Genomic DNA, 67,579 nt, shown 5'->3' on the forward strand with positions numbered 1-67,579 from the left:
GGAGTTAGGTTTTGGGGCTTTTTTGGTTTGGGTTGGGTTGAGTTTTTTAAAATTTAACTTTTAATTATGTTTATGTGTGTGCACATGCACATACATGTCTACAAGTGCCTGAGGAAGCCAAAAGAGGACATCTCCTTCTCTGGAGGTGGAGTGTTACAGGCGATTGTGAGCCACTCAGTGTGGCTGAACTCAGGTCCTCTCAAAGAGCTGAGCCATCTCTCTCGCCAGCCCCTCAAACTGGCTTGACCTTTCTCTTTGTCTTATATATTTTTCTTTTGTGTGTGGGGTTTTTGTTGTTGTTTGTTTTCTTTTTTGTTTGTTTTTGTTTTTTTCGAGACAGGGTTTCTCTGTGTAGCCTTGGCTCTCTTGGACTGACTTTGTAGACCAGGCTGGCCTCGAACTCACAGTGATCCACCTGCCTCTGCCTCCCAAGTGCTGGGATTAAAGGCGTGTGCCACCACCGCCCGGCTTGTCTTACATATTAATAATTCATTTCTTTGTAATATTTTTTCTAATTTGAAATTGCATTAGTGTGTATATAAAGGAGTGCACATGCGTGTGATGTTTGAACACATGTGTGCCACTTGGATGCATCTGTGAAAGCCAGAGGACAAATTTCTGTAGTTGGTCCTCTTTTTTTCCATCATGGGTACCAAGAATCAAACTCAGGTCATCAGGCTTGCACAGCAAGAACGTCTCCCTACCGAGCCATCTCCATGACCCTGATTTAAATGTTATCTTGAGTAACATTTACTCATCTGGGTGTAACACAGCCTGGAACATTTATGCGCTCGTTGCGGGGCGAGGGGGGGGGGCACTCAAGAGAGTGGCATAGCACGTAGCGTAGCATGGCATTCCTGTAACACGAGGCAGAAGAGTCATGAGTTCATGACCAGTCTTGAATAAACAGAAAGTTCCAGGCCAGTCTTTGCTAAACAATGAGATCCCGTCTCAAATACTAGATAGATAGGCAGGCAGCAGGCAGGCGACAGACCAGCAGGCAGACAAGAAAAAAAGTAAGTTACACAGGTCAGCTCCTCTAAAGGAGCAAATAGGGCGAGATTAAGGGACGGAGCAGACCAGCCCTCGGGAAGCAGAGGCAGGCGGATCGCTGTGAGTTCGAGGCCAGCCTGGTCTACAAAGTTAGTCCAGGACAGCTAAGACTACACAGAGAGACCTTGTCTCGAAAAACCAAACAAAAAACAAAAAAACAAACAGACCCCAGCACTAGGTGGCAGAGCGGATCCTTCACCAAGGTCCGGCCTCTGCCTCTTTGTCCCCGCCCTAATCTCCTCCCCGCCACCAAGGCCTTGTATCCATTCCGCCAGCGTCAAAGGAGCTGAAGCAATTTCCGCCCAAAGATGGGTGGGGCTTCCGGGCAGTCCTGGTCTTACAAACACTGGTGCTAGGACAAAAGCTGGTGGTGGTGGTGGCCACATGTCATCCTTGCCTTTTCCAGCACGGTTCCGCCCTACTACTCCCATTTCCGGCCAGGGAAACGCAGCTTCACAAGGAAACGTGCTCTCGCGCCGAGCCCCGCCTTCCTTTCTTGCTCTGTCAACCTTGCCCGCACTTCCGCCCTCAGTAGTTCCCGCCAGACACCCAAGGCTCAAACGAAGCGAGGTTCTCCCAGCTCTCACAGGTCACGCCCCAGGAGACGGAAAGAGGAAACAGACCCCTTCCTCTCATCTCCTCCCCCACCCCCCGCCCTCGCCCGCCCCTCGTCCTTTCTCTTGGTTTCTCCACCCCTTCCTCTTACAGGCCCGCCCATTTGAGGTGGAGCCGAAGCCACATTCGCCCTCAGAAAGGCGGAAACCTCTGGTCTAGCCGCTCTCGCGAGCACTCCGAACTCTCGCGAGACTCGACGCCCGACTTGTGCGCCCGGGAAACCCCGTCGTTCCCTTTTCCCTGGCTGGCAGCGCGGAGGCCGCACGGTAAGCGAGAGCTCTGGGTCCTGGCTGTGCGCGGGGCCGCGGGGCCGGGCTGTCTGGCCCCAAGAGCTCGTGCCGGGGACCGCGGGAAGCCCGGCGCGGGGTCGCTCCGCCCTCTGGAGCCCCGGCCACGTGCGAGCGGCAGGCCCGGACATGCCTGATCGCCACAACTCGGGAACCCAGAGGGTTAGGTAGCGGGGTGAGTGGAGCCCCGGGAGTCTCCCACGCGGCCACCTCTCCGGGTTGCTGCTGCGATCGGCATGCCGTGGGCACCCAGGAAGTCTTGTCGGACCCACGGGAGCTGCAGCTGAAGTGAAATGAGGCTGGGTGGATGTTGGGGAGGAACAGGGTCGGTGTTTCCCACCAAGCCTTATGTCGGCACGCCTGCCCTTTTCTCATAGATGCCTGGAGTTACTGTAAAAGACGTTAACCAGCAGGAGTTCGTCAGAGCTCTGGCAGCCTTCCTCAAGAAGTAAGTGTTTAAGAACTGAGGCCCTGACCCCTGTGAGCGGTGACACCATCCCCACCCCCCAACGTGTCTGGCCACTCGTCGGATCCTTTTCTGAATTAGGCCTAGGGTGACCTTGTTTCCCTTTTAGCATATTCGATCAGACTTACTCTTTTATGTTGGGGGGCGGGTGGAGGATCTGAAGTAACTATGAAAATTTCTAAAGTGTGCTTTTCTCGATCCCCTTGGTCCTAGGTCCGGGAAGCTGAAAGTCCCCGAATGGGTGGACACAGTCAAGCTGGCCAAACATAAAGAGCTTGCTCCCTATGATGAGAACTGGTTCTACACACGAGCTGGTGAGAGCCGGGGCCTTTGCCTGGGGGTGCGGAGCTGGGTGACCCCAGTCTTTTCCCTCCCAGCTGTGAACTGGAAGGAAACAGACTTCTTGCTTTAATAGCTTTGAGCTCAAAAGAAAGCCTGGGGACACTTGTATTTTTATTCTGTTTATAGGTGCTCACTTGAGGGTCTGATAGCTTATTGCATTCATGGTATAGCGTTTGCATCCATCTCTTATCGAGTCACATGCATGGTTGGCAAGTTGAGAATGCCACTCCTTGTTCTAAAGGAAACTTTAGACTCCTGGTGCCCAAAGAAAGCTTTTGGGGTGCTTCTCTGGTCTTTCTGAGTCTCATAGCTTGTCATGAGTTATTGATTCTGCCTGGGTGTTGTGTGTATCCTTTCGTCCTTTGTAGCCTTAGCTCTGGGGTGGGACCTGTGCTGGGTTGTGCCAAGGTTGCAGTGTGTGTAGGGGCCTCAGACTGTGAGGCAGTTCAGCTGTGGCTGGGGTCCACTTTGTTTCAGGCTTTGCCATGGGCACAGGGACCATCATGGCTCAACACAGCTTCTCAAAACCAAAAGGTCAATTCCGCAGTGGGGGGAAAAGGTCTGTGTGTCCACCTGCCAGCGCACTATTTTAGGAATGAGGGTCCTGCTGGGTACAGTGGCCCACACCTGTAATCCCAGCACTCAGGGAGACAGAGGCGGTGTCTCTCTGCGTTCCCGGCCAGCATTGAGGGTCGTGGAGGGAAGGGTGGCCTTGCTAGCTACCGCACTGGTAAGGCCTGACTAAGGTGCATTTCCTTTTGGAAGCAAGGGCAGAGTGTCACTGACGGTTTTACATTATGATTGCAAGAGGGAAGATGTTGGTTTTGTCTAGGTAGAGTTGGTTGTACATGCTATGGTCTCCGCCTCCTAGACAGGATTGGTTGTCTGGTTTTTCATGGTTGGTATGGGGGAGGTCCTGGCTTATCCAGGGTCTATAGCTGGTGGTATGAATCTACCACCCTTGTCGCTGCTGGTTTTGTGTTTTTGAAACAGGATCTCACAATGTGCACCCTGTTTGGCTTAGAATTTGCTAAATAGACAAAGCTGGCTTCAGCCCTCTATGTTATAGGCAAGCGAGGTGGCTCTTGCCTTTATTTCTGGCACTTTGGGGGCAGAAGCAGGCAGGTTGAGTTTAGGGCCAGGCCTAAATGGCATATGCTTATAGTCCCAACACTTGGTAGACAAAGACGCCCAGAGTTCTAGGCCTGGATAAGGCTGTTGATAATGTTACGAGGCCTGTGCTCTTTCCTTAATATCACACTGGGTGTGCAGCCTCTGCTAGCTGCTGGTCCTCCTTCCTAAACTCCAGAAGTGCTTTTTGAACATCCTTTTCCTAACTACCCTGTGGCATAGGGGTTTGCGTTCTAGAGCAGAAAGTGTTTACTAGTTAATGTCTGTTCTGGAGTCTAATGGGTTCCTGTCTGGTTTGGCCCAAAAGCTTATGCGCTTGTCAAACTGTAGCCATTGCCATAACAGTGACCTATTCTACCAGAGGGGAAAGGGGTACAGAGGTGGCGTTACTTCTTTCTAAGATATGCCAGCTCTGTTCAAAACTGTTCTTGCAGGCTGATTGCACTTTCCTCTAGGTAGTTGAGAGCTGGCCTGTGTTGCCACTTGTGTTTGAGCTAGAGTAAGTACAGTGAGGGAGCAGGGTCATGTTTGCACTGAGGAGTAGGAAAAGGCTCCCTAGCAAAAGGTGGGCCCTCCTGGGTAGGCACAGGGTCCTGAGGAGGAAGGCTAGGAACAAAGGGCCCCATTTGTTGATTCAGTATGACACTGTTAGGAAGCCACTTCCATTAGAGAGCCAACAGGAGGGGATTGGGGCCAGGAAAGTCGTTTTTCCTTAGAAGTCAGCGGAAAATGTACAAGGAGCTGGGCAGTGATGGCTCACGCCTTTGATCCCAGCACTCGAGAGACAGGGGAAGCCTGGTCTACAAAGCGAGTCTAGGACAGTCAAGGCTACACAGAGAAACCCTGTCTTAAAGAAAAATGTGCAAGGTTCCTCGTCCCACACTTTGACACAGTTCTTGCCTCGAGTCTGCATGTGATTTTAAACACAGGGCACCAACTCCCTGGGATGGTGAGAAGCCATTGGACCAAAGCGCTGGCTCAGTGACCCTCTGAAATTCTAGCAACAATTCTGCGACTTTGCTTAAAGTTCTACCTTCAAAATGTGCTAGAGTCAGGTCTTATTGAGGAAGAGCGTGATAAGGAAATACACTGTTTTTGCAGCTTACAGCCACTCACTTGCTCTTTTTAAAGTCAAAAGGAATGCACACACGTTCTGGAGTGGCAGGTTGGTGTCTTGTAATTAGCTGGCAGGTGGTTCTCCACTAGAGGGATTTTATGTGGTGCTGGAAGGGGCTGTTAAATCCCCGTTACAGAAGCTAGCGAGCCTGCTCACTGCCTGCAGTTGCATTTATACAGTACTGTTGTATAGACACTGGGGCTCTGCCAGGTGCTGTCACCACTATGTCCAGACTGATACTGATCCCCAGTCCCAGCCAGCCTAGTTGAAACCAAGGTCCCCTGCCCTAAGGAAGAGCAGGCCACATGGTGCAGACATGGTGTGGGAACTAGAGTAGGGGCTCTTCAGGGTCTGCGCTTCCTGCCTTGCAAGAAGATGGGAGCGGCGCCAAAGGGGTCTGTTAATCCTGACAGCTGTGGGGCTGTCTCAACTCCCCCCGCCCCCCCAAGCAAAATGAGCCCAGGGGCCCAGTCAAGATGATTGCCTGGGGCTGGAGAGATGGCTCAGAGGTTAAGGGCAACAACTGCTCTTCCAATGGTCCTGAGTTCAATTCCCAGCAACCACATGGTGGCTCACAACCATCTGTAATGAGATCTGATGCCCTCTTCTGGCCTGCAGATGTACATGCAGGCCGAGCACTGTATACATAATAATAAAATAAATCTTTTAAAAAAAAAAAAAAAGAAAGAAAGATGATTGCCTGGTGTTAGGAGTGAAGCCATCCCTGTGTCCCCTAGGCACGCAGAGCCCTGTGGCCCAAGTCTAGGCATTTCTACATCTTGGGCACCAGTCCCTTGCACCAAAATGGCATGGGACTGTGAGCACCTGGAACCTAGTAGTGCGGAGGGTGTGGGTCTTCTTAGCTGCCCTGTGGGACTTTGCTCCTGCTAAGGTTGAGTATGTTGCCTGGGGCCGCAGCCCTTGAGGCTGTGAGGAAGGTGGCTGACAGCTCAGGCTCAGCACCTTAGGGTTTCTGAAGCCTGCTTGACAGGCCAGACGGATGCCCCCAGGAGCCATGATCCTGTATCCATGGTTGAGCCAGTGCACATTGCAAGTTTGAGGTGCCCACCACAGAAAGAGGCCTAGTATTTACCTGCTTCCCAGGGCTAAGCCGCACCATAAAACAGTTGCTTCCTTCCCTGTCCTGCCGTAGGCATGTGGATATGGTCACATTTAGTTAGTGGGCACAGAGCCAGGCAGCCTTGTTCTCCATTTCCCCTGTAAAATGGTTGCCTCATTTTACACAGTTGAATGACAAGCACATGACCTCCGGCTCCTTCTTGCCCCATCCCCCCAGCTTCCACAGCACGGCACCTGTACCTCCGCGGTGGTGCAGGGGTTGGTTCCATGACCAAGATCTATGGAGGACGGCAGAGAAACGGTGTCAGGCCCAGCCACTTCAGCAGAGGCTCCAAGAGTGTGGCCCGCCGGGTCCTCCAAGCCCTGGAGGGGCTGAAAATGGTGGAAAAGGACCAAGATGGGTATGCAGGGCTGTGGCTGGGCCGGGGTATTCCATTGGTCCCTACAAGTGGACTTAGAGCCTTGAGAAAGCAAGCAGTGAGGGCCTCAGCAGACCTCTCTGGCTGCCTTCCTCTGGCTCTGGGAAGGTAATTTAGCGACTGTCCACTTTCATTAGCCTACTCGTTAACTTTTCCCAATTGATTTTTCGGGGCTTTTGATCTAATGCTTGCACAAACGACACCCCGTCAGCTCCCAGGGGTCTCCCACTCCTGCCCCCAGCTTGTTAGGATGCAGCTGGCTTGGGCACAAGTGGGACTTGGCGAGCAGAATGCAGTTCCATCACTTAGTACTTTCTTCTGTCCGCCCCAGGAGGGGAGGGGAGCTGGGCTGTGCTCATCCAAGGGCTGTGATTTTATTTTTATTTTATTTTCCCTTTGCACAGGGGCCGCAAGCTAACACCTCAGGGACAGAGAGATCTGGACAGGATTGCTGGACAGGTGAGGAGGTGTACTTTGCTTCTGTTGAGGCATAGCCTGGGGAGGGAAGGGGCCAGAGGTCAGCACTGGGGAAGAAAAAGCAGTGAAGTCTACAGAGGGTGCTGAGGCTGCCTGGCCTAAGACGATGCTGGGTGTCAGCAACCCTGTACCCTCATACAGGCGACTTGGTTAGGGATTCCAGCCACTATTCCTCATACTTAAGGACTTCTGGTGTGCACGGTTTGGGAGAGGTAGAAATGGGGTGGCCGGCTGGTTCAGGCCCACGCAGACATGTTCCTACTACCTCCCTGGAAAGCCGTGGTGTACGCAGGAGCCTGGAGGTGTGCCTGGCACTCCACACCTGATTTTCTTTCTCTACTACAGACTCCATGCCTTTGGGTCTTGGAAGATTTTAGCCTTGAACTTGATCGCAGTAGAAAGCACCTGAGCACAAACAGCGCAGTGGCCTTCCCCTCAGGACTGTAGGCAGAGGCTAGACCTTTCCTCGACTAGTGTGTAGTCTACTATAATGGGGCAGAAGGTAGTGAGCCGTGACGAACCTTGAGCCACACTGACCCGTCTGTGTCTTCCCACAGGTGGCAGCTGCCAACAAGAAGCATTAGAACAAAGGATGCTGGGTTAATAAATTGCCTCGTTCATAATCCTGGTCTGGGTCTGGTTTTGTTCTTTCTTTGGTTGGTTGGTTTTCAAGACAGGGTTCCCTGGGTGCCCCTGGCTCTGCCTTCTGAGTGCTACCACCAGCTAGCTCTGGTCTGGATCTCTTCCTTGCATTCTCTTGCAAGAAGAGAAATGGACACTGGAGTTGATGTTTGTTCTCAAGACACCAGTGGATCTGTGGTGCTAGTGACAGGACTGGGTGGCAGTTATGCCAGGTTCACATGCTATCTGTTGCAGTCCCCAGGAAAGGGAAATTTCAGTTATGAAAAGACAGTGTGGTTGTCTTCCTAATAGTCTTTATATTATGTATGCAGTGCTCTGGCTGCATGTACACCTGCAGGCCAGAAGAAAGCATCAGATCACACTACAGAGGCACCATGTGGTTGCTGGGAATTGAATTTAGGACCTCTGGAGGAGCAGTCAGTGCTTTTAACCTCTGAGCCAACTCTCCAGCCCCTTCCTAAGGGTCTTAGGTTAAAGATGGAAGGTTTGCGCTGTGCTGTGATCTCCCCAAAGTGCCAGTATGTGAAGGGCCCACATGTGATTGAACAGAAATTTGACTAATTTAAAAGTTGATCCTGAGTCGGGCATGGTGGCGCACGCCTTTAATCCCAGCACTCGGGAGGCAGAGGCAGGTGGATCGCTGTGAGTTCGAGGCTAGCCTGGTCTACAAAGTGAGTCCAGGACAGTCAAGGCTACACAGAAAAACCAAAAAGAAAAGAGTTGATCCTGGCAACTTGCCAGTCAGGCCTGCCTTGAGAGAGGGCTAGGTTTTTAAATTCTACTTCTGCACCTTGCTCCCTCATTTTACTGGATTGATCAAGATGCCAGGTGGAGCTGTGGCCTTGTTTGAATCCTTACCAGAAGTGGCTGGTGGCTCTTAGAGCACTTGAGAGATGAATGCCAGGATGAAGTGCATGCTGGAAAGTTTACAAATGTTTGCTATACCCAGCATTCCTCTGAAGTGAAAATCCTGTACCCTTGAAATTTGGGGAGGAAGTCAGTAGGTAACTCGGTGGATGCTTCAAAGCTATGGGAGTCACGTGGCCTATGCTGGCTCAGCCTGACCCAGTCACCTCTGGTCCTTTGAACATGAATGCAATTGGCTCTGCACAAGTGTGGATGAGCTTGTCTGGCCCAAGTAACCGTAGCTGCAGCATCACTCTTCAGCCACTAGGGGGCAGGCGCTAGCCACTGCTGAACAAGGAAAACTATTCTGAGGGGCTGAAGACCCACTGTCCTGTAAAAGGACATTTGGGGAAGTGGCCTGTTGTACAGAGGGACCTAACCCTCCTAGGGAACTGCTACGTGCAGTGAGTGGTATTCCTAGCAACAGGCTCAGCAGAGCTGAGGCGTAAGCCAAAAGTTTTGTTTTCTATAGGTTTTATCAAGGTTTCTCTGGTTGTCCTGGACTCTAGACCAGGCTAGCCTCAAACTCACAGAGATCCACCTGCCTCTGCCTCCCAATTGCTGGGATTAAAGGTGTATGCCACCATGCCTGGCTCATTTTCCATTTTTAAGGCTGTCTCTTATAGCCCAAGCTAGCTCAAAATGTGTTGTGTAGACTTGGCCAAGTGGTGGTGGTGGTACCTTGAATCCCAGAATTAGGCAGCCAGATCTCTGAGTTCGAGGCCAGCCTAGTCTACAAAGCAAATCCAGGATAGGAAAGGCTACACACAAAAACCCTGTCACTTTTTTTTTTAACTGTAACCCAGAATGGCCTTGAATTCCTAATCTCTTCTACCCTGCCTCCACCTTCAGAGCGTTGGGATTATCATATGGCCACTTGCCCTATTTTTAAATAATGAAATACTTGAGGCATGCAAAAACTCCGCCTGTGGCTGGGAAGATGACTCCAGGGTTTAAGAACACTTGTTCTTCCAGAGGGCCTGCTTTCAATTCCCAGCATTAGTGTCAGGTGACTCATAACTGTGACAGCCTCAGGAGTGCACATACCCAGACACACACAGCTAAAAGTAACAACAGCAAATCTTTAAAATAGAAACATCCAGTTTAAGCAGGGTGGTGGCGCACACCTTTAATCCCAGCACTTGGAGGCAGAGATAGGTGGATCTCTGAGTTCAAGTCCAGCCTCATGTACCAAGCAAATTCCATCCAGGACAGCCAACGTTACACAGAGAAACCCTGTCATGAAAAACAAAACAAAACACCCAGTTTAAGGAATGATACAGGGGAAGTCAGTTGGGGATGGTGGCTTACACCTACAACAATTGGGGGGCGGGGGGCCGAGTCAGGAAAGCCACAAATTTGAGGCCAGCCTGCCCTACATAGGGAGTTCTAGGCCAGCCAGAGCTCTAGGAAAACCTGTCAAAAGACAAACAGAAGCTGGGCATGGTGGTACACTCCTGTAGGCAGAGGCAGGTGATCTCTTGTGAATTCAAAACCAGCCTGATCTACAAGGTAAGTCCAGGACAGCTAAGACTACACATGAAAACCCTGTCTTGAAAAACCAAAAAAGACAAACAGGAAAAAAAAAGTGAGCGTCTTGGGTGTCCACATTCATCTCTACCAAAGGCTTTTGTCCCCAAACAGCATGCACTGTCGTTTTACCTTTGAAAAGCAAGTCAACTGCATCATCCACAGCAGGCTTAACTCCTCGGCATTGCTGTGCTGACTTCTCCCCCTACTCTGTGACACTCAGCTGGGCCATCCTTTCTCCCGCAAATATGCCTTGGAATTGTTTCACCACTTTTCCTTCCAGAACTACCCTGTGCTTTTTGTTTTGTTGATGACCGAGAAATTGAACTGGGGGACCTCCCCGAGGTTACTAAATGCGATACCACTCGGCTACTCCCTCAACCTGTTTCAACTTTTGGGGGACGGGTGTGTGTGCGTGCACGCGCGCGCGCATGCACGAGCCAGTGTACTTCAGAAGACTATATTGGGTCCTCTGGAACCTAGGTCCTCCACGGGAGCAGTACAGTCTGCGCTCATAGCAGCTGGGCTGTCTCTCTCGGGCTCCTGTTTTCGGGTCAGTCGGTTCATTGGTTGGATGGTTTGTGTCAGAGACTTGTATGGCTCTGGCTGGCCTGGAACTTGTCGCTATCTTGTCTCAGTTTCCCAAAGTCTGGATTTATAGGCATATGACAATACACCTTTCTTCTTCTTCTTCTTCTTCTTCTTCTTCTTCTTCTTCTTCTTCTTCTTCTTCTTCTTCTTCTTCTTCTTCCTCCTCCTCCTCCTCCTCCTCCTTCCCTCCTCCTCCTCCTCCTCCTCTTCTTCTTCTTCTTCTGAGACAGAGTTTCTATGTGTAACAGAGCTCCGACTGCCCTGGACTCTGTAGACCAGGCTGGCCTCGAACTCACAGAGAGATCCATCTGCCTCTGCCTCCCAAGTCTTGGGATTAAAGTTGTTTTGTTTTTAAGATAGAGTCCCCCCGCCCCAGGGGTGCCTGCACAAACTGATGCACCAACTAAGGACAATGCGTGCAGAGACCCTAGACCCACTGCTCAGATACAGCCCGTGGATGCAGATTCTCCACAGTTGGGGGGGCGGGGGAGTGGGGACTGCCTCTGAGCAGAGACCCTAGACCCACTGCTCAGATACAGCCCGTGGTCAGCTGATTCTCCACAGTTGGGGGGACAGGGGAGTGGGGACTGCCTCTGCCATGAACTCTGGTGCCCAAGATTTGATCGCTTACCCCTTGGCAGGGAGGCCCTTCGGGCACACAGAGGAAGGGGATGCAGGCTATCCTGATGAGACCCGATAGGCTATGGTCAGAGGGTGGGAGAGGAGGGCCGCTCCCCCCCCCACACCACCATCAGAGGTCTAGGGGAGGGGACTAGGGCAGAGGAGGGAGGGAGGATGGGTGGGAACAGGAGGAAAGCACTCAGGGATAACAATCGAGATGGAATGTGGATAAATTAGAATAAAATTTTTTCAATTGGAAAAAAAAAAGGGGGGGATTCTGTGTATCCCTGGCTGTCCTGGAACTAGCTTTGTAGACCAGACTGGCCTTGAGTTCACAGAGATCCACCTGCCCTGTATTAAAGTCATGTACCACACGCCTAGTTTAAAAAAAAAAAAAAAAAATTGTTACAAATATTTTTAGCTTAATTTTTTTTAGATTTATTTAGTGTTTATATGTATGGTTGTGAACCACCATGCAAGTGCTAGGAGTTAAACATAGCTCCTCAGCAAGAAAAAGAAGTGCTCTTAACTACTGAGCCTTTAAAATAAAACAAAAAAAAAAAAACAGGGTCTCCACACTGAACCCAAAACTCAACATGCTCAACATACGGGCTAAACTGGCTGCGCAGTCAGCTCAAGGTCATTCCCCACTGCCACCACCGGCATCTGTCGGTTCCTTTTGTAGCCCAGGCTAGCTCTCAATTCCTTATTCTTCTATATCAGCCTCCCAAATTCTGGGGTTAGACTCACCACCGTCTTAGCTACAAGGGTGACTCTGAGACACCTCCAGAATCTGTTCCACTACAGAAATGTATAGCGCTGGGCAAGAGACCCGCTTCCCCTCACCGAGCCTCAGTTTCCTCCTCTGTAAAGCGGTGAGGAAAGGAAGGTGTGTTTGGTGGCAGAGCCGTCACCTAGCATGCAGGAGGCTCTGGGTGTCATCCCTAACGCCATGAAAGAAAAAGTTTGCGGGACATGGTGGAACACTCCTGTAATTGCTGTACTCAGAAGAAAGCAGAGGCAAGAGTATGGGCACTGTGGGCGCATCCTCAGAGGCTGGGGAGCCCAGGCTGCACCGGGCACGGCTGCGCACACCTGCAATCCCAGCACTTGGGAGGCAGAGGCGGGCAGATCTCTGAGTTCGAAGCCAGCCTGCTCTACAAAGCAAGCTCCAGGACAACCAGGGCCACACAAGGAAACCCTGTCTCGAAAAAAACGGGTGATAGGGTGGGGGTGGGGGTGGAGGAGGGTCGAGTTAGATAGAAAAGGGTGGGTGGGGGCTGACAAAAGTTGAGAGTAGCTTGTGGACCTGCATACAGCAGGCACCCAGAATTTTGGCTCACCAAGATCTAGCCAGGCCTTGAGCCAGCTTCTCCCCCACCCAAGCACTAGAGACTCAAGGGAATTGTGGCATGTGCAGGTGCAGGCCCGAACCATATGGCAAATAAAGGGCCCAGGGGGTGACGGCCACTGGAGCCCATCTCCGTCTGAACAGGAAGTGAGGTGGTGGCGTTTCGGGTGGAATCTGGTACCTCGGGGCTAGTGCAGCCCACTCGAACCAGCCCACTGGGAGAAGATGCCAGGGGGTCTAGGAGTGCTCACAGCCTTACCTCTCTTCCTCCTCTTCCTGTCCGAAGCCTGTCTGGGTAATGTGGCCAAAGGGAAGGTGTCTTTAAGGGTGGGGCTGATGGGAGCAGTACAGAGCAGAGCCAGACTGGGTGGAGGACAGGGGGGTGGGGGACGCACATCCCTTAAAATAAAGCCAGAACTCAGGGAACTGAGGCAGAAAGAATATTGCATTTGAGGCGGACGTGGTGGGGCACACCTTTAAACCCAGCACTCGGGAGGTAGAGGCAGAAGGATCGCTGTGAGTCCGAGGCCAGCCTGGTCTACAAAGTGAGTCCAGGACAGCCAAGGCTACACAGAGAAACCCTGTCTCGAAAGAAAAAAAAATTGCATTTGAGGCCAGGCTGGGTAATTTACTGAGACCCCCAAAGAGAAAAGGAGCAGGAGGAGAAAGAAAGAGAAAGCCCTGTGTGCCAAGCGGTCTGGGGTAGCCCGCTGTTAGGACCAAGACGGCGGTGTGGGGGTTGGGTGGGGGGTTTGCAGCCCTCCCTCCACAAGTCAGAGTGCGGAACTGAGATAAGGGCTGGCTGAAGACATGGAGGTAGCAAATGGGTGTCAGCGACAGAAAGGGTTTGTTTTCCTTAGCCTTAAATCCGGAGAGAGCATTGGGCTGGCTCTGGTGAAGCACGCCTTTAATCCCAGCACTCGGGTGGCAGAGGCAGGTGGATCTCTGTGGGTTCAAAGCCAGCCTGGTCTACAGAGTGAGTCCAGGACAGCCAGGGTTCTGTTAAAATGGAGAAACCCTGTCTCCAGGAAAAAAGAAAAAAGAAAAAAAAAAAATCTGGAGGGCATGTGTCATCTCCCCTCCTCCACCCAAGTGTGACCACATCGGCCTAGACTCCCAGAGGGGAGGGGTCATCCACTCAAGTGACACTAGGAACAGGCATTGGAACCCTGCTGTCTGAGTCTTAAACCGGTGACCTGTGAAGTTGCTCCCGAACTCTTTTTCCTTCTTCTTCTTCTTCTTCTTCTTCTTCTTCTTCTTCTTCTTCTTCTTCTTCTTCTTCTTCTTCTTCTTCTTCCCTCCTCCTCCTCCTCCTCCTCCTCCTCCTCCCTCCTCTTCCTCCTCCTCCTCGCTTCTGCCCTTCCTCTTTCTTTCCTGCTACATCCAGAAAGGGGGCGCCCCACCCCCACCCCACCTCACTGTCAGCCCTGGGAAGGCTGGGGGCTTCCAAGATAAATACAGAGCAGACAGAGCAGACACCATAGCCACCACCAAGTCCACCCTAGTCTCTCCGAGCCTCCTCCCCTGGCCCAGACCAAACTCAGTCCCGGTCCCTGGCTGACACATTTAAATTACAGAGATGAGAAACAGCCTAGGCACACAAGCCAAGCCAAGGACAGTAAAGGACAGATTCAGAGATGTGGGAGACAGGCTCTACTACCCGGTCCAATAGACTAGGTGGTTCTGGGCCCTGCCCACCCTGGGCCTAAGCTGGGCCCCCACCCCACCCTGGCCCGTGCTGGAGGTTCCTGAGAGATGGGAGGAAGGGGGACCCGACCAATGGAGAGTCCCTGAGCACCAAAATCCAAAGAGGTAATAGAGAAAAGAAGCCACAGGGAGTGTCTCCCTCCCGGCTTGGCTTCTACTCTCTTTCTCTAGGTATCTGTGGCCGTCAGCACCACTCCGCTCCCAAGAGTGCTGGTGTGGGGGGCTCTGGACTGGGGGGCCGTCAGTGGCCAACCCCGGGCCCTGACCCACTTTGTCTCTTCTCAATCTCTCCACAGGCCCTGGATGCCAGGCCCTGATGGCGGAAAGGGACCCACCCTCCATGACAGTGAACGTGGGTGATGATGCCCGCCTCACCTGCCCTCACCATGGCGAGAACACGGATGTCACATGGTGGTACATCCTTCACGCCAACTACTCATGGCCCCCGAAGTTGCTGGGTCCTGGCCTGGGCCCCACCGGCGAGTGGGTCATCTCCAAGGTGAACAAGAGCCATAGGGGCATGTACAGGTGCCAAGCGAAAAAAGACAACATCACAAGACAGTCCTGTGGCACTTACCTCCGAGTGCGGGGTGAGTGGTGCGGAGGGGGAGGGGAGGGGAGGGGGAGATGGGGTGGGGGGAGGGATGGAGTTGGTTTAAGGAGGGGGTGGGGGAGGGGCAATAGGGTGGGGGAGGGGGAGGGTTGGGTTGTGGAGAGGGGAGGTGGGGGAGGGGAAGGGGCTAAGGTAGGGGAGGTTGGGGATGGGGGAGGGGGAGGGGGTAAGGTAGGGGTGGGGTTGGGCTTGAGGAGAGGGTGGAGGTGGGGGGAGGGTGTTGAGGGAGGCGAGGCTGACCCTCACAGCTCTTTGCAGAGCACTGGTTCAGTGGGAGCAGAGCCAGCTCCTCCCTCCTGGGCCTGCAACTTGCAACACACAGGTTCTCACCTGCAGGATGGTGGCTTCAGGGCTCCGCGGCCTCAAAGTGGGAGAGAGGCTACCTACCAGAGTTGTGATCAGCCCCCTGTCTCCACAGTGCCAGTCCCTAGGCCCTTCCTGGACATGGGAGAAGGCACCAAGAACCGAATAATCACAGCGGAGGGCATCATTTTGCTATTCTGTGCAGTGGTTCCCGGAACGCTGTTGCTCTTCAGGGTGAGTGTCCCTCCCTCCCAGTGACTCCTCCCCAAGTCATCTTGGCTTGCCTGGGCCTGGACTGTCACTCCCACCCAAAGTCACTCTCAGTGTCCAGACGGACCTCTGAATTCTGAGGTTCCTCTTCCAAAGTTTGGGAGACTGAGAGTAACCGCACCAACGTAACAGAAGAATTTGAGGTGGCACTGAACTGTCAGTGTCCCCGCTGCCCTGCTGCCCTTCTTAGATATCTTGTCACTGTCCTCCTGCCCCACCAGAAGGGCAGTCCCCTGTAAATGTAGCCAAGACCAGGGCAGAAGGGAAACTGTCCTCCCAGAGCCCCAACTTCTCCCTAGGCCCTAAGAACAGATTTATTTTTTTAGATAGGGTTTCACTATTAGGCCTGGCTGGCCCTGAACTCCCAGAGATCTGCCTATTTTCTTTCTTTCTTTTTTTTTCTTAAACATTTATTTATTTATTATTATGTATACAGTGCTCTGCCTGCATGTACACCTTCAGGCTAGATGAGGGCATCAGGTCACATTGTAGATGGCTGTGAGCCACCATGTGGTTGCTGGGAATTGAACTCAGGACCTCTGGAAAGCCATCCTCTGAGCCATCTCTCCAGCCCCCTTCTTCCCCCCCTCTTGGTGTTTTTTTGTTTGTTTTGTTTTGTTTTTCGAGACAGGGTTTCTCTGTGTAGCCTTGGCCATCCTGGACTCACTTTGTAGACCAGGCTGGCCTCGAACTCACAGCGATCCACCTGCCTCTGCCTCCCGAGTGCTGGGATTAAAGGCGTGCGCCACCACACCCGGCTCCCCCTTGGTTTTTTTGAGACAGGGTTTCCCTGTGTAGCCTTGGCCATCCTGGACTCACTTTGTAGATCAGGCTGGCCTCAAACTCACAGAGATCCGCCTGCCTCTGCCTCCCAAGGGCTGGGTTTAAAGGTGTGCGCCACCACGCCTGGCTATTTATTTTAATTTTATATGCATTGGTGTTCAGCCTGCATGTGTGTCTGTGTAAGGGTGTCAGACCTTGGAGTTACAGTTGTGAGCTGCCATATGGGTGCTGGGAATAGAACCCCCGGGGGTCCTCTGGAAGAGCAGTCAGTGCTCTTAACCACTGAGCCATCTCTCCAGCCCCCTAACTCTCCCCCCTCCCCTCCCTTTTTTTTTTTCTTTTTTGATAGATCTTAATCCAGGCTAGCCTCAAACTTGCCCTATCTTCCTATCTGGTCTGATCTTTCTGTCTCTACCTTCCAAGTACACCAATTACAAGCATATGTCATCACCAGTTTTCTTTTGTTTTTGTTTTTTTTGTTTTGTTTTGTTTCTTTCTTTCTTTAATGGGGAGGATAAGACAGAATCTTGCTATATAGTCCAGGCTGGGTTAGAACTGACCACATAGATATTGGTCGGGAATTCACAGTCCTCCTGCCTCAGTTTACCCACTCCCAGCTTACTATTATTATATTTGTCACCACTGAAGGATAGCAGAGAGCCAGCCTGATGGTGCACGCCTTTAATCCCAGCGGCACTCCGAAGGCAGAGGTAGGCCGACATGAGAGAGAGACCCTGAGAATCTCACAGGAGTGTGGTAGCAAACATCCAGCACTCCACCTGAAGCGGAGGCAGGAGGATTGTCCAGAGTTTGAGGCCCATAAGAGGAAAAGAGAGGAGTGGAGCGTAGACTCCTCTCAGCCGAGGTCCCAGTGTGTGGCCTTGGGTGTGTCCCTTCCTCTTCCTGATACAACCCTAGCTAGCAGGTGGGGGGTGGGGGGGGGCCTGAGAAAGCCTTTACCTTCCCTTTCCTCACACCGAGGCTCCTATCTCTTCGCCTCCTACAGAAGAGATGGCAGAACGAGAAGTTTGGGATGGGCCTACCAGATGACTACGAAGATGAAAATCTTTATGAGGTGAGCCCTGAACGGGACTGCAGTAGGGGTTGGTGCGTGGGGAGGAGGGGAGGGTCTGCGTTGGCTCCCATCCTGGGATGGATAGGGGAGGGAGGGGAGGGGGGAGAGGGAGGGGGTGGGCAGGAAGCCTTGCTGTCAGGGTACTGGACAGCTACTCTGTTCCCTGCAGGGCCTGAATCTTGATGACTGCTCCATGTATGAGGACATCTCCAGGGGACTCCAGGGCACCTACCAGGACGTGGGCAGCCTCCACATTGGAGATGTCCAGCTGGAAAAGCCCTGATTGACATCTTCCCCTGCTTTCTCCCACTCTGTGTCCTGCCTGTGTGCCTGTCCCTGCCGGTCATATGCCCTACCCCAGCATTCCTGCCTCACTCCTCCTGGAGTCCCATTTCTCCCCCTCCCCACACACACACCACCATGCCCAATTCTCAGCCTTTGTCCCTCTGGGGTGTCCCACCCTACTTTCCCACCTAATCTAGTCTTTCCTTCCCCAAGTCTGTCCCGAGTTCCCTCTCCAGTGGGTAATGAGCCCTTAATCGCTCCCTCTAGGGGAGCTGATTATAGCAGCCTCCATAGTGTCAACCCTCCCCCCACCCCTTCTCACAGATCTGTCATGGCCACTTAAGTGATAATAAATCCTTTCCAAAGCAGTCCTTGGCAGGAGCCATGGATTTCGTGAGGACTGCTCCTCAACACTGCCAGGGAACCTCAATCCTCCCTCAGACCCAGGATTCTGGACCTAAGTTCTCACCTGCCTACTTCGAGATCTAGTCAATCTTAGCAGCCACCCTGCACCCCCCGCCCCCGAAAAAAAAAACAGGAAGTCACTTGGGGAAGTCCCTACCCCAATTGAAGGGCTGGGTTAGCTCCTTTACAGGGCCTCACCCTCCCCACGTCCCTAAGCAAGGGGGAACCAGGAGGGGTGTTACCAAATTTTTGTGTATATTTAAGCTCTGGAAATATAAGGTATTATTTCCTGGGGTGGGACCTGATTCCCTGGCGGGTTCCCCTTGCATGGGCAGATTTGGAGAGTTTCTGTCAAGAATCCCCGGGGATGGTGGAGAGAGATCTAGGGTGGTGTGACACCGAGAGTCACTGAGGTGGGAAGAGCAGACTGAGAAAGGCAGTTAAGGGCAGGAGTGAGTCAAAGATGATGCTCTGGAGATAGAGAGAGAGAGACAAGAGAGGGCACCGCAAGGAGGCAACTAGCAGCCTCAGCCTGAGGGATAACAACAGTGGGGGACAGGACAAAAGCCCTGAGGTTTCAGAGGACCATCGGCAAGAAAAGCAGGGTGAAGGAGCAGAGTGGGGTGGGGGGTGGGGGTGGGGGTGGGGTGGGCGGGGTGGGGGGGATGGGGGGGTAGAGTGCTGGGTGGGCCCGAGGGTGTGGTGAAGGAAAAGAGCTGGGTGGTGGGACGCGCACGCCTTTAGCTTTGATCTCTGCATTCTGGAGGCAGAGGAAGCGGCAGAGGCAGGAGGATCTCTGAGAGTTCGAGTCCAGGCCCGGTCTACAGAACGAGTTCGAGTCCACTCAGGGCTACATCGTGAGCCTTTGCCTCAAACTAAGAAGAGAAAAAGAGAGAGGCAGGGCCAGGGCAGGAGCTGGGTAGCAGCAGGGCTGGCGACAGAAGCGGACAAAGGCGAAGGGGAGCCGGGCGGGGCCGGGTGGGGCTGCGCCCGTGGGGAAAGGAGGAGCCGTGCGTCCCGGCGAGAAAGGGAAGGAAGCAGAGGTGCCGGGCGGGCACCGAGCTCGGGCAGGAAGCGGGGAGGGGCGGCGGGCGGGGGCTCCGGAAAAAAACGCCCCGACTTCCTGCTCGCCGGAGCCAGGAAGCAGGAGTCGGGACGCCGGGCCCCGGGATCGCCGAGCCCGACCCCGGGCGCCCCGCCGGTCACCTCCCCGCGCAGACACCAGGTACACCATCCCCCTGGCCCCGCCCGGCCTCCTCCCCTCCGCCGCCGGGGGAAGTGGGGAGGGGCAGGGAGAGGACCCGGTGAGAAGGGCCTCCCGGGGTGGGGACGCCCAGTGAGCCTGCTGGTCACCGTTCTTCCGGCCTCGGTAGTCTCATCTGTCAAAAGTGAGCCAAAGAGAAAACCCGGCGCCTGTCATCCCAGAACTTTGGGGGAAGGAAAAAAAAAAAAGACAGGAGTATTGCCATGAGTTCGAAGCCAGCTTGGGCGACCTAGCGTGACCCTACCTCAAAAAGGAAAAACAAAACGAGAGAGAGAGAGAGAGAGAGAGAGAGAGAGAGAGAGAGAGAGAGAGAGAGAGAGAGAGAGGCGCATTTGTGGAAAGCACAGTAGATAGACATGGACCATGAACTAGACTGGGATCCAGGCTCCCAACTGCTCCCACCCATTTATGAGTGGGGGAAACTGAGGCCCAGGGAGTCGGACCGCCTTGTCGTAGGGACATACATTCTAAGTAAGATAGCAGCTGGCACTTGAACTCAGAGCTGTTTCCTGTAAAGCTCTTGTCCCTGCAACCCCGGACGCTTGATTAGGGCCCCCTTAAAACAAACAGTATCTCTGCGGGCCATTAGGAAGCCGAGAGTTACAAAGTATCGTAAAGGTCTCAGAAAGCTTTCTCTTTTTTCGGGTTATTACTCTCGGGGAGATAGCTGTAGGGGTGGGAACCGGAAATATATCCGCATTGAACAGATGGAAAGATGAGGCCTAGAGGGAAGTCATTGCTTTTCTCAGGTTAGTCTGCAAGGAGGAAAGATACGCTCAAGCGCATAGGTGGTTTTTGGTTTGTTTGGGGTGTGTGTGTGTGTGTGTGTGTGTGTGAGATAGGTGGTTTTTGGTTTGTTTGGGGGGGTGTGTGTGTGTGTGTGTGTGTGTGTGTGTGTGTGTTAGGTGGTTTTTGGTTTGTTTGGGGTGTGTGTGTGTGTGTGTGTGTGTGAGATAGGTGGTTTTTGGTTTGTTTGGGGTGTGTGTGTGTGTGTGTGTGTGTGTGTGTGTGTGTGTGTGTGTGTGTCCCACACCTCGCCCCCCCCCGCCCCCCGCCCTTCCCCAATTACAGCCGGAGGAGTTGACAGTGGTGACAGAGGGAGTCGGTATACAAGCGTTTGGAACTTAATTGATCCGACTTAGGGAGGCAGACAAGGTGGGAGGACCCCATGCGAGGTCGTGGGTAGGTGCTTAGGACGTGAGCGACTCGGAGATTTGAGATTGAGTTCTAACCAGGCGCTGGAACCATCCACCACTCCGGCGAAGGGGGCGGGGCCCGGGAGAGTGACAAGGGCAGTCGAGATACGGAAACGCGGGCCCTCCAAGATATGCCAGAGCGGCCCGCAGCGTGGCGCGGTGGAGAGCTAGAGCAGCCGGCAGGAGGAGTAGAGTTGCCGAGGCCGGAGAGTGGTAGGCGGCGGGCTAGAGCGGGCCGGAGGGAGGAGTGGAGCTGGACGCAGAGGCGGCCTCTGGCTCGGCTAGAGCGACTCCGCGGCGCGGGTGGGGGAACCTGGAGCTCGGGCGCGGAGGCTTCGGTTCCTGAGGCTGTAGTGGCTTCTCGTCCCATCCGACAGGTGAGATACGCAGCCCTTGGCTGCAGTCCGACCTGACCCCCCTCCCTCGCCCGCACATCTTCTCTGCCATCCATGCTGCCACAATCGCTGTGTTATTGAGCGCCCGTGTAGGTTAGCCACGTCCCGTGTAAGATTTAGGGCTCGTGCAGACCCGCCGCGTTACATAGGTTGTAAGATCTTACATACCTTTCAGGTTTCAGGAAGCCTTTCACGGAGACCTGGCTTTTAGTAAATGTTTCTCACAGATCAAGCCAGGGCCCTACAGAACCCACCACATACCACTACCGAGGTCTCGTAAGCTATTAGTTTTCCCTTTAAAATCACAATTTCTCTGGATTCTTGAGGCCCACTATGTATCAAATAGAATCTGGGGTTATGTACATTCCAGGGCACTCTTTTAGGGTTTGCAAGGCTTCAAGAGGTTCTTGGAGACCTGACTAATCCAGTCTAGAAGCCTGTTGACCCTGAGCCCTTAGAACCAGGCGCCCTTGTGTGCTTACCTCTATAGGACACCCCAGTGCATAAACCTAAACCGGCCCTGACTTCCCTTAGCCGCGCCCCACCCCCAGCCTCAAGTGCAAAGTGCCCCCTCTGCCGGGCAGTAGTAGACTTTGTCAGTTGCCCATCTATCCTCATTTTGCCAGCTTTACCTATATCTAATTTTCACACCCTCCTGATCTACATCAAATTCTCTTTGAGCCCAGGCTTCTAGAGCTGCTGGGTCCATCTTTGGTGACGGCTGAGGTCACATGACTTTCCCAGGCACCATTTGACCCTGATGTGTCTCAGAGCATAGGTGAAGATTTTAGTGTCTTAAGGGTGAAGTGTGTGTGTGTGTGTGTGTGTGTGTGTGTGTGTAGGGGCGGGGGATGTGCCGCAAAGCAGTGTAGGGTGCTGACTGTTTAAACTGTGGAGTCAGACTGCCTGAACCTGTATCCTGGCTCTGTTCCTTAAAAGCTGTGCCTCAATTTCCCCCTCTGTAAAAAAACGGCAGTAAGAATAATAGTAAGCCCCTCCTCCCAAATCAAAATAATGTTGGCCTCATTGGGTCAGTAAGCGAAATAAATGTGTTAACACCTGTAGACACCCTGAGCCCTGCATAGAACCTAAGCATGTGTGTGGCATCTTTGCCATGTCCGGCACATACTGAGAACACCTTGGGTTTCGATTATTATTCCATGTTATTGTGGTGGGGAATACAGAGATACTGCGTGTTAACTGTGTGGGAGAATTCAATTAGTTTGTTTGTTTGTTTCTTTGTTTTTCAAGACAGGGCTTCCCTGTGTAGCCCTGGCTCTCCTGGGCTCCCTTTGTAGACCAAGCTGGCCTTGATCGCACAGAGATCCCACTGCCTCTGCCTCCCGAGTGCTGGGACTAAATTCATGTGCTACCATGCCTTGTCATTTGTTCAAATTTTGTACCTTGCTGTGGTTCTCTTTGGGCAGGGGGTTGGGGTGGGGGTGAATTAATAAAGATATTTTAATAAAGACTTAAATATGAGAGTTGAGGGGGCCATTTGAATGACATGTGTCACACGCCTTTGATCCTAGCACTGGGGAGGAAGAAGCAGTCATTTCTCTGAGTTCAAGCCCAGCCTGAGTGAGATTTACAGAGTGAGATCCAGGACAGCCAGGGCTACACAGATAAACCCTGCCTTGAAATAAAGAAAGAAAGGTACTTGTGCAGAAGATGGGGTGTGGATCTAAGCGAAATGGTTTTTTTTTTTTTTTTTTTTTTTTTTTTGCTGACTCTGGTTGCTTTGGCGTTGCTACCCGTGAGCTAGGCCCCCAAACCCTCCCAGGGTCCTTTGGGGTCTCTCAGTTAACTGTACTTCCTGCTAAGTGAGATGAACATGGCAGTTCCAGGTCTGTGGTCATGGCCTATCTGCCCTGGAAGGTCTGGCTGGCAGAAAGGGTAGTCTTTGAAGGTATCACTGTTTCCTGGGAGTGGGGGGGGGGGGGAGAGGGAGCGTAAGTGTGATATGCTTGTAGTTGGGGAGGTAATGGAATTGACAGGGGTGGACACAGCACTTCACACCTGTAATACCAAGAAAAGCAAAAGCTAAGTTAATATGCCCGGAAGAAGTTTTTAAGTACTAGGTGAGCTTAGCTCTCAGAATAATCACTATCCCTCTGCTGTCCTGGTTTGCAAGTTTATTACAAACACTCTCTGGAACAGCCCTGGCTGTTCCTGAACTCACTTTGTAGACCAGGCTGGCCTCGAACTCACAGCCTCCCAAGTGCTGGGAACAATGTTCAAATCTTGAGATTACCCTAGCTTTTGTGGTGGACCGATACAGTTTCTGAGCTGTATCAACAAGCATCGTTGTTCAGAAATCAAGACTCATAACTGCAGCTTATTGAGTGCTAGGGAGGAGGCTCACGGGAGAGGGAGAAGGGCAGGTCTCTGGGCAGCCAGAGCTATAAATAGCTTTGGGGTGTGAGGGCCCGCCCCCCACCACCACTGGTCCACCCCACCCCTCTTTCCACAGTCCCTTCCCTCCTGACACTGATCGCACAGCATTAGTCAGACTAATTAAGGTCTAGAAGATGCTGCCGAAAAGGGAGAGGAGAGAGAAGAAGATGGAAAAGACAGTCAGAGATGGGGCAGACCAGGGCACGGAGGAGCAAGATGAGACAGTGTGAGGCTGGAGCTGGGCTGAAACCAACACCAGCTGTGGAAAGACAGCTGTACTGGGAATGGGGGTAGGGGGGAGGAGAGAGCGGGAATCAGAGGAGGGACCATCACAAAAGATGGGAGGGGATGAGACAGGTCTGAGAGAAGTGGGGGGGGGACACGACTGGACTCTAGGTAGTGGTGGGAGCCACAACCGTTCGACTGAGAGCAGGCTCTTGAGGCCCCACACCCATCTTTTCTTCTGGGAAAGCTGGGGACCTAGGGAAACGCTGGGCTTAGAGCGCTCAAGGTGCCTGAGGCGGACTCAGCTTTGTTGCTGTGTAGAGCGAGTTGGAGGTTGGGGGGTTCACCGTTGTCACTTCCTGTCACAGGAAGTGGGGCTGGTGGGTTCAGAGGCAACATCCTGGCCCAGACCTGCCACAGATCAGAGGCCCCCCCCCCCCCCCCCCCCCCCCCCCCCCCCCCCCCCCCCCCCCCCCCCCCGGCTCATGCTCTTCTTACCGGCTCCTTAAGTACTTTCCCTTTAAGCTTGCTTGCCCCCAAAGTCCTATCCCCTTTGGGGACCTGTCAGTCCCCTTTGAGAGACCTGCGTCTCTCTGGTCCTTCCTTCTTTAGTGACCCAAATTGGTGGCTTTTACTCTCAGCCACCCAGCCCACCCATGACCCATGCTCCTGGGCTCCAGCACCCGCCCCTCAGTCTGTGCCCTTGGTCTCCCTGCTTCGGCTAGGGCCGGTGAACGGCTCTTTGTGGCCACACAGAGGCTGCATTGAATTTAGGAGGCTGGGAGGCGGGGGCTGTTTACTCACCTTCCGCACCTGGGCCAGGAATCTGTGAGTAACTGCCCAGCCTCAGGCACTTCCTCCCGGTCCCCCCCACCCAACCCCAACTGCTGCTTCTTTCCCGCAGCCCTGTGGAGTCCCTGAGATGGGAGAAGTCGCCGCCGCTGCTGCTGGAGGGGCGGTGAGTGCTGTGCAGGAAGGAGATCTGAGGCAAGGGGAGGAAAAGTGTGAGGTGGGGAGCCCTGTGAATTGAAGTTCTGTCTCTCCCCTTGCAGGCCCCAGGGCCTCCCCGGTCTGGCCTGGTGTCTATCATCATCGGGGCTGAGGATGAGGACTTTGAGAACGAGCTGGAGGCAGTGAGCAAGATGGGGTGGGAAAGTGTCCACCACGGGGCCCAGTTCTCCATCCTCTGATGTGTCTGTCCTCCCTGCTCATCTGTCATTCTGTCATCTTCCTAGAGTGGTCCTTATCTTCCCATCCATCACAGACCCCTCCCATACACACACCCATCTTACTAACCCCCCAGTTTGACTCATACCCCGTCTCAATAGCATCAAATCTCATTTCTTCTTCCCAATTGTGTGCCCCTGCCATCTGGGTTGTGTAGCACAGACATATGCACCCCCATTTTTCCCCTTCTCTAGGGAGCCATTGAGAGGTGGCGGGGGGTGGGGGGGACGACGGGGCGGGTAGGGCAAGCTAAGATGCCTCCTCGCGGTACTCAGCTCCCTTCTCCCGACCCTGCAGAACTCAGAGGATCAAAACAGCCAGTTCCAGAGCCTGGAGCATGTCAAGCGGCGCCCGGCCCACCTCATGGCCCTCCTGCAACACGTAGCCCTGCAGTTTGAGCCGGGACCTCTGGTGAGGATAGAGGGAGAGTTGCTGAGGGTCAGAGGAGGGATGAGATTTGGCATGCAGGAGGCCCTGGGGAAATCTGGAGCTCGGCATGGGTTTCCAGAAATAGGACCACTTACAGGGTGGAGAAGAAGTGGGCATGGGATCTAGACGGGCTTGCAGATGCCCTAGGGGGGCGCCTAGGAGGCAGGGTGGAGGTGGGCCGCCCAGCAAGGCCTTTCTCAGCAGGTGTCACCAGTCAGGTAGTGAGGATTTGGTGCTGTTGAGCACGTCAGACCTAGAGGGCGCCAGGACGCCGCAGACCTCCATCAGATGCCCAGCCAAACTGAAAGAACTCTTGGGCAGGGACAGCCAGGGGTGAAGAGAGAAGGGCGCAGGAGGGCTGGGGGTGCCGCTCAGTTTGTTAGAATACATGCCTAACGGGCACAAAGGCCTGGGTTGAGCCTGGGCACTTTGTAAAGCAAATAGAGTGATGGGGGGAGGGGGGAGGCTCTGACTCCAGCATTCAGCAATAAAAAGGAGGATCTAAAACTTCAAGGTCCACATCACCTACATAGCAAGTCTGAGGCAAGCCTGGGCTACCTGAGACCTTGCCTCAAGAAAAAAGGCGGGAACTGCAAGGCTGAAGCTAGTTATCCTGACAACAAGCTTTAGAAACTGGTAGGAAAGCAGCCGTCCCTCTCTTCCCAGGTCCATGGAGGCTGTCCCCTGCCTGAGTGCTGGGCTTTCTGGAACTCAGGACTTTCCTTAACCCTTTGACTGGGAGGACTGTTGTCTTCCCCAGATGGCTCCTGGTGTTGTGAGACTTGTCCTTATGCAGCCTTCGCACCCCTACTATATTTTGGGGTCGAGGATGAGAATAGACGTTTTGAAACCAAGAAATATAAAAAGCGCGCTGCCGGTTGGAGGCTGCGCACACTTTGAATCCCAGCACTCGGGAGGCAGAGATAGGTGGATATTTGAGTCTGAGGCCAGCCTGGTCTACAGAGCCAGCTCCAGGACAGTCAAGGCTACACAGAGAAACCCTGTCTCTAAAGACCCAAACAAAGTTTTGCCTGCATGAGAGAGTCCAAGGAAGGACACGTCACTTGCCAGGCAGCAGCTGTGGGAGCCGGGACAGAGTCCCTCTGCGTTTCCAGTGTCACCCGCCCAAGGTTGGCACACAAGCAACCTCAGATGTCTGGCGAGAATGAGCGAGCCCCCACTTGGCTACCCTTCCGTCCATTCCTCACTGCTCTGCACCCCAGGCAGATTGCCCATGGTGCCTGGGTTTGAACCCTGCTTTTCCATATGACATTGGGCAGTCATATTTACTTATTGTTGTATTTGACCTTGGTAGTATGTGTCAAGGGACAGATGCTGTAGGGGAGGGAGCAAGAGACTTTGCTTTTGTTTTTCAAGACAGGGTTTCTCTGTGTAGCCTTGGGTGTCTTAGACTCACTTTGTAGACCAGGCTGGCCTCGAACTCACAGCGATGCGCCTGCCTCCGCCTCCCGAGTGCTGGGATTAAAGGTGTGCGCCACTGTCTAACTCAGTGTTCGAGGACTTTTAACTTCTGATTCTCCCAATCATGCACCCACTACACCTGGGTTCAGTGTCCCCCACCTACAAAATGATGGGCATGGTGGTCTCTGTGATGGGTCAGGTCTCCAAATGGCCTCTGGTGTACCCAAGCTCCTCAGAATGGCTAGTAGAGTTAGCTAGTCCTAAGAATTGTAAAGGAAGCTGGGCAGTGGTGGCCCACGCCTTTAATCCCAGCACTGGGGAGGCAGAGGCAGGCGGATCTCTGTGAGTTCGAGGCCAGCCTGGTCTACAAAGTGAGTCTAGGACAGGCAAGGCTACACAGAGAAACCCTGTCTCCAAAAGCCAAAAAAAAAAAAGTTGTAAAGGAAAAAGAAAAGGCTTATAGCAGTGACCCTGGGGAGTCAGCAAAGGTGACAGGCCTGGGTGGCTGGAAGAGAGGTCAGAGTATTCTTTGCAGAGGAGGTCATGTCTGAACTCAACAGACATATAGTGGTCACAAAGCCACTTAAGCTCTTCAAAGAGGGAGTGTGATTGGTAGGGTAGGAGTGAGAGTCCCTTTCTCTGTGTCCCCAGCTCTGCTGCCTGCATGCGGACATGCTAAGCTCACTGGGCCCCAAAGAAGCCAAGAAGGCCTTCCTTGACTTCTATCACAGCTTCCTGGAGAAGACTGCGGTAAGACACCTCCCAGCTGCCCCTGTTTCCCCTCCAGTGTCCACCTATGGAGATGACTGCCAACTTAGGCCCTCCCCAGTGTCCTCCCTCAGACCCTTCACACCAAGCCCTCCTGAGGTGCATCTCCTCTCTCCCCTGAGCAGGTTCTGCGCGTGCCAGTTCCTCCCAACGTCGCTTTTGAACTTGGTAAGGGGGGGGGTCTGGGAATAAGGGAGGGTCCCTGGCAGGGTGGTGCCTCCCGGAGACCTGTGGGATGGAAGCCAAGGTCCAGTCAATCGTTTTTTGGTGGTGGCAGCCCAAGAAAATACTGGAATCCGTGGGGAGTTGGGTGCGGGAGGTGGGGGAACGGCAATCCAAGTAAGCTGGCCCTTACATGCATGTCTGTAGACCGCACACGGCCTGACCTCATCTCTGAGGATGTCCAGAGGCGGTTCATACAAGAAGTGGTCCAGAGCCAGCAGGCAGCCGTAAGCCGTCAGCTAGAGGACTTCCGCTCCAAGCGCCTCATGGGTATGACGCCCTGGGAGCAAGAGCTGAGCCTGCTGGAGCCCTGGACCGGCAAAGACCGAAGCAGCTATGAGGCCCGGGAGCGGCATGTTGCAGAGCGGTTGCTCAACCACCTGGAGGAAATGCAGTGAGTGAGGTGGTAGTGGGAGTCAGCTTCTGGTTGTGGGGTGCCCCCCCCCCCGACCTCCAAATCTCAGTATTGATATGTTTGCCCTGCCCAGGGTTTTATTCAGCCTAACTCTTACAACTTTGGGGTCCCATGGAAGTTTCTGGGTCTTGTCCATGCCATCTGTTTGGATCTAGCACTTGTGTCCCCTGGAACGGACCTTCCAAGGCTATGTTCCTTTCGTTTTACCCTATTTGCTGAGGAGAGAGCGGCCCCGCGGCGTGCCCCAGTAGACAGGGAAGCTACGTTTTGTGGATTTATCGTCAATTTCCTTCTTTTCTCTGCAGACATACCATCTCTACAGATGAAGAAAAAAGGTAATGACCGTGGAGTGTGTCGGGAAAGGAAAACAGATGGTCTGGGCCTGAGGGAAGCTGTGGCCTTCAGGGAACAGCATCCTTGCCTCCTGGCCTTGGGAGCCACCCTTTGCCTCAAAGCACAGGAAGTGGTTGAGGGACTATGGAGGACTGAGTCTTTGTCACTGGGGACAGAGTGTTCTCCTGTGTGTCTGCCACTGGGCCCTCACCTCACTGTCTCCTCCCCCTCAGTGCTGCTGTGGTCACCGCCATCAGCCTGTACATGCGCCATCTTGGGGTTCGGACCAAGAGCGGGGACAAAAAATCAGGGAGGAACTTCTTCCGGAAAAAGGTGCTGAGGTCAATTCTGGCCCTCTCCTCTTACCCCAGGGGAAGCCTTAGAGACGGGACACCTGAGGTCTTGCTCTGTTTGACGTCATCGCGGAGATGTTAGCCATCCCTCTCCTCATCTTCCCACAGGTGATGGGGAACCGGCGGTCAGATGAGCCCCCCAAGACAAAGAAAGGGCTGAGCAGTATCCTGGATCCTGCCCGTTGGAACCGGGGAGAGCCAGCTGGTGAGGGAGCTAGCCTCAGCCTTGCCTATCCCGTTGGTCCCAGGCCACCCTGAGCTCACGATCACTCTCTTCCCTTTTCAGCTCCAGATCGACATCCAAAGGTGGAGGTTGATGGTAATGGACCTGTAGCTAGGGTGCCTGCCCTAGTCTGAGGGAGGAGGGCTGGGCCTCTGGACCCCTGGGTCTGAGGCAGAAGAAGTCTATAGAGGGAGCTCCTGAGCTATATTCAAGGAGGGGGTCTCCTGTGCCTTAGTTACCCTGGGGTATAGTAACAGATGGGGACCAGAAGCCTCTATTTTCTCATTTTTCCTTTCTTCCTTGCTGTCTCCTGCAGAGAAGCCGGGCCCTGCAGACCGGAAGGGAGGCCTGAGTATGCCTTCTCGGGACAGAGCTGGAGGGACTCCTGGGCAGGACAACCCAGGAGTTTCCCTGCACCCCCTGTCTTCGGATAGCCCCGATGCCCGGGAACCAGGTGAGACCCTCAGCCCCCAACTCAGATGAAAGCCCTTGTCCCATTGAAATCTCTTTGTTTCACTCCTGGTCTGGGGTAGTCATTGCTCCCTGCCTCGGTTTACCTTTTGTGCTCTGACCTCTGTCCCAGTGCCCTGTCTCCTCAACCCTGAAGTAGGTATCTTGTGGTGGTGTCCTTTGGCACTGGGGATTGGAACTCTCCTCACACTGCCAGGCCAGCTCTCTGCCACCAAGTCACAGCCCTAGCCATATCCGTCCTGACCCCACAATATGACTGTTTCCATTGGTCCCTGGGGGTCATTTCCTGGAGTCTGCCCATCCACCCTCCAGATGACATTCCCATGTCTTCTGGGATAGTGAACCCCAAAACCCCATGAATTTACTACTCCTTTTGTTGTTTTGTTTTTTGTTTTTGTGTTTTGAGACAGGGTCTCTCTGTAGCATTAGCTGTCTTGGACTCTCTTTGTAGACCAGGCTGGTCTCGAATTCAACAGCGATCCGCCTGCCTCTGCCTCCCGAGTGCCGGTACTAGCTCCTTCTTGACAGGGCTACACACAGGTCTCTTAGCCCTTTAGAGCCCAGAAGCTTACATAACCTGAATTCTAACCACCACCACCCCTGCAGCTTACCTGTGCTGTGTTCAGGAAACCACTTCCTTCCCTGAACCCTACTTTGCTTACCTCTCAGTGGGTCAGTCTGTTCCCCCTTAAGGCCGTGGGGTCAGGAGACTGAACGAGGACAGAGGACTGGCAGCCTGGGTCCCCTCCTGCCTCTGGTGGGACTGCAGCCTAGTTTGAGTGGCTTGCACAGAGGACACCCTAGTTCCGTGATGACTTTCTGTTTCTGGCTGTAGCCCCGCTCCAGTGTTCTCCGACGTCTGAACATGTCTCGATCCTCTCATATTGAACACTGAGAGAACAGGGGGTAACTGCCAGGCTCTGAGTGCCCCCCAAGGCACAGTCGGGGAGACTGAGGTAACTGGAGGGTAGAACTCACACAAGAGGCCTCCAACCAGCTGTTTCCCTTCCCCCTCTATCCACAGGTGTGGATAGCCCCCAGGAGCTAGGAGATACACCCCCACAGGGCCCTGCAAGCCTGGAGCCCATGGCACCCCCCGAGAGCACGGAGGAGACCGCTGAGACAGAGAGGTGTCAGGCTGCGGGTCTGGGAGGGTCCCAGCAGGGACAGCATATAGGGGCTAGGGAGGGTGCGAGGGAGGGATTGCTACTGCATTTGCACCTGCCTGTCTCTACTGCTGGCTCCTCCCCTTCTGCCTGACTCTGGACCTCCTCTCTTGTTCTCTGTTGCTCCTCCCTCTTTCTCTTGATCCTGTTTCTGGCCTTCTCCTGCCTTCATGTCTCTCCCCCCTCCTCTCCTCTTCCCCCCCTCTCATCATCTTCTCGTTCTGTTCTCCCTCTTCTCAATAAGCTCTGCCTCCCCCATGGCCCTGCTCCTGGTGTCCCTTGCCCCCTCTGTGCTCCATACTGTGTCTTGGGGGCCTTGTCCCCCTCACGGTTGGGGGGACAGGCTCTGCCCCCTGCCTGTCCTTGTGCTGCTGCTTTGGGGAACCCTTGGTAGGATTGGGGAGCTGGGTTGGGCACACCCGGTCCACCTCTGACCCTATGCCCTCTCTCCCCAGAAGGTGGAAGAGGTGGGTACCAGGGCCCTGGGTGGGGGGAGGGCCAGCCCTCCCCCATCTCTCCCAGCCCCTCCCCCTCCCCATGGCTACTTCCTCCCCTTCACCCCCTGTGAGGGGAGGGGTGGGTAGGTATTTCACCCTCCCAATGGAGCTAAGTATGGAAATCCTTTCTCCTTGTCCCTCTTCCCAGCCCCAACCTCAGGGAAGGGAGCGGGGGTCATTCCTGTGGGCCACAGTGGGTTTCCATCCCCCCACCAAATTTCAGTACCCTTGGGGCCACTCCCACCCCCAGGGACCTTCCCAGGTTCCATCACTTCTGACTCTTTCTTCTCTCTTCTGTTGCTTGTTTCTTCCCTGTCCTGGTCTCCCTGTCCTGTCCTGTCCCTGTCCTGCCCTGTCCTGGTCTCCCTGTTCTGTCCTGTCCTGTTCTGCCCTGTCCTGGTCTCCCTGTCCTGTCCTGTCCCTGTCCTGCCCTGTCCTGGTCTCCCTGTCTTGTCCTGTCCCTATCCTGTCCTGTCCTGGTCTCCCTGTCCTGTCCTGTCCTGGTCTGTCCTTTCCTGGTCTCCCTGTCCTGTCCCTGTTCTGTCCTGTCCTGTCCTGCCCTGCCCTGCCCTGTCCTGGTCTCCCTGTCTTGTCCTGTCCCTATCCTGTCCTGTCCTGGTCTGTCCTGTCCTGGTCTCCCTGTCTTGTCCTGTCCCTGTCCTGCCCTGTCCTGGTCTCCCTGTCCTGTCCTGGTCTGTCCTGCCCTGTCCTGGTCTGTCCTGCCCTGTCCTGGTCTCCCTGTCCTGTCCTGTCCTCCCTGTCCTCCCTGGTCTCCCTGTCCTGTCCTGCCCTGTCCTGGTCTCCCTGTCCTGTCCTGGTCTGTCCTGCCCTGTCCTGGTCTCCCTGTCCTGTCCTGTCCTCCCTGTCCTGTCCTGTCCTGGTCTGTCCTTGTCTCTGTCCCGGCCTCTGCCTGACTCTGTCCTTGGCCTTGGGGTCCAGGCTGTCAGGGCGTCTGGGGCGCTCAGAGAGCCTGCGGGTGAGTGACCGCCGCCGGCCTTCCCGGGGCAGCCTCGGGGCTAAGGGCCGGGGTGGGGGCCGTTCCCGGAGCGACGTAGACATGGACCCGGGCTCCGCCACGGCCGTGCTCGGCCCTACCCGACGAGCCACGTATGTCACTTCCCCTTTCTTAGCTGAGGAAGCCTAGAGAGTTGGGAGGCGATGGGTTGATGCTAGACACTCAAAGAAATAGACAGCAGTGTCTGAGGTTGTTGGGGCCAACTGTGAACAGCACAGGCCATGGAGGAGGGGGGAGCGGGGATAATGCTGTCAGGGATCTGGAGATCTGGGTCGCGTCATGCCACTCAACGGTATCACATGTTAAGGCCATAGAGGGGTTATAACAAACAGGGAGCAAGAGACTCCCCTGAGGCGCTCCTGGCTGGGGCCTAACAAGGCCTCTGTCCACAGCCCCGAGCCTAGAGATGATGGGGAGCCAGGACGGTCGGGCCTAGAACTGGAACCAGAAGAACCTCCTGGCTGGAGGGAGCTGGTACCCCCGGACACCCTGCTCAGCCTGCCCAAGAGCCAAGTGAAGCGTCAAGAGGTCATCAGCGGTGAGTGTTACCCCCGAGCCCTCACTGCAGCCAGGGATGCCACCCAGTGCTGGCCAAGGCAGAGACCAGGAGAAGGTGAGGGCAGCTGCTTCCCAACAGAGGAGACAGCCGTGTGCGTGACGAGCTGCAGAGCAGACTCCGCGAAAAGCAAGTGGCACTGTCAGAGCTACACCTCCAAAGACGGAGCAACACTTTAGACAGTGCTGATGTCAGGAGCCAGGCACAGCCAGGCCTGTCAGTCATCTCAGCCAGAGCCCACGAGGCAGCTTAGTGTGTGAAAGGGACCTGCTTCAAAGCCTGACAGTGGCCAGGACCCACATGCTGGGAGAGAGCCACATCCACAAATTGTCCTCTTGCCTCCATGTGAGTGCCGTGGTATGCACACGTACAGTGTGTGTGTGTGTGGTGTGTGTGTAAGTGTGTAATTTACAGGGTTTCTCTGTGTAGCCCTGACTGTCCTAGAACTCACTCTATAGACCAGGCTGGCCTTGAAGTCGGAGATCTGCCTGCCTCTGTCTCTCAAGTGCTGGAATTAAAGGCGTGTGCTAACATGCCCAGTGCAAATGTGATTTTTCTTTAAAGAGGAAATTCACTTCAACCTTAGCCCTTGCAAGGCAGAAACAGGCAGATCTCTTGAGTTCCAGCCTGGACTGGACTACATAGTGAGTTCCGGGACTCCATCAAGAGGCTCTGTCTCCAAGAACCAGAACTGAAACCAACCAAAAACAGGAAAGGGAGCCAGAAATAATGTGAAAGTGCTTCCCCCTCTGCCCCTGTCGGGCATTTGTTTTTCTGCGACAGGGTCTTTAAACTGGTTCTGGCTGTCCTCGAACTCACTCTGTAGATGAGGTTGACCTTGAACAGAGATCTACCTGAATAAAGACACGTGCTACCCACCCAGCCATTTTCAACTTGTTTTAAACTTGTTTATTTTTATCTTATATGTATAGGTATTTTGTCTGCATGTGGGTGTTTATACCGAGTGGGTGTCTGGTGCCTTTGGGCCCCCTGGGGCTGTAGTTAGAGATGGTTGTGAGCCTGACTTCACTGGGGCACTCAAGACAGAGTTTCTCTGTAGCCTTGGCTATCCTTTGTCGACCAGACTAGCCTCAGAACTCACAGTGATCCACCTGTCTCTGCCTCCCAAGCACCCGGATTAAAGGCGTGCGCCACCACGCCCGGCTTCATTTACATTTTTGATAGCTAGAGGGAAACAGTAGCCTGTGGCTAGTGACTAACCCATTGGCTTACCCGGCAGTCTCTTGTCACCAGAAAAATACAGCACTCAGAACAGTGAGTGTGGAGACGCCTGCCTGTAGTTCCAACACTTGAGAGATGGAGGTAGGAGGGTCAGAGGCTCAAGGTGATCCTCAGCTGCAGAGCCAGTTCAAGGGTGCTGGAGAGACGGCTCAGAGGTTAAGAACACCGGCTGCTCTTCCAAAGATCCTGAGTTCAACTCCCAGTAACCACATGGTGGCTCACAACCATCTGTAATGAGATCTGGTGCCCTCTTCTGGCATGCAGGCATATATTTGGGCAGAATACTGTATACATAATAAATAAATACATCTTAAAAAAAGAAAAAAAAAAAAAAGCAAAGCCAGTTCAAGGCCAGAGGAGGCTTCATGGAACCCTATCTCACACATGTGTTAGTACCATCACCATCATCATGCAGTGTGTTTCATACAGCGGACTTGTAGGCCCCTGAAACTCACTCAGGCGGAGCAGGGATTGTCCCCTACACCTAAAGCCACCAACCTATATATTAGAGGGGATCATCGTGTGCTGCCAAGAAGTTGAGGTAGAAGGAAATTGAGTTCCAGGCCAGCCTGAGCCATGTGAAACCCCGTCCATAGGTAGAGACCAGTTAAGGAAATAGCTGGACAATTTTTCCAGAGATGGATCCTGCAAACTCTCATGACCTGGTGATTCTGCCTGCCTGCCTGATCTAGCAGCAGGGAAAGAGTGTGTGTGTGTGTGTGTGTTTGTGTACGTGCATGGGTGTGTACATGTAGCAATCCTCGGTGGCTATGGAATATGTTCTGACCTCACCAACTTCTAGGGACACTTTCTCAACCTCTGCTTTCTCCCAGCATGCCTTTGGACCTTTCCCTAGAACAACGGTTTTCAACTTTTGGGTTTCGACCCCTTTGGGGGGCACAGATCAGATTTTTACCTTACAATTCAAATTACAGTTATGAAGTACGATGAAATAATTTTGCGGTTGGGGGTCCCCACAGCACGGTTGGGGGTCCCCACAGCACGAGGAACCATATTAAAGGGTCACAGCGTTAGGGAGGTGAGGAGCCCCTGCCTTAGAACGGGCACCCTCTCTAACGATGATGCTTCCTGTTCTGGCCCTCCCCTCCCCCCCCCCCCCCCCCCCCCCCGCAGAGTTGCTAGTGACAGAGGCAGCTCACGTGCGCATGCTACGGGTCCTCCATGACCTCTTCTACCAGCCCATGGCAGAAGGGGGCTTCTTCCCTCTGGAGGAGCTGCAGAATATCTTCCCCAGCCTGGACGAACTCATCGAGGTGCACTGTGAGTGCCAGCCACAGCTTCCCTCTCCTCCCCATCCCACCCCCAGCCCCCTCCTCCCAGGCCACCCAAGACCCAGAGCCCACCCATTCCTTGAGTACCTGCCACAGGCAGCCTCTGCCTTACTCCTGGGGTCCACATGTTCCCGTCCCCCGCTGCACACACCCCGGAGGTACAGACACACTTGAACAAGCACATAGAGTGTATGTGATGGCTCCGCGCCCCAAGGATCAGACACGCCACTGCAGCCTGAGCTAGCAGCAGCTCCGACCAGGCATTTCAGTCTCCTAGGCTTCAACATAGCACCTCCTTTTCTGTGCCTCCCTCCCGCCCCCCCCCCCCAGCCCTGTTCCTAGATCGCTTGATGAAGCGGAGACAAGAAAGTGGCTACCTCGTTGAGGAGATCGGCGATGTGCTCCTGGCCCGGGTGAGGGTGCCCCGCTGCTTGCCGGGTGAGGGGGGGCTGTGTTTGTTTTTCCAAGACAGTTTCTCTATATACCCTTGGCTGTCCTGGACTCGCTTTGTAGACCAGGCTGACCTTGAACTCACAGAAATCCACCAGCCTCTGCCTCTTGCCAACCCGCTGAGCTCTAGACACTGACATTTTGTCCTCCTCTCCTCTCCCCCCGACCCCACCCCCATACCTTGGAGAACTGGGCCCTAGGCCTATCTTACTTTATAGGCTTGCATCACTGCACAAGCCTGCCTGAGACCCGCGCTTACCTGACTCTTCCTGTCTTCCTGCAGTTCGACGGTACTGAGGGCTCCTGGTTCCAGAAGATCTCTTCCCGGTTCTGCAGCCGGCAGTCATTTGCCTTAGAGCAGCTCAAGGCCAAACAGCGCAAGGAGCCTCGCTTCTGTGCCTTTGTGCAGGTGAGGTGGGACGCGGGCCCTGGGTTTGATGAGGATACAGCGCAGTTCCCTGGGTGTGAGGAAGCCCGGCTGGAGCCCAATTCTAGGGTCTTAGGAGAGAAAGGCTGTGGGCATGTCCCTGGGCTTTTACCCTGGTGCTACTTGCTCCTCAGGAAGCCGAGAGCCGCCCCCGCTGCCGCCGCCTGCAGCTGAAGGACATGATCCCCACTGAGATGCAGCGGCTGACCAAGTACCCATTGCTACTGCAGAGCATTGGGCAGAACACAGGTACCCTCCAGGCCTCTTCCTCTCACCACAGCCGCTGGGTCAGGACATGTATGTGTGTTGGGGCGGGGGTGGGGTGGGAGGGGGGTCCACAGCTCTCCCCTTGCCTGCAGAAGAGCCGGCGGAGCGGGAGAAAGTGGAGCTTGCAGCTGAGTGTTGCCGAGAGATTCTGCACCACGTCAACCAAGCCGTCCGCGACATGGAGGACCTGCTGGTGAGCCTGGGCATGGCTCCCCCACCCCCACCACCACCCCCTACCCCATCAGGGTACTGCAGAGAAAGTGCTTACTCCTTGCTCAGAGGTCAGTGTCCAGGAGTTGGTTGGCCTTCAGCGTCTTCCTCTCAGGGTTCCTAGAGGTCACACCCAGGCCTCAGCTTGTCCCCTCGGAAGCTGGCCTTGCTTCAGCTGCTTGCCCACCCACCTTGGAGTCACTGGGGGTCAGCCCCGTGCCTGGTTTAGCTTCCTGTAACCCTCCTGTCTCTGCCTTAGCGGCTCAAGGATTACCAGCGGCGCCTGGACTTGACTCACCTACGGCAGAGCAGTGACCCTATGCTGAGCGAGTTCAAGGTCAGCTCACCCTGGCCCCGCTGCCCAGGGGGTCCTTATATACCATGCAGCTGAGAATGCACCCGGGAGCCCCTGTCCCCCATCTCCTTCCCTGACTTCACTTCCTGGTTGGTTGTGCTTCCTGCCCTCCCTTCCCTTCTGTTCGCCCCTCCTGTCACCACCTCCTTAGCTGACCATGGCTCCTTCCTGCCTCAGAACCTGGACATCACTAAGAAGAAGCTGGTCCATGAAGGTCCCCTGACATGGCGGGTAACCAAAGACAAGGCTATAGGTGAGCCAGGGGCTGGGATGGAGGTCAGGTGTAAGCGCTCCCTCTAACCAAGGGGAATGGGGGTGGGGCCAGGGGGTGGGATGGAGGTCAGGTGTAAGCACTCCCTCTAACCAAGGGGAATGGGGGTGGGGCCAGGGGCTGGGATGGAGGTCAGGTGTAAGTGCTCCCTCTAACCAAGGGGAATGGGGGTGGGGCCAGGGGGTGGGATGGAGGTCAGGTGTAAGCACTCCCTCTAACCAAGGGGAATGGGGGTGGGATGGAGGTCAGGTGTAAGCACTCCCTCTAACCAAGGGGAATGGGGGTGGGGCCAGGGGGTGGGATGGAGGTCAGGTGTAAGGGCTCCCTCTAACCAAGGGGAATGGGGGTGGGGCCAGGGGGTGGGGTGGAGGTCAGGTGTAAGGGCTCCCTCTAACCAAGGGGAATGGGGGTGGGGCCAGGGGGTGGGGTGGAGGTCAGGTGTAAGGGCTCCCTCTAACCAAGGGGAATGGGGGTGGGGCCAGGGGCTGGGATGGAGGTCAGGTGTAAGCGTTCCCTCTAACCAATGAGAATAGGGGTGGGGCCAGGGGGTGGGGTGGAGGTCAGGTGTGATGGTGCTGGTGCTGGTGCCCCAAAGAGGTCCACGTGCTGTTGCTGGATGACCTGCTGCTGCTGCTCCAGCGCCAGGATGAGAGGCTGCTGCTCAAGTCTCACAGCCGGACGCTGACACCCACGCCCGACGGCAAGACCATGCTGCGGCCTGTGCTGCGGCTCACCTCCGCCATGACCCGAGAGGTGGCCACTGGTGAGCCGGGGCAGGTCGTCTGAGCGCAGCTGACCCAAAAAGTAGGGAGTGGAACTCTCAGGGAGCCATAGAGCCTGCTCTAGAAAGATCCAGAGATGGAGCAGGGCCTAACGGAGGCAGAAATGGGCAGGTCTAAGTCAGGGTGGCAAACATGGTGGCGCAGACTGTCATCCTAGCCCTCAAGAGGCTGAGGCAAGAGGATCTTGAGTTTGAGGTAGGCCTAGGCTACAAAGGATGACCCTGTCTCAAGAACCTGAAAATAGCGGTGGTGGCGCACGCCTTTAATCCCAGCACTCCAGAGGCAAAGGCAGACGGATCGCTGTGAATTCGAGGCCAGCCTGGTCTACAAAGTGAGTCCAGGACAGCCAAGGCTACACAGAGAAACCTTGTCTGGACAAACCAAAAAAAAAAAAAAGAACCTGAAAGTAGAGCTGTGCTTGGTGGTGGTGGCGCAAGCAAACTTTAATCCCAGCACTCGGGAGGCAGAGGCAGGCAGATCTCTGTGAGTTCAAGGCCAGCCTGGTCTACAAAAGGGAATCCAGGACAGCCAAGGCTACACAGAGAAAACCCTGTCTCAAAAAGCCAAAAAAGAAAAAAAGAAACTAAAAATAAATAAAAATAGAGGGAACTGCCTACATTTACAGAGAAGCTTGGGTGAAAGGCTTTTTCCACCCCGCTCCCCCACAATACTGTCCCCTGTTTAGGAATTGTGGGTATTTGAGGCATAAGACAGAGTTTTGCGGCCAGGGATAGTGGCGCACGCCTTTAATCCCAGCACTCGGGAGGCAGAGGCAGGTGAATTGATGTGAGTTTGAGGCCAGCCTGGTTTACAAAGCCAATCCAGGACAGCCAAGGATACACTGAGAAACCCTGTCTTGGAGGAAAAAAAACAAAAAAGATGGAGAGTTTTGCAATCCTTGCTGAGCAGTTGTGCCAGGGTCACTGGTGGTGGGAGGGGCTGGAGGGTCTCTACAGTTTAAGGCAGCCTGGGTGCTATGACCTGGTGTGATCAGGGCTATGGAGGAAGGCCTTGGTATTAACAGGACAGTGACTGTGAACTGTATTGCATAAGGGGGAAGAATGGAAGTCAGTGCCCATGGGGGGGGCCACACCGGGAACCCCAGCGCCAAGCTCCGTTTCTCCCCTCCCTGTGCAGATCACAAAGCCTTTTACGTCATTTTTACCTGGGACCAGGAGGCTCAGATCTATGAGCTGGTGGCACAGACGTCGTCAGAGCGCAAGAAGTGAGAGTCCCCGGGGATGGTGTGAAGGCGTGTGTCGTGTCCTGCACTGGGGGGGAGGGGTAGGTGGCTTAGGTGTGCTGACTGCCTCTGCTCTTGGCATTTCTCCCCAGCTGGTGTGCCCTCATCACTGAGACTGCCGGATCCTTGAAGGTCCCTGCCCCTGCATCCCGCCCTAAGCCCCGGCCCAGCCCAAGCAGGTAAGGGGTCAGGGAGGGAGCTGAAAAACGGAGGCCTGGAGACAGTCTCCCCATGAATCTGCAGAACTTGAGCTCCAGCCCCATCTCTGCACATGTGTGGGAACATGTATAGATGTGTGTGCGTGCTAAGTCCAGCATGGCCTGAGCCTCCTACTGTCTGTCCCCCGATCCCTGCTACCCTCTGGGGCCTGGGATGTGGAGTCACCCATTACATCCCTCCCCAGCACCCGAGAACCCCTGCTCAGCAGCTCTGAGAATGGCCCCGGAGGCCGAGAGATGGCTCCAGCTGACGGTAAGCCCCAAGGATACTGGCTGGGGGAGGGCACCTGAAACCAGGCAGGATCTGAGCATCCACCTCCATCTGCCCCACCCAGCCCGGACAGAGCGGATCCTCAGCGACCTCCTGCCCTTCTGCAAACCAGGTCTAGAGGGCCAGCTTGCATCCACTGCCCTTCAGAAAGGTAGGCCAGTCCTGCACCCTCCCAGCCCAGTAGCTAGCCAGGCGGTGCCTGTCTGAACTAGAGAAAGGCTCCATCTTCCAGATCTTCTATATCCATGATCAAGAAACTGCTCTGCCCACACCATGCTAAGTTTGGATTCTTCAGCCTCGGGCCTCCCGCCCCATCCTGATCCTCTCGGATGACCTCTACTGTCATCCGACAGCTCTCAGCTGGCCCTTGGTTCCCTGCTCCTGGTGACCCTGTCCCCCTTGCCTTGGCCAGTGCTGTCCCTGAAACAGCTCCTGTTGCGTGCTGAGGAAGACAGTGGAGCGGGTCCTCCCCGAGAGGGTGATGGGGTGCCTGGAGGTGGCCCCCCTGGCCCAGCGCACACCCAGGAGATTGAGGAGAACCTGCTCGGCCTAGAGGTGGTCATCAGGCAGCTGGAGGTATGCTCCAGGGCTAGGGACTTTGGGCAGGCTGTGAAATGAAAGGTGTCCCTCATCTGTGATCCCCCCTCCCAGGAGTTAGAGGAGGAATTTTGCCGCCTAAGATCCCTCCTGTCTCAGCTTGGGGGGGACTCTGTTCCCCAGCCCGGCTGCACCTGAGCGCTCTGTTCAGACAGGTGAGTGGGGGAATCTGAGGTCGGTGCTATTGTAAGAGGGGCTGGCTGGAGGGGATACCCCTGTTCCAACAGTCCTTTTTCTCATGTCCCCTGCCACTGTCAACTCCTCTCTTTTTGTAACCCTCAGGCCTTTCATGAAGAGAGGAATCGGGGAGAGGATGTGAGGGGCTTCTCCCCCGCCTCCCGCACGCCCACAGCTGCCACAGCCTCTCATACCCCAGAGGCCTTGAGGAGACGGAGACTGGCCACACTTGATAGGGGACCTGCTGGGGTCCCTGCTTCCCACACTGGCCTCTACCTTTCTCCCTCCTGCCTTCTGCTTGGGGGCGGGGGACTCAGGGCATTGCTCCCAGAGTGCCACCATAACCCCAAATTTCCAGGCCATCTCAGTATTGCCTATCGGGCGGTAGGGGTAGGGGGGCGGCTCCCCCTGCATCCCCCAATCCAAGTGCCTTTGCTCTGTTTTTATATCCTGAATTGGAGGTTTATTTTTAATATATATTATCTAAAGAGAGATCAGTGTGTGTATGTGCACGTGTGCACGCGCGCGCGCGCAGCAGGGCAAGGTCTGGCCTCGCCCATGACTGACTGCCTGTGACTTCCTAGGTCTGACCCACATCGCCTCCTTTCCCTTCCACATCACAGGTGGGGCACACACATAGGTGTTGGTTCTCCCACCAGCTGGGTCCCCACTTGTGTGTAACAGTGACTCCACACATGTGTACCCTGGATCTGAGGTGTGCGTCCTCCCACCCCACCCCGACCCCGTGGTCACCCAAAACACCAGGTGGCCCACATCTCACACTCTTGCTCATTTTTATTTTTGTAGTAAACTCTGGAGGTGACTGGGGTTTCAAGGGGAGCCAGTGGGGAGGGGGCCCCCTCCTGGGTGGGGTTGGGGGCTGGGGGCGGGGTTATTGCTCTGAGCTCCCTGTCCCCAGGGCGGGAACCTGTGTGGGAGGATTTCCAAGAGAGAGGGCCCGGCACTGGGTTGGGGGCACCGCCACACAAACACGCAGGTCACAGCACATAAGAGGTCAGGGGACGCTGGGCGCCATATTGCACTTTGAGAGTGGGGCCAGGCGGTTATCCCCCTCAACTTGAAACCTGGGAGGAGACTGGAGGCCATCACGTTCCTCTCCACTCTGTGGAGAAGGTATGACCTCCACTGGGGGGGGGGGGGGGTTGGAGATGGCCAGGAGGGTGCCAAGGGCAGGTCCTGGGCCTTGGGGCTGGCGTTAGGGGCAGACCAAGTAGAAGAAGCTTCGCGGGCGACTGCCCTCATCACCAGCAGAACGGAGCCCACGGGCGCTCAGCTGCCGCTCCCCCCTTTGCCTGACTTGGTCTTGGGGCTCACAGGTAGACTGTCATCACCCTCGCTGTCAGAGCTGCAGCCGCTGATGTCGGTGATCTCCAGCTCAGAGTCGCTGTCCTCCTTCACACTCAGCGTGGCCTCTGCGCCTCCAGCCCCTGGCAGTGCCAGGCGAGGGGCCACTGCCAGCCCCGGGGAGCGCTCGGGGCCCAGGCCCTCCCCTGTTGTAGCAAGCAAGGGTGTGGCCATGGGACCTCCTCCTGCTCCTGCCGAGGGCAAATGGCCCAGGGAGCCCAAAGGGTTGGGGTAGAAGTGAGGTGGGTAGAGAGAGGGGGGCAACTTGGGGAAGGGCCCCGTGAGATATGGGTTAAAGTTCCAGGGGTACTCAGGGAAGGCGCGGCTGTAAGGACCCAACAGGCCGGGGGGCTTGGAGTAGCCGGTGGCACCTGGAGGGGCATAGGGAACAGGTCAGAGGTTGGCCCACTAGCCACTGGGGGCCCTGCTTGCATGGTGGTGTGCCACCCTCTGTGTGATCTTCCTACCCTCCCCAGCTTGTTTCCACTAAGGGTCTCTCACTCCCCTACACTTCGTCTCCCACATTTTTCTCCCTATTCCTTTAACCTACCTCTCCCCCACCTGCCTTAAGACCCTGCCTGCCTGCCAAGTCACCCCACCACCACCAGTACACCACTCACTCCACGGCAGTGTGTTTCCTGCCTTGATTGGCTTTTTGAGATAGCCCCATTATGTAACTCAAGTTGGCTTCCAGGGAGTAATCCATCTGCCTCGGCCTCCTGAATGCTGGGTCTGGCAGCCCAGCTCACCGCTGAGCTCGCTCTCCCAGCTTCTGTGTCCCTTGTACTGGCATTGCTGGTGTTTACGTACAGCACACCAGGCTGCTGCAGCGGTGAGGGTACCCAGCTTTGTGTGAACACTGACGTGCGTCCCCTCCCTAGCCTTTAAACCCGTGTACCCGCACATAGACTACGGACACATCCCTCTCTGTCTTCGGTAGTCCTCTCTCTGCCTGTGCAGATCTCCGCCCCCAGGCCCTTACCGGAACCCAGAAATGGGAAGGAGCTGTCCAAACGCAGTTTATCCGTCTCTGGTGCAAATAGGGGTGTCCGAGCCCCTGGCTCTCCTAGGCGTGGGGTAGAGAAGAGGTTCTGCAGGGTCTGGCAAGGGAAGGAGGGGAGGAGGCAGTAGTGCTTAGTCCCCTCTGGGAGAGAGGATTACCATGAGGTGACACCAGACACCCCTCTCCCAGCCCTTAAGACCTCAGGATCCAAACTCACCTCAGGGGTCAAGGGTGGAGCATCTGGCCCAGGCGCTCCCGCAAAGGGACCAGGGGTCAGCAAGAGCGGGGAGCCTGGAGTGGTGGCGGCTGCGGCGGCGGCTGCGGCGACGTCCAACAGCGGGTAATTGACAAGGACAACTTTGCTGAAGTTGAACTTGTATGTGAACCTCTTCCCTTTGGTCTTGTGGAGAATGCGCTTGTTGTAGTAATAGCTGTGAGAGGGAGAGTGAGGGGGTGCTGGGGGTGTGGGGCAAGGGAGGGGTGAGGCAGTAGCCCCCCACCCCCGCTCAAGTTTTTGTCACTAACCCCGCCCCCCTCGACCCAGTTTCCACTCAGAAGTACTGGGAGCCAATTCAGTCCTAGGATACAGAGGGAGTACCCCCACTTTTTTGGAGGAGAGTGGGGGACCAGAAGGGACAGTGAAGGGAGAGAAGAAAACACGCATAAGAGCCTGGCCTACAGCCTCTCCTCACCGCAGGGCCCGGCTCAGCTTGTCATAGTTCATGTGGGGCTTGCACTTGCGGATGCCCCAGAGGCGGGCCACCTCATCGGGGTCCTTGATGACGAACTCCCCGTAGTCCCCCTGCCAGGCGATGACGCCCTGATACTCCTCCTTCTGCAGTAGCTCCAGGATGAAGTGCCACAGCTGGATCTGCCTCGAGCCAGGGGACGACTCCGGCTTGTAGGCCCAGTCTGGGAAGGCAAACCCTGGAGGCAGGAGACAGGGAGTGGCCTGAAGGTTAGGGAGCTGCTGGCAGGGGCGGCTGGGGCGGGGGGGGGGGGGGGGGGTGGGGGAGAGTCCCCATCTTACTGGATTCTGTAACCTGAGTTGCTTGGTCTCTGAGGAGCATCTTAAAGAGTCAGTGAGTTACTCTTTAGGCCCACCCTGCTTGAGTCTGCTCTCCAAGTGACCTAAACAGCTAGAAAAAGCCCCTAGGTTTGTGCTCCCAACACGCCTTGGTGCAGTGCCCTTCCTGCCTGGGGTCCCCCATGCCCCATCCCCTGCAAGTTCAGCTGAGGGAGCTGAGGGAGGGGAGGATGGAATTGAGAGGGACCCATTTCCTGCATCCATGGCTGTCTCTCAGGACAGGGCTGAAAGGTCCCACCCCCTGCAGTGATCACCCTTAACCATGCTACCTTGTGGGGTGTCCTGTGATCTACCCATTCCCTAAGGTCTTCCTGCCCGTCCTCCCCTGGCAACACCTTGCCACACACACCTAGCCCTGTATGCACCTGTTTGTCTACCTTCGGTGCGTCCCCTCCCCCATGCACCTGCTCCCGTCTTCAAGCTGTCCAGTGTGAGGTTGTGTGTCCAGCCGAAGGCCCAGAACTGTAGGTGCCCATGGCAGACAGCACATTACACAGATACCCACTTGCCGTGTTATTCTGTGGGACATGACCACACCCAATCACCTCACTCCTGCTTGGGGCCACTAAAGCTAACGCCAGGTACAGGCTAGCCTAAGCTACGGGGACCAACATTGCTTGCCCATTGCAACATGCGCAATTACGTACCAAAGGCCTCTATTGAGACCCACTGACAAGTATGTGACGAAAGCATGCATGAGCCCAACAGCCCAGCTGACAACTGGTGTGACAGAGACAGTGAGACCGTGATGGGCACATGCATGCTAACAGTGACAACCAAGGAACTTTCCAGAACCACACTCAGGCCTGTGTGTCTGCACTCCTGTGGCACACTTCTTGGCATTTCTCTTTACCCTGGGAGGAGTATCCTGGCCCTGATATGCATATAGAGGCCAAGAGCCAAGTTCTTTGGTTTTTCCAAACAGGGTCTCTCTGTGTAGCCTTGGCTGTCCTGGACTCACTTTGTAGACCAGGCTGGCCTCAAACTCACAGCGATCCACCTGCCTCTGCCTCCCGAGTGCTGGGATTAAAGATGTGCACCAACCATGCCCGGCAGGAGCGGAGTTCTTACCCACTCCTGGTCTTTCTGGCTTCCAATGGCCACACCCTAAATTCATCCTCTGTCTCCTCCTGCCTGCCCAGAGAGTGGCATGACCCCAGCATAAGTGGACCACAGAACAATTCTGGACTCTGGTCCATGCATGTATACAACCAGTGTCTGCCAGCATGTGTGCCCCTGCCCTGATTTGGTGGGGGTAAAGAGGCTTTGCTCTGGTAGTCTGTGGCACTCTCAGTGGGTATCTGAGGTATATTTTGCAGGGTCCGGGTAGAGGGTCCTGGCCTTGCTCCAGCAAGCTGGAGCTGTACAAGAGAAAGAGAGGCTAAGGAAGCCATCGGAGAAAGGGTGGATTATGGGAGGGACCCTGGTGCTGAATTGGGAGGCCAGGGTCCCTGTATCCAGTTGCTGTGTAGCCAAGGGGCTAGTTCCTTGCCCTCTCTGGGTTGAGGGTCCAGAGACACAAGGCAAAGAGGAGCAGGCTCTCACCCAGGGCTGCCCTCTGGTGTGTAAATGAACAGGTGATGTCCTACCTGCCAAGGGGCAGGCAGTTCTCGCCAAGGGGAATTTTAATCTCTGAGCCATTCTTGCCTCAGATGCCACCAACAGCGGGCAGTCTAGAAGGACCCTGGCCTATCCCTCCCCAAGGCACACTTCCTTGGGAAAGCCACAGCATCACAAACATGTCTGCACAACCAAAGACAAAAAAGGCGGGGGGGGGGGGGTCCGACAGGGAGAGGACCCTGCCACTGCCAGGCAGATGTGGTGAACAACCCCAGAACCTAGCAGTTGGGGGCACCCAGAGACACAGCCCAAAAAACCAAGTCCAGATCTCAATATTCCAGGTCCAGGACCCCTCTACCCCACATTCTGAAAAATAGACCTCAGACACCCACAGAGAATGCCACAGACTACCAGAGACAGGCAAAGCCTCCTTAACCCCACCACCACCACGGCCACCATCAAAACAGGAGCACCACACACAAGCTGGCAGGTGCTGAAAGTATACGTTCATGAGCCTAGAATGAAGAATCCGGAATCACTCTGTTGTCAGGTCCATGTATGAGTAGGCACACAAAGATGCCCCCCATCCCCCACCCCCCCACCCCCACAGACACTTGCCCTCTGTGACCCCCTTCAGGACCAAAGGGTCATGCATGCGTACACGCCCCCCAGTGAAACTCGGAGCAGCCAGACAGAAGGTCTCAAAGACTCCTTCTTATTAGTGGCCCATGCATGCCCACTGGCTTAAGCACCACGCACAGCACACCCCCCCCCCCCCGCGTCCTCTCTCTTTAGGCTGTGTCCCTCCCCTCCCTTCCCTCATGCCTAGCCTAAAGCTCTGGGCTCTGCCCTCCCCCGCTCCCCCCTCCCCGCACCCTCCCCCAAGAAGCAGGTCCTCAGTACGCACAAGCTAGGTGGACATGGCGGAGAAATCCCAGATGTCAGCCCTCAGTCCTCATCCCTCATCCCTCCCGACAACACCTCAGGCATCCTCCAAAAGACCCTTGACCCTTGACCCCTGTGTCCCAGCCATCAGGTGGCAGGGAGAAGAGGCTGTGAAGTTTCTGGTCAAGTTTTCTCGTGAAAGGGTTTGTAGCCAGGAAGGGACACGGGATGGAGACCCAGACAGACAGACAGACAGGTTCACAGGTGCACGCATGAGGAGCTGGGGAAGAGGAAAGATAAGGAAGGGCTGTCCTCCAGGGTGGACAGGCCAGTTACCAGGGGTCCAGAGAGCTGGCAGGGCAGGCGGGGCGAAGAGAAGATCCGAGACGCAGCTGCAGTCCATGGTGGAGGGAGCCCTGCAGAAGCCAGGACAGCAGGAAAGAACCGGGTCAGCCAATGGGGTGCTGCGGGGGTGGGGGGGGGCGGGCTCCTTTTCCAGGCCCTCTGCCTGATGCCAGCCCACCTGGCTACCTTCAGTCCTCAGCCCCTCCTGGACCACTCTCTCCCCTCCTTCTGTCCCAGCATCCCTAACTAGCCACTGTCCTTCCCTGCTTTCAGCATCAGTTCTCTCTGGTCCTCTGCACTACAATCCTGCAATTCACCACTCCCAGACTCTCTGCACCCTCCACCCACTCTGATGCCCCACACTGTCTCTTCCTATGCTGCCTCCCGCCTGACCTCTGAGGGAGTAGGGGGGTCGGTCCCTGGGTCTTTGGATCTTCCTGACTCCCTATGCGTGTGGCTCTCTAGCTACTTCAGATTTATCGCTCTCTCTCTCTCTCTCTCTCTCTCTCTCTCTCTCTCTCTCTCTGGGAAACACAAACTCGCCCCCACCTGGCTGACCCCCTGGCAGCTCCCTCTGTGGCTTGCAGAGCAGCGGTGGACAGCTCAAAGCTAGCAGAGCTGGGTACCTGCTAACCAGGCTGGGAAGACCAGGCCCAGCCCCAGGCTGAGCCCCTGCCTTTCCTTCCTAATTCCTCCCCAAGTAGACCCTGACCCTCCCCCCTCCACCACTACCCCCCCCCCGGCCCCCACCACTCAGCCCCAGTCTGTCCTCTAAGCCCACAGATCCCATCTCAAACCTGCAGCTCACCAAACCTTTCCTCTTGGGTTGGCCTCCCCCCCCCACCACCCGCATCAGGCACCTCCTTCTAGGACCTACACCGCCCCCCCCCCACACACACACACAGTGGTCATTTCCCTTCCTCCCAAAGTACAGCCACCCAAACCTGCTCCCCAACCGGAACCCATGAATCCCCTGCCTCAAACCTGCTGCTCAAAGAAGAGTCTCCAAGCATTCCCTCTAAGACCAGCCAGCCTCCCTTCTCAGACACTCCCTCCCCTCAGACAGCCTCCTCCCCTCCCCCAGACACCTGTCCGCTCAGATTGGCTTTACCCATCAGCTACCTTTCCCCTCAGACCAGCCTCCCCCTCAGATACCAGCACCCACAGGTTGGCATACCCTACTTAGCTAGCCTCTTCCTTGACTAGTCTCTGTCCTCTGACACCCCGCTGCCCCAGGCATCTGCTTCCTCCCGGCACAGGGCCCCTCAAATCCCCACTCCCTCAGAAACCCATTTCTTAGACACCTCACCCTTTCCTCTGTGAGCCCTTGCCCCTTCAGACACCCTCAGCCAAGGCATCCTTTAGCCTTCCTGCCTGCACTCAGAGGTCCCCACACCACACCCACCCTTTAACACACACCCCCATACACTGTGCTACAGATATCCCACACCTCTCCGCTACCGTGCACCCATAAGCCTCACCTCACCCCTGGATATTCTTGTCCTGTGTCCATTTCCCCACAGCCCCCCTAACCCTTCCTTGGCCTCCTGGGGTGTTCCCCTGCACATGGGCATCCTTCCCAAACTCCATTTCTCTGGGAGCCCTTCTTTATCTGTCCTGCTCCTCTCCACCTGGAGTGTCGGCCCCCCCCCCCCCCCCCGCCCCATCTTTCCTCAACTCTCTTCTCCCATCCCTCAATCCCTTCTTCCATTTCTCTGTCTCTCTCCCCCCCCCCCCCCCCCGCCTTCCCACAGTCCTCTCCCAGTCCCCTACCCTCATTTCCTTCTTCACCCCCCACCCCCACATCTCTCTGATTTCCCCTATCTCTGTCTCTCCATCTCTCCCCCTCATCTGTCTACCTCTCCCTCCTCTTTCCTCCCTTCCTCACAGCCCCGCCCCCCCTCTCGGTGTGTCTCTGTCTCTACTGGTCTCACTATCTCTCTGCCCACACTCACCCCCTTCTAACTCCCCCCTTCTGCTTTCCTCTGCCTCTCTGGGTCCCCCCTCCCCTCCTTCCTCCCCCACCCCCACCCCCCATTGGCCCCTCTCATTTCCGTGTTGGTTTTGATTTCTCTTCCCAACGCTTTCAACTCCCCGCCGCCTCCTCCGGACACGTTATAACGAGGAGCCGTGGGATCGGCGCTCCGGGCCCTGCTCCCACGCTCCCCCCCACCCCCACATCTCTGTCTTCTCACTGTCTCTGCCGCCACCTTTTTCCATCTCTCCTGTGTCTAGTCTCTGTCCTGTGTGTGCCGGCCCCCGCCCCCACCAGGACCGGGTCCTGGCCTCCAGCTGGGTCCCTGTCTACACCGAGACCAGCATTTTCCCCACATCTGGTTGTTAGCATCTCCGAGTCTCTTCTCTCTGTCTCTGAGTTCCTGGGTCTTTAGTCTCCATTTCTGGGTCTCCACATTCTCTGCCTGCCTGTTCGAGTCTCTGCTTCTTGCCAAGTCCCCATCTCCATGTCTCTCTTTCAGTCCTAGTGTCCCTCTCTTGGGACTCCTTTGATCTCATGGTGCCCCTGGCACCCCCCTGGCCCCATTGATTGCTGATCGATCCATGGAGGAAGTAGGGCCTCCGGCCCGGGGCTATAGGGCCAGGCAGAAGCTTTGGCAGAGCCACCGGACAGACGGACAGACGGACAGACAGCCCCAGCTCCATGGCTGAGGAGGGAGAGGAGCCGTATCATGCGCCCCTCCCCACCGGCCGGCACGGTGCGGATGGGGACTCCGGGCAAGCTTTAATTTTTAATTTTATTTTGCTTCCTCCACCCCCCCCTCACCCCCATCTCTAGCGCCCGAAGCCATGGCACTGAATGTTTGCGCGCGAGTGAGGCAGCCGTTTGGAGAGGGGCTGGGAGGGCAGAGGCTGCTTCCCTCTGCTCCTTGCCAAATACAATCACACAGACCCACACCTACTGCAAGCACACAGCCCAGGCCACATCACACAGGCCAGCAAAGCCACACATACACCACCACCACTGTGTCCCCTCCACACCATCACACACACTCAAAACACACACCGCCTAGATCAACAGAACGGTACACACATCCCCAAGTCACACACAAACCACATACAGCACAGCCCACACATCGATGAAGTTGCACACGGCAGCACTGTCATGTGCAACAGTAACAGACACACAATCTGACGATTCTGACGCATATTAACACAGGCGCCTGGTCACACACCAGTGCTTACAAATACGGAAAACACAGACCTTCAATCACAAAGGGACACTCACAACCTGCACACAGAGACAATGTCAAACAGAAACAGAGACACACTCAGACGCACAGCATCGCAGCCAAGCCAACGGCAAACACAGACAGGCACCAGAGACTCTCCATCACACACGTAACATTCTGGCCGCACACAGCCAGACACACAAAACACCCCTAGCGCAGACTGCCACAGCCACATGGCACACTCGTGTGGCCACACTCATCACAAACATATAGCCACAGTGGTCCCAAAGATGACCGGCACAGTAGGAAACCTGCACAGCATACACACACACACACACACACACACCCAGAGAGAAGAGGGTCTCACTCAGACCCAAGGGCTAGGTTTGGCCGTGTAGATAGGCCCACCTAGCGGCAACTGCACCCCAGCGTCCTCACTGTTCCTGCCACAGTGGGTTTGCCATCCACCCTATATATGGGTCTCTTTAGCTTCCTCTCTCTGTCTCTGTGTCTCTGTCTGTCTGTCTCTGTCTGTCTCTGTGTCTCTGTCTGTCTGTCTCTGTCTTTCTGTCTCTGTTTCCGTGTCTCTGTCTGTCTCTGTGTCTCTGTCTGTCTCTCTCTCTCTCTCTCTGTGTTCAAAATATGTGCTTGCCTCATACCCTCTTCAGTCATGTCCCCCTCGTTGTCTGTCTGTCTGTCTGTCACTGAGGGTCTTTTTGTTGCCCATCTCTATGTGCCTCTCTAGAAGGTTCTATCTCTGAGCATCTCTCATTCTGTCTCTGGACACAGGCCTCTGTCCCTCCTGGCCTCTGGGCCTCTCTGCCTCTATCTCCTCACCCCATCACCCCAGCCCCTTGGGCTGGGGTTTAACCAGTTGTTTTGATTTCTCTAAGCTGCGCTGGCCGCCTCGGGAGCCGCCTCAGGCCTCACACCGCCCCCAGCCCCTTCATCCCTCACCCAGCTCCCCCCCCCATCCCCACCTCCCCTTAACACAATCTGCACAAGTGGAATGAAAATTGATTTTTTTTTTAAATTTCATATCTTCTCCGGGGCTCTGTCTAAAGAGGAGAGAGACGAGGCCCGAGACCCCTCTCCCACCACTGCCCCAGCATACACAACACACACACACACACACACACACACACACACACACACACACACATGCCCTGGAGCACACACCCTTCCTCACACCACATGCCAATGTGGACACATCAGTGCACATGGTAGAGTTGCACAGTGATGCCACTTGGTCACACACCCAAATCGTACTCCTGGACCATGGGCATGCTGCCAGCCCCTGCCTATATCACCCCACATAAGCAGCACATACCCCGTCCCACCCAGTGCCGAGCTGGGCTATATGGAGTCACACACAACAGGAGTGGCCGTGTTCAAAATACCTGTCTACTCAGGTTCTCGCCGTGTCCGGACTATAGAGAGAGAGCTAGGCTCAAGGACGGTCCCACCGTAGGCATAAGAGCTCCCATGGCTGTCCTGGCAAAGAAGAGATCTGGGGGGGGGCCTGTCATACCAATACCTGCCACCCTTACCACAAATGTCACTCAGTTTTCACCCTGCACACATCAACTAAACGCTCTGGCCCAGTCCTCGGGAGGGGGAGATTTTGTGCCAACGTACCACACTTCACATCTCATGTACCCCACATGCCATGTGCATGCTCCACACAGGCCACACACACACACACACACACACACACACACACACACACACACTACTATATACACACATATTATCCACACACCACACACTCGTATGGCAAACTATATATACTCCATTAATCTGCTGTACACACACCACATGCCCATATCACACACCACAAACAAAACTACACACTCCTATATACCATGCAGTACATCATGCACAAAAACAGCACACACCGCATGCACACATCCCCATGGATGCCCACACACACACACCCCCGACTATACACATACAGACCACATAGGAATCATACCACACAAAGACACCGAGCCGGGCGGTGGTGGCGCACGCCTTTAACCCCAGCACTCGGGAGGCAGAGGCAGGCGGATCGCTGTGAGTTCGAGGCCGGCCTGGTCTACAAAGTGAGTCCAGGACAGCCAGGGCTACACAGAGAGACCCCGTCTCAAAACAAACAAACAGACACCAAACCACACACATACCACCTTCCAAATGCTGCAATACTGCATGCTGTCCATGCTAATCCCCACACTGCATACAGGACCACGTCTCACACATCACACACAGATGCCAAACACACAAAATACCAGAACTGAAACCGCCTATGACATAGGGTCACTCGTGATACATAGATCCACAGGGAGGCAGACCCAGTGACCCAAACACACTTTCTCACGCGTCATCATAGACAGAGAATTGGGCACAAGTTTGCACTGTGTATATATGCTGCATCCAACAACCACACAGGACCGCACAATCACAAGGTCATACGTGTGTGCGCGCACGCGCGTGCACACACACACACACACCCACACACACAGCTGTTAGCATTCTTCAGGGCTGGTCATGCACACACTGCTGTGAACCAACGTCCTATTCAGCCTACTGCATTTGCATGCACACACAGAGAGAACACCACCGGCGTCCGAAGCCAGGGTCGGACAGACATAGGCTCAGAGATACAGCAGTCATGGAAAACAATCTGCCACACAGCTCGGGGTGTGACACAGGTCTGGAGACCTCTGTAGCTATGTCCTATTGCTCTTCCCTGGTGAGCCCTCCTACTCAGCAACCCCCTGCCCTCCCACCACTTTTCTAGACTCGGTCTCCTTACCTCCTCACCCTCAGGGACGGGCTGTCCTGGTCACTCAGCCCCCAGCATAGCCACATGATGCAGAAACATCAAACACAGCCCAGCCCAGAGTTCTGGACAGTCACACTAGACACACACAGCCGAGCCGCCACACACGTCCCACTGCCACATTCATGGCCATGACCTCGCACACATACACACCTAGTCTCCTGTGCCCGGGGATGTGCATGACAATTGACGCATGCCATATTTACATGTGCTGCAACACACAAGCACACACGAGGGGACCTCTGATAAGGCTTCATTTCACTGCAGGGACAGGCACAAGGCCTGGATGAGGTCTAGCTGGTAGAGATTTGGGGTGGCTAAGAGGTCCTAGGCAAGGGACAGGGAGGAGTTTAGTGCCTAGGATGGCAGGAATGGAGGAGACCCACGCCCCACCTCGCCATGTCTCTATCCTCCTCTCTCTTTGGGTATCTCTGTCTGGTGCCATGCTTGTCTCTTTGGGTCTGTCTCTCTCCTGTAGTGCCAGGCTCAGCATGGACGTCCCTAGGGCTGCAGCCAGCGTGCAGAACGATGTCAGTGGGGGTAGTGGTGAGGGAGAGTCCCCAGGGAGGTAGGAGCCGCAGTGCCACGCACCCCGCCTACAAAACAGTACTGGGGGAGGGGAAGGAGGTGGAGGCTCGAGCAACCCCTAGCCCAGGCAGCTCCTTGCGGAGACCCTGAGCGATGGAAGGAAGAGGCTGGGGGTTGGTGGCAGGCTGGTAACGGACAAGAAGGGTCACCACACAGAGAGGGGGTCGGGGGGAGGGGGCAGCGAAGAGCCAACAGGGGCAGTGAGACCAGAGGCGGAATGAGAGGCACAGACCAGGAAGATAGAGGAAGAAGCTGGGCCCACAGAGACAAGAGACAGAGAGACAAGGAGAGACCAAATCAGGGAAGAGGGACTGACCGGAGAGGAGCTGAGGTGAAGTAAATTAAGAGAGCTGAAAGCCAGGGTACCAGAGAACACCCCCCCCGCACCCCCACCCCCATCAGACAGGAAGCTGAGGAGGGGGCAGAGATGCGGAAAATTGAGGGATTAGGGCAGAGGCAAGAAAGTGGATGAGGGAGACAGACAGAGCTGAGACAGGCAGAGGACTAGCCACCCCCCACTCCTGGGTAGTAGGCACCCCCCACCCCATGTCCTCCACCTCACCCCCCCTACCTCACACACACACCCCCTGTGGATTTATGGCTCCTTCCTTCTCCAGTGCCTTACCCAGCTTCTGTTGTGGGGCATTGGTGTTCCCTGAGGGCCATTGCACCCCTACTCCAAAGCCCACGCCTCCTCCCTTCCACCTGCCCATCCCAACCCCCAACCCCCCCGACCCCTGCTTGGACTTTACCACCACATCAGGACCACCATTCCTCTCCTGGTTCCCACCACTGTCTTAGCCCTACCTGTCACAAGTCCTAGCCTCTTTCCAGCCCTACACTCCCCCTTCCCGCCCGCCCCCCCCCCCCACATACCCAGTGGTCCTACTAAGTCACTAACTAGGCCTATCAGTGCTCAAGCCTCAAGCTGTCCCTCAAAGACATGGCGGGAGGGGGGGCCGGGGGATGGGGGGGGTGCCCAGATGTGGAGCAAAATATCTGCTAACTGCGTTCGATGTTGTCAGAGAGCTGTCAGTGAGAGTGGCTAGATTGACAGTTTTCTAGAACCTGTCGCCAAGGCCTGGTGGCTCTGTGGCTTCTCTTGTAGGGCCTGGTAAGGACTGACCGTTTTAATGGGCTCTGTAGGAGCATGACACATGCACTGCAGGAAATCAGAGAAGCAGAGGTGAACGGAGAGGACACAGTCAAGATGGGACCCTAGGCGGGATCTTGGGACTTAGCAAAAGAGCCAGAGGGACCAAAACAACAGGATCCAGGGAGACAGGGAGCCTGGGACAAAATGGGTGACTGAAAGTTAGGAACAGAGTTGATGACCGGACTGACCGACCGGGAGGACCGGCAGTCAGGGAAGCAGGGGAAAGCTCAGACAGACAAGGAGAAGGGGCAGTGGTGGGAACAAACGTGTCCCTGCACCAGCAAAGGGGCCTGGGTTGGCCTGAGCTGGGTGCCAGGAGCGGCACTGCTGGTGGTAGGGGGGGATCCCATAAGGGACAGGGTCCGGCCAGGCTGGAGGAGGCTCGGGGCTCCAGGGGCATCAGGCACGGTGCTAATTCAGCGCCATCGATCAGACAGGATGAGAGCAATAAATTATTGTGACAAGATGCAATCCTGGCCCTAGCACTGCCGCCGAGGCAGATCGATCCCTGTCCCCAGCCCCTCGCCAGTCCCATGCCCAGGCCTTGCTGGATGGGACTTCTCTGTCTACCTCCTGGTCTTTTCTCCTCACGGTACACACACACTCCTGTGGACCAGGCCATGTGGTAGCCCTGCCTGGAGAAGAGACAGGGACCAGGCGAGGATGCAGGGAGAGAGCTCTGACTCCCTACATGACTCTGGCCCTATGGTTTCCCTCAGCACCAGCCTTACCGCCACCTGTAGGGTAAGAGCTGCTGTGGTTGCCCATTTCACAGATGTGAAAACCGAGGCCGGGCCAGGGACCCCCACTAACTTGGACATAGTCAGACAAGAATGAGTGGTGAATCCTGGGACTCCAATGCAGGTCAGGATGATTTCAAGGCCCCAGTGTGTCTGCTGTCAGAGGGGAGCACAAGGGACAAAGGTGAAAAGATGAGCAGAGACAGACAGTAGGAGACACAGAGAAATATAAAGGAGTCAGATATATAAAGAGACATGGGGCTGGGGCTGGAGAGATGGCTCAGAGGTTAAGAGCACTGGCTGTTCTTCCAAAGGTCCTGAGTTCAATTCCCAGCAACCACATGGTGGCTCACAACCATCTTTTATGAGATCTGGTGTCCTCTTCTGGTATGCAGGCACACATGGGGGCAGAATAATGTATAAATAATAAATAAATAAAATCTTAAAAAATAAAAAAAAAAAAGAGACACGGGGCTAAGGCAGATAGCGCATGCCCGCAGGACAAGACACTTGGAAGGCTGAGGCAGGAGGATGGCAAGCTGGAGGCCTGCCTGGACTAAAGAGTGAGTTCAAAGGCAGCTTGAACAACTGAGCAAGGCCCTGTCTTAAAAAGGGCTGGGTGCCAGGCCTGGTGGTGTTCACCTGTGATCCCAGCGCCTGGCAGGTGGAGGCTGCCTATTTCATAAGTTCAAGGTCAGTCTGAGTTACCTTAGACCCCCCCCCCATCTCAAAGACGGGCCTCCGACTGGGGTACTGCTCAATGGTGGAGTTCTTTTCTGCCATGCACGAGGACCTGGGTTATATCCCCAAAGTCAGGGGAGGAAGAAGAAGGGGGTAAGGAGAAACAGTAAAAGAGACAGGACACGGGGACACGGGGTCCATGAAACAGAGATGGCATGGGGAGACGGTGGCAGATGCCAAAGCAGGTGAAGAGAAACCAGAGGACCCTGTGGACAGGGGTGGGGTGTCTGGCAAGGCAGCTGTGTGTTGTGAGAGTGAGGGGATGTGAGGTGCAGCTTTGGTTCTGGGGGGAAGGGGTCAGCATCGGTAAAGAGCCAAGTGTGACCAAGTGCTGGGCACCCGCAAGGGCAAGAGGGAAGGCAAAGAGAGGTTCTGAGTGATGGAGAAGCAAGGGTTGCTAAGGAGACGAGATGGATGGGTGTGTCTGTGTAGGAAAGTAGCTTGGGGGAAAGTCTGGGAGGCCAGGCACCTCTTTGGCTGGGAAGTCACACGGCTACCATTTGGCTCAGTTCTTTCACAGCACCCAGTTTCTGGGACCCCAGAAAGAGAATTTCTTCTCTTGGAGCTCTGCAAAATGGGAACACAAGTCAGCCACCTGATTTGTAATGGTCCCGCGAGGATGAGTGTGACAGTGGATGACAGCCTATCACTGCGCCATCAGCTTAACCACCAAGGTGGGTGAGGGTAGGCATGGTGTGTGTGGTGTGTGTGTGGTGTGTGTGTGTGTGTGTGTGTGTGTGTGTGTGTGTGTGTGTGTGTGTGTGTGTGTGTGTGTGTGAAAGTCAGCTATGACATCCAGCAGTGGTGGCGGCATCACTCACCCAGACACTTAAAATATCCTAACCTTCAGCCTGTCTCTGGTGGCCCACACCTCCTTTAATCCCAGCATTTGAGAGGCAGAGGCAGAGGCAGGCAGATCTTTGTGAGTTTGGGGCTAGCCTGGTCTATAAAGTGAGTTCTGGGACAACCAGGGCTATGTAAAGAGAACCTGTCTCAAAAATATTAAAAAAACTCTATATCTATGCATATCTCTCTCTCTCTCTCTCTCTCTCTCTCTCTCTCTCTCTCTCTCTCTCTCTCTCTCTCTATGTATATATATATATATGCATATAGACATATAGATATACCCCCAGTGCCTGGAGCTGAGCCCAGGGTTTTATACCTTCATGTAAGGCTAGTGTTCTGCCACCGAGCTACACCCCTAAAACCCACCTCTCACTTTTTCATTGTGAGAGTTGCTTAGGCAGGTTGTACTCTGACCTTCCTGCCTCTGAAGCAGCTGGGATGACAGGCCTATGTCACCAGGCCTGGCTTGAGGGGAGGTCTGTAAGCTGCAGGGAGCGGATACGCAGGAGGAGGTGGCTGGCCACACATATCACACATGTTTAACAAACGCTACAGGCATGGCTCTCAAGCAGCCAAGAACGGCCAGTGTTCCCTAAGGAGCTAGCTGGGTGGAGATGGCTTGTGAGAAGGCACAGGTGTTTCTGGGATGGAGCAGAGACTGGAGACAAGATAGGCGCTGAAGGTCAGGGCCTCGAGGTGTAAGCAACAGGTTGAGAGGGCAGAACAGTGAAGGTGAGAGGGGCAGGTCGAGATGTCAGCAGACTCCCAGAATGCTCCAAGAATTAAAGAGTATTAAACGCATAGGAATAAACAGAGAGGAAGGTAGAGCCGCCGGTGCAGGGAGCCAGGGGAATACCTCTGGGGTGCTCGGTTTGCCCAGAACTCTGTGTCCCCTTTGGTGGGTGTTGAGAAAGACAGGCCTTGTAACAGAGACAAGTTTAAGAAAGATCTGAAGGGTGATGCCTGGGGCACACAGGTGAGGACTAGGCATTTGTGTGGAGGTACAGGTAATGACCATGCGCAGCCTGGAAAGGTGAAGTGAGAAACATAGGTGGGTAGGTATGTAAGAGGGGAAGAGAAGGGACATCTGCGACCTGAGGCACAGATGTGAGGAAACGTGAGGCAGAGCCAGCAAGACTGCAAGTCTCAGCCGGGAGGTGGTGGCACACGCCTTTAATCCCAGCACTTGGGAGGCAGAGGCAGGCTGTGAGTTTGAGGCCAGCCTGGTCTACAAAGTGAGTTCAGGACAGCCAAGGCTACACAGAGAAATCCTGTCTCAAAAAACAAAACAAAACAAGACTGGAAGTCTCTTGTATTGTGGGGACAGAGGATGGTAGAGATAAGACATTGGGAGCATCAAGCACTAAGGTGTGACAGGTGGGGCTCTCAGTGGACAAGGCACCCCGCAAAAAAAAAAAAAAGAAGGCACTGGATGGGCAGAGGTACCAAGAAGATACCCATGGTAGCAGGGGACAGATGTACTTGTGAGCTGTCAGGGAGGGGCCTGGGGCTGGAAAACAGGTGGCAGTGGTTGATAGTGGTGTCTCTGTTTTTGGGACCAGTGGTGGAGAAAGTAGGTTTGGAAAAATAAGATGGCAGAAAGTGTGGTTTTTGTCTTGTTTTGGTTTTGGAGACAGCATCTTCTATAGCCCCAGCTGGTTTCAAACTCATGATGTTAAGTCAAGGATGACTTTGAACTTCTGATCTTCCTGCCTCTACCTCCTGCGTGCTGGATTTGTGGGTGAGTAATGGAACTGGCAACAGATCTGGGTTAGCAGTTCAGATTTTGGAAAGCAGGTATAGTACGGGACAGGTAAGAGAGGGCTCCCGTTAGTAAGCGACTTTATGCTAATGAGGCTCTCAGGGGGCAGGCTCCAAGGCGACAAGGGCTACCTGGAGGTCACTGTGCTCCTGCCCTTGTGAGCCCCAGAAGTAGAGGAAGGGAACAGGTGATGGGCACAAGCAGTCTGTACCAGGTGTGGAGCACTAAAGAGTCCACCTGGAGCGACAGGTGAGTTCGTTGTCCGATGCGGGTGGAGGAGGGTGTTACCTGAAGCACAGGTGTGCTGTCTTCTCAGGAGCCACTTTGAGCTGTCAGGTTGCACCCAGCAGAGGCCGCGGCTCTAGCTCTGGGCTTGGGGAGGCCTGGGCCTGCCGGGCAGCTCGGGCTCCTGAGGCTGTTTGGCGATGCGGAGCGCGTCTGGGCCTCGGCAGGCCGGCGGGGCGGGGGGAGCGGGCGGGGGGGCCGTTTAGCCGTGATAGATCCGCGCGCCGCTTGTCTCTTAATCTCCGGAGCGACCGATCGATTCGCTATTTCCCTTTGTTGCCAGAAAATTCGATCCTGGGCCTGGAATTAGGTCCCCGGCTTAATCTGAGCGGAAACCAGCGAGGGGGAGACAGAGACAGAGATACTGGGAGAGACAGAGACGGAGAGATAGTGAGAGACAGAGAGAGAAGGGCACCGGGATTCTGGGACAGGTAGTCTAAGAGTTAGTGCCAAAGAGGTAAGAGTGGTGTTAGAGAGACAGATACGGGGAGTTAGCCGCTCCTGGCCCCTGGGAGAACTGAAAGAAGACGCAGGGACGCTGACAGAGACAGAGAGACTCAGGCAGTGGAGGCACGGCCCAATAGGGTTGGTGACTGTAGTGGAATGGTGAATAGATAGGGTCTCCAGAACATCCCCACACCAAAGTTCAAGTCTAGGCACTCCTTGCTCCCAAATGGGCTGACCCGGCGGGCCTGGCTCCGCTGTCCTTCCCATAGACCCTGTGACCTCTTACACCAAACATGCAGACCTAATTTTGTAGACCCTCAGCCTTGAACTCCAGCCCCAATCTAGACCTCCTCTCTCTTCTACATCCAAATCCTCGGTGCTGATCCCTAGCCCCAAACATCCACAAACCCAATCCTGACCTCCATCTCCGACGAGTCAGCTCCGTCCCTAAATAGCCGGGACTTCAGCACCAAATAGTCTGACTGTAGTCTCTTGAGCCCCACCCCCCACCCCCGGCCTTGACCTTTAAAACCCATGATACTCTCTGATCCTAAATGTCCAGACTCCTAAGGCTCAAATAGCCAAGATTCAAGTTCAAGTCAGCCTTCAGCCCCCAACCTCTAGTCTGTTCTGTTCCCATCTCCGAGGCTCCCACACCCGCACCCTTCCCGCCCCCACCCACCCACCCATACTTTGCACCCCAGTCTCGAGGTCCTACCTCCAGCGAGCATCCCTCCCACCTCTCACCCCTGCCCACAGATGCTCCGGCGGGATTCCCTCTCAACTCCCCAGAGTTAGGCGCAGCCGCACCCCGATGCGGACCCCCAGGCTGCCCGGCCTCGGGTGCCACCCCTGCCCCGGGCTCTCTGGGGACCACCTCCCGGGCCCTGGACCCTCTCCCGGGGCAGCAATCTCCGCCCCTCATCTCCGCCCCTGAGACGGCTCTCGGCTCTCACTCACTTTCTGCGCCTTGCGCATCCGCTCCGGTCCGAGAAGAAGTGTTTAAAGTTCGGATCCCGCAGCCATGGCCCCGCGGCGTCCTGGGAAAGGAGACTCCAGGGCGCGGGGCGTGGGATGAGGGATGCCCGGAGTCCCGCAGAGATGGAGACCGCAGAGATGGGATCTGGGGGTCCCTGAGACAGCGTGACAGAGACAGGGAGACAGAGACGAGGGGCACGAGCAGAGACGGGGAGATGCAGAAAAGAGACACCCCAAAAGAAACGCACGCAGAAGAGACCGGGACGTGGGAAGCTGGGGACCCGGCTCTGGGCCAGGGCGTGGGGGGCCGTGCCTCTGCGCCCCCTCCTCTCCCGCAGTTCCTCTTCCTCTTCCTCCTCCTCCTCCCTCGCTCCTCAGCGGCGCGGCGCGCTCTCCCGCCCTCGCGGCCGCCCGGCCCGGCTCGGCGCACAGATATATGGAGGCGGCGGCGGCGGCTGTGCGGGGGAGGGGGCGGGCGCGCGATCGATGGAATATAATTTTCCTCAAACTCGGAAAATAAAGTTCAGAGCTGATCAAATTTGAAAACAGATGTCGAATTGCGACTCTAAATAAGGTTCGATCCCGGGACTGAGAGAGTGGGGGTGGGGTGGGGGCGGAGAGACACCCCCAACACCTTTCTCCTTCCCTCCCCACCTCCTCTCTGTCCTACACCGGGAAGACTCTCAGACAGACGGACAAGCCCTAGAGGAGGCACCGCTGCCGCGCACAGGCAAAGCTGGGCCTGGCCTCTGCTATGCAAGAGGACACACACACACACACACACACACACACACACACACACGGGGCCTGGACAGCCAATATGCGGACATAGGGACACATAGAAGCAGGGACATAGACCATGCAAAAACACACACCGGATACAGATGCACCACCAAACACAGAGACAGGTGCATGACGGGGACATGCCCTCTATTCTAGACACACATTCAGCACACACACAAAAACGATCCCAACCCCCACCGCCTCCTTCTGGATCCATCCACACAGAGGTGCACAGGCTGGGGCTGCACGGCGATATACATATGTCCACACCAGAGTGCAGACCTTCGCTGGCGCACTGGACAATCGCAGACAGAGCCCAGGGTGGACACCCTGAGGTTCTATGGTTCACACAGGGCCTGAATCAGGCCTCGAACTTACATACCTGCTGGGAAAGGCCCAGCCAGTTTGCTCTCCCAGAAATACAATATCTCCAGGACCCCAAGAGCTGTTCTTCATCCACAGGTTCTCCTGAGGCAGCTTGACCTTGCCCCCCTAACTGGCCACCATCCCAATCTCTTTCCCCTCACAACTCCCCTTTTGGGGTCTCCCTTCTCCAACTTCTACTCCCCCAAGCCCAGCTCAGGCTTCTTCGCACTGTATTTTGTTTGGATTTTGCAGGCAGTCTTGTGTAGCCCAGGTTGGACTCAACTTCCTATGTAGCCGAGGCTGACCTTGAACTCTTGCTCCTCTTGCCCTACCTCCACTTCCCAAATGCTGGAATTATAAGCATGTGCCACCACACCCTGACCTCCAAGACCTCTTTCTTTTAGCAGGAAAAGAGCCAGCCGCCTATCCCGGGAGGGGCAACTATGTCTCAAGGCAAATGGATACTTTGTGTCCAGAACCCTTGTCTGGCAGGCACCGTTACAAACCCTTCAAAAGCAGACACTCACCACTCATTTGGCCAAGTCACTCACTCATCATCCCTCAGTCATTGTTTCCTGCTCTGAAAATGGGGTAACTTGATAGGTACCCCCTTAGAGTGGTGAGTAGGTCAAACACATTGCTATGAGCGTCGAGTCTCCCAGGGTACCCTCTAAAACGTGTGTAAAGGTAGAAATGACTAACCTGGCTCCATCTTGTTCAAATTCAGCCTCCCCCCCCTTCTCACACCCCCAACTCTCCCACTGGCAGCATTGACCACTGAGCTTCACTAGGCTGCACTTAAGCCCTCGGAGTGAGGGGTGTGACCCCGGGGAGCTGTCTATTCCAGCTCGTGAAGACAGTCCACTAGTTGCGTGTTGACGATCACCAAAGGTAGAGAGCAGACCCCCACCCCCCATCCCAGAGCAGGACTCTGAGCGTCCTGGAGGAAGTTATGGGACATTCTCTGTGACGTTCCCTCAACTACTGGGAAAGAAGCAACCCCCTGTGGGTAGACACGGCTCCTTGATCCGTTGGAAAGCTAAAACCCACCAGGGTGCACGAAGAACATCAGCTGAGCCGGGCAGGCGGGCGGGGCATGGTGGCGCACGCCTTTAATCCCAGCACTCGGGAGGCAGAGGCAGGCAAATCTCTGAGTTCAAGGCCAGCCCTGTCTGCAGAGTATGGTCTAAGACAGCCAGGGTTACACAGAGAAAGCCTGTCTCAAAATATAACAAGACAAAACAACAACAACAACAACAACAAAACAAGCTGGAAACAGGAAGTGGATAGCAAGGCGGGAGGGAGGAAAAGAAAAACTGTCTGTGGGAGGGGCGAGAAAAGGGGAGAAAAGTCATTAACTGCTGCATTTATGGTCAAGTGCGCTATGATAAGAAACTGATGACGAGAGAACATCTTGGAACTGTAAATAACACCTGGGTGACACACTCTATCGCACTGAGCCCTACACCCTTCCTTAGGGATGGGATGTCAGGGACACTAGAGGACACTGAGGGCAGACTTCTAAAGGACCTCAAGCCTCATCTCGAAACTTTCCCCTGTAGGAGAGGTAAAGAAACGCCCCCAGGGAGCTAATCCGAAACCCCAGAGATTCTAACACCTTTAAGCAGCTTACAGTGTCTAATTGACAATATAGAATGCTCCCCCCTCTTCCAAGGGATCCCAAGAGATCTGATGCCCCTGGTGACATGACCATCATGTATCTGGTTGCTCAGAACTCTCTCAATTCCCCCTACCTGGCTGCCCCTTTGATCTCTGTAACACTTTCGGTGCTGTGCACCTTTGGAAGATTTGCACTCCCTCTCTGGAGCCCTGAGGGATGGAGAGGATTCATTTCAAGGCTGCTCCTGGTGTGTGCAGTACCCTGCAAGGCTCACAGTAGTAGGTGCACAGTAATGCCGGAGCTTTCGCCACCGAGCTGTTGCAGCATTCCTGTGCAGAGGTGTCACACCCCCCGGGGTCTGTGTATTCGCTCTTTAGCAGTGTTGCCAACACCCACTTGCCAGTAGGAAGCATCTCACAGGAGAGCGATCATTAAACTGTAGTTAAGTTCCCCAGGGGGGCTGCAAGAGCACAAACTGTAGTTAATGCCCTGCAGAGAAAGGATGCCCTCGGGGTGTGTAATGTCCCTGGAAGGGGGTGGGGGGGTGGATGAGGGCAGAGAGGCTTGGATAGGGAGTCTTCACAAGCCTTAGACACCCAAAGGGCTGATTCCCACCCACCTCCACCCCCCCCCCACACACACACACAGGGAGAGAGGTCATCTAGGGTCTGTGATATCTATTCAACTCAAAGACCCTAAGGGGTGAGAGAGGAGCCTCTCTGGGATGCGTTCCTCCTTGAAGGTAGCCTCCCCTCCGGAGCAGGCGCTGGGACTTGAACCTGGATGCAGTGAGCAGTCTTCTTACCTCCAAGAATCCATTGTCCCAGCCCCTCCCCCACAGCAGCCCAAGGCCACTGGAGCAGAAGCAAGACCTGTTGGGTACTGAATGGATGACCCTGGTCCTTACACCTCTGTGGGCGCCCTTTGTACCACACACCTGAGCACCGTATGCCGTTAACCCAATTCTCACAGCCTAGGAGGTACGTGTAGGCTGTTACCTGCATTATCTCCATTTTAGCAATGAGGAAACTGAGGCACAGAAATCTCTTTACACCGCCTCCACCCCATTCCACACCTAAATAGTGTTGGAATCCCAACAGTTGAGTCCCAAGGGTATGTGCTCTCAAATACCCAGCTACTCCACCTGGAACTCCTCTATGGACAATGCCAGCTGCATCTGTACCCCAGCTTTGGACCCCTGGAGCACAATCCATCCCCACTGCCCCAAGTCTTCAGGAGGAGCGTGACACCAAAATCCCTGAAGGCAGGACCTCAGTACCTCCTGGGCCAAGGCCAGGCTAGGGAAGGAAGGGGGGCGGGGAAGGGTGAGGGGCTAGAGGGTGCGGGGTGGGGGGTGTAGGCACTCCCAAGAGGCAGAATAAATGGCTGGAAGGAATTAAAGCAGGTTGACTAAGAATGCCCGACTCCAGAGTCTGATGGAGGAGGGAATAACGGGCTGTGGTTGCCCCCCCCACCCCCGACAGACCCTGGTCAGAGGGACCATTGTCGGCAGGAGAAGATGGTAAGGGAGGATAGCTGGGCAGCCATAGGGACAGCAGGAGGCGCCACGAAACTCAAGGGGGGATGGGGGCAGGGAGTCAGACAAACAGACCGGGGCGGGAAGGCATTCTGAAAGAGGGATGGGGGTGGAGGACAGATGGACATATTGGGTAGGGGCTAGGGTGGGGCAGGGAGGACAGAACGAAGGCAACAGAGAGTGGCCTTGGGTGAGGCAGGACGGACAGAGGGCATCCTGGGAGTCGGTGGACAGATGGACCGAGGGACACGGTGTAGCAGCGGCTTGGCCGCGGCAGGACAGACAGAGGGCATCCTGGGAGTCGGTGGACAGATGGACGGGGGACACGGTGTTGGAGCGGCTTGGCCGTGAGGCCAGGGCCAGGCCGAGGGCGCGCGCGGCGGTGGCTAGCGCGGGAGGCGGAGGCTGAGCGAGAGCGCGGTGTTTGTGGAGCTGTCGGCTGCGGTGGAATTATGAAAAATAGCAGGCATCGGAGCCGGCCTTCAGCTTCGATTAGGGGAGATGGGACATGACAGGTGCGATCAATACGCAGCCGTTCTATAAAGTGTCAAGTAATGAATCAATTTCGACTAAATTTTCCATTTTTCAGAGGCCGTTCTCCGAGAGAAGAATATCCTCTTTTGTAAAGATATTATTATCGATTTCGGCGGCAATTTGACATCAGGGGTAGTTAATTCCACTCAGAATAAAATTGAAAACACTTGAGAGAGAAAAGAGAGAGGCGAAGAGTGAGACAGAGAGGGAGAGAGGGGGAGGGAGGGAGGGGCTGGGAGGGAGAGAGAGAGAGAGAGATGGATGGACAGAGAGACAGGGATGGGAGATAGAGGGACAGGCTATGGGATGGGGAGGCCCGGGGGCGGGGAAGGGGGGACTTGGGGACCAAAGAGCCTAGTTATGTGGAGACATGGACTCAGAGGTACAGACAAGCCAAGACACAGACAGACAGACAGACGGACCTTAAGAAAGTGCAACACAGAGACATCAAGAGCATCTCAGAGAAAACAACCCCAGATGTTAGCAACTCGTTCTAGCGACTCAGAAAAATGGGGACAAAGGCCAGATCAAAGAAAACGCGGCCGGAAAAACAGACTGAAAGAAAGGACAGAGGGGGGGGGGGGAGGAAAACGTAGGGAGTTGGGGAGAGCAATAGACTAGGGTAAAGGAAGAGGAGGGCAACCAAGGCTGTGGAGAAATGGCTGCGGGCGGGGGGGGAGGGCGGGAGGGCGAGGGGACGGAGTAAAAGCTGAAGCCGTAGATGCAGAGTTGGGGGTCTGCTTTGGGTTAGGGGTGCCCCTCACACTCGGGCTGTACTGCTCTCCAAAATTGCTCTGACGGGCTCAGAGTGTATGAATGAGAGTGACAGAGCCGGGTGCTGTGGTGGTGGTGGTGGTGGTGGTGGTGGTGGTGTGTGTCTCTGCGCATGTGTGTCCCTGGGTCCTGGCATCTGTGGGAAGGTCTTCCTGGACTCCCGTTCGTGTGTTTTTCAAGCCCTGCGCCTGCACACACTACGGGGCGGGGGATGGGGGCCGGCCGGCCTGGCAGCCCCAAGGGTCTCAGCCACCGGCAGTGGTGACAACATTTCTGGTTAGAGCTTGTCAGTCCCCCCAACTGAAATTTCCATTTATCCCTCAGCCGGTCAAAGGCTGCCTGGGTGGAGGAGGTGGGGGAGGGGAGCTCCAGAAAAGCTCGCTGGGTCTGAGGGAGGACCTCAGACCCAGGCTCGGGCCTGGACCTCCAGGTTTGGGGTAGGAACCTGGATCTGAACTTCAGAGTCGGAGGGAGGAGCATTGTAGGGATCCCGACACCGCTTGAACAGGATGGAAGACGCCCCTCGGCCTCCTCCGACGTCTTCACCAGAAATAAAGCCTGGGCATGCTGCCCCCTAGTGGACACGGAAATTGGGTCCCTGTAGGGCTAGTTGCTGACCATGGTAGTTCAAGAGGGGAGAAGTTGGAAGCACTGACCCAAGGAAAAGTAAAGGCGGACTGGGGAAGGAAGAGGGAGGGGGTTGGGGGTGGGGGCAAGTGGGGGTAGGAGAGTGGATAGAGAGATAGGGATCGAAATGCTCAGGGACAAAAAAAAACAAGGTCAGGTAAAGGACTGACAAGTGCAAGGGGGGAGTGGGGTGGGGGGGTGGGGGGGGGGGAGTCATGGAGGAGGGAGAAATAAGAGGAAGGCTCTACAGAAGTGGTCCACCAGGATCCGTAGGCAGAGAGTGAGAGCATCCGAGGTTGTCAGCCAGGGGATGGGCTGCAAGATCTCTAGGGATATTGTGAGACAGAGAGCCACAGGGTTGAGGCAGGCTGACAGAAGTCTGGGGGTGGGGGTCCAGAAAATGAAGGGGGACGGGACGCTACAGGGAATTGGCCAGAAAGGAGACAGAGACAGAGGGCAGACACAGAGAGAGACACACAAGACTGATGCAGAATCAGGCGGGCACGCTTAGAAGGACTAGAAAAAAATGGACAAAGACCAGGGGAAGCTAGGCCCCCATAAAGCCAGAGGGTGGTGTGTGGGAGCAAAGGAGGCTAGACCTGCACTCTAAGACACTGCAGCCTAGTGAAGCGACCATCCAAGCTGAGGGTCCCTGGTGGCAAACCTTAGGAGAAGAGCCGGGGACAGGGGCTCTTTTGGCCTGGGGTCTCTGCCTGCCACCCCCTCCCAATCCCCCCCTCACCCGGTGGGCTGCCCGGCGGAGGCGACAGATTGAGCGATGAGACGCATTACGCACTTAATCCGCCTGATTGAATGTTTTGCTTTCGCCCAAATTGAAACATTAAACAACACGGGACGAGAAGAGGCGGCCGCAAATCACTCATGAAAGATTCATCTTCTCCTCGGGCGGCAGCCGCCACCGCCTGCCTCTGCTGCCGCCCGCCCCAGCTAGGAAAGCTTCTTTCTCAGGGGTGGGGTGGGGGCTGGGGCAGCACCCCTGCCCATGCCCACCCCTAGTTTCCTCTTCCTCCCAACCTTCAAGGCCCTCCATCCCACAGGTGGTCTTGGGGAGAGAAGGCCAACTTCTCAGCCAGT

General features: G+C 55.3%; 5 protein-coding genes across 6 annotated transcripts; 3 read left to right on the forward strand and 2 right to left on the reverse strand.

Moving 5' to 3' along the window:
• The first annotated feature begins 1,915 nt into the window (after nt 1–1,915).
• On the forward strand, nt 1,916–7,615 carry Rps19 (ribosomal protein S19). Its single transcript, XM_051162587.1, has 6 exons — nt 1,916–1,934; nt 2,333–2,403; nt 2,635–2,735; nt 6,309–6,492; nt 6,915–6,969; nt 7,545–7,615. The coding sequence occupies exons 2-6, from the start codon at nt 2,333–2,335 to the stop codon at nt 7,569–7,571; spliced, it is 438 nt and encodes a 145-aa protein (XP_051018544.1). The 5' UTR covers nt 1,916–1,934; the 3' UTR covers nt 7,572–7,615.
• Nucleotides 7,616–12,537: 4,922 nt separating this feature from the next.
• Nucleotides 12,538–17,713, forward strand: Cd79a (CD79a molecule). Of its 2 annotated transcripts, none has more exons than XM_051162582.1 (5): nt 12,538–12,923; nt 14,632–14,925; nt 15,367–15,485; nt 17,311–17,379; nt 17,549–17,713. In XM_051162582.1, exons 1-5 carry the CDS (start codon nt 12,854–12,856, stop codon nt 17,660–17,662), a joined length of 666 nt encoding a protein of 221 aa, XP_051018539.1. In that variant the 5' UTR covers nt 12,538–12,853; the 3' UTR covers nt 17,663–17,713. The 2 variants fall into 2 exon arrangements, with proteins under 2 accessions (XP_051018539.1, XP_051018540.1); XM_051162583.1 differs by having other exon boundaries at nt 14,632–14,814.
• Nucleotides 17,714–20,682: 2,969 nt separating this feature from the next.
• Arhgef1 (Rho guanine nucleotide exchange factor 1) lies at nt 20,683–41,035 on the forward strand. The gene is made up of 31 exons (XM_051162025.1): nt 20,683–20,906; nt 24,451–24,504; nt 24,599–24,679; nt 25,071–25,184; nt 27,276–27,374; nt 27,518–27,560; nt 27,762–28,008; nt 28,335–28,364; nt 28,596–28,695; nt 28,824–28,920; nt 29,002–29,034; nt 29,255–29,392; nt 30,434–30,539; nt 31,031–31,042; nt 32,012–32,179; nt 32,480–32,625; nt 35,020–35,166; nt 35,508–35,590; nt 35,911–36,036; nt 36,189–36,303; nt 36,414–36,514; nt 36,791–36,868; nt 37,064–37,139; nt 37,753–37,920; nt 39,077–39,164; nt 39,275–39,361; nt 39,586–39,653; nt 39,736–39,822; nt 40,084–40,247; nt 40,551–40,829; nt 41,030–41,035. Exons 2-31 carry the CDS (start codon nt 24,469–24,471, stop codon nt 41,033–41,035), a joined length of 3,123 nt encoding a protein of 1,040 aa, XP_051017982.1. The 5' UTR covers nt 20,683–20,906; nt 24,451–24,468.
• A 595-nt stretch (nt 41,036–41,630) lies between these two features.
• On the reverse strand, nt 41,631–42,200 carry LOC127203232 (ETS domain-containing transcription factor ERF-like; the record flags this gene model as incomplete). Its single annotated transcript, XM_051162026.1, has 1 exon — nt 41,631–42,200. A coding segment is annotated over one exon (465 nt), but the record flags the coding sequence as incomplete, so codon positions are not given.
• A 355-nt stretch (nt 42,201–42,555) lies between these two features.
• LOC127203233 (ETS domain-containing transcription factor ERF-like) lies at nt 42,556–53,100 on the reverse strand. Its single transcript, XM_051162027.1, has 5 exons — nt 53,093–53,100; nt 43,506–43,796; nt 43,031–43,244; nt 42,793–42,910; nt 42,556–42,605 (listed from the first exon to the last, which is right to left on the reverse strand). Exons 1-5 carry the CDS (start codon nt 53,098–53,100, stop codon nt 42,556–42,558), a joined length of 681 nt encoding a protein of 226 aa, XP_051017984.1.
• Between the last annotated feature and the right edge of the window lie 14,479 nt (nt 53,101–67,579).

This window comes from Acomys russatus, chromosome 19, assembly GCF_903995435.1.
Source record: "Acomys russatus chromosome 19, mAcoRus1.1, whole genome shotgun sequence".
NCBI classification, from domain to species: Eukaryota; Metazoa; Chordata; class Mammalia; order Rodentia; family Muridae; genus Acomys; species Acomys russatus.

Bases quoted from the DNA above. Each gene is read 5' to 3' on its own strand.
- Rps19 (XM_051162587.1), top strand. From the start codon at position 2,333: ATGCCTGGAGTTACTGTAAAAGACGTTAACCAGCAGGAGTTCGTCAGA. The intron at 2,404-2,634 runs GTAAGTGTTTAA...CCTTGGTCCTAG, and splicing joins CTGGCAGCCTTCCTCAAGAA to GTCCGGGAAGCTGAAAGTCC. The intron at 6,493-6,914 runs GTATGCAGGGCT...CCCTTTGCACAG, and splicing joins GTGGAAAAGGACCAAGATGG to GGGCCGCAAGCTAACACCTC.
- Cd79a (XM_051162582.1), top strand. From the start codon at position 12,854: ATGCCAGGGGGTCTAGGAGTGCTCACAGCCTTACCTCTCTTCCTCCTC. The intron at 12,924-14,631 runs GTAATGTGGCCA...ATCTCTCCACAG, and splicing joins CCTGTCCGAAGCCTGTCTGG to GCCCTGGATGCCAGGCCCTG. The intron at 15,486-17,310 runs GTGAGTGTCCCT...CGCCTCCTACAG, and splicing joins GAACGCTGTTGCTCTTCAGG to AAGAGATGGCAGAACGAGAA.
- Arhgef1 (XM_051162025.1), top strand. From the start codon at position 24,469: ATGGGAGAAGTCGCCGCCGCTGCTGCTGGAGGGGCG. The intron at 27,561-27,761 runs GTAAGGGGGGGG...GCATGTCTGTAG, and splicing joins CAACGTCGCTTTTGAACTTG to ACCGCACACGGCCTGACCTC. The intron at 28,009-28,334 runs GTGAGTGAGGTG...TTTTCTCTGCAG, and splicing joins AACCACCTGGAGGAAATGCA to ACATACCATCTCTACAGATG.
- LOC127203233 (XM_051162027.1), bottom strand. The intron at 43,245-43,505 runs GTGAGGAGAGGC...TCCCTCTCACAG, and splicing joins AAGCTGAGCCGGGCCCTGCG to CTATTACTACAACAAGCGCA. The intron at 42,911-43,030 runs GTGAGTTTGGAT...TTCCCTTGCCAG, and splicing joins CTCCACCCTTGACCCCTGAG to ACCCTGCAGAACCTCTTCTC.